The 72,089-nt window shown below is 41.2% G+C and overlaps 5 protein-coding genes across 5 annotated transcripts; 2 read left to right on the forward strand and 3 right to left on the reverse strand.

Annotated features, from left to right (window-relative positions):
* Nucleotides 1-24,276: 24,276 nt before the first annotated feature.
* Nucleotides 24,277-31,423, forward strand: LOC120035367 (aquaporin-8-like). The gene is made up of 5 exons (XM_038982141.1): nucleotides 24,277-24,569; nucleotides 25,130-25,256; nucleotides 28,785-28,999; nucleotides 30,542-30,676; nucleotides 31,381-31,423. Exons 1-5 carry the CDS (start codon nucleotides 24,277-24,279, stop codon nucleotides 31,421-31,423), a joined length of 813 nt encoding a protein of 270 aa, XP_038838069.1.
* A 1,715-nt stretch (nucleotides 31,424-33,138) lies between these two features.
* LOC120035364 (aquaporin-8-like) lies at nucleotides 33,139-37,798 on the forward strand. The gene is made up of 5 exons (XM_038982137.1): nucleotides 33,139-33,452; nucleotides 34,217-34,343; nucleotides 35,059-35,273; nucleotides 37,224-37,358; nucleotides 37,663-37,798. Exons 1-5 carry the CDS (start codon nucleotides 33,193-33,195, stop codon nucleotides 37,703-37,705), a joined length of 780 nt encoding a protein of 259 aa, XP_038838065.1. The 5' UTR covers nucleotides 33,139-33,192; the 3' UTR covers nucleotides 37,706-37,798.
* Nucleotides 37,799-45,271: 7,473 nt separating this feature from the next.
* LOC120035363 (meteorin-like protein) lies at nucleotides 45,272-51,827 on the reverse strand. Its single transcript, XM_038982136.1, has 4 exons — nucleotides 51,736-51,827; nucleotides 50,915-51,318; nucleotides 48,486-48,545; nucleotides 45,272-45,609 (listed from the first exon to the last, which is right to left on the reverse strand). The coding sequence occupies exons 1-4, from the start codon at nucleotides 51,825-51,827 to the stop codon at nucleotides 45,272-45,274; spliced, it is 894 nt and encodes a 297-aa protein (XP_038838064.1).
* A 4,591-nt stretch (nucleotides 51,828-56,418) lies between these two features.
* Nucleotides 56,419-58,979, reverse strand: LOC120035365 (chromobox protein homolog 8-like). Its single transcript, XM_038982138.1, has 5 exons — nucleotides 58,856-58,979; nucleotides 58,675-58,718; nucleotides 58,233-58,298; nucleotides 58,005-58,071; nucleotides 56,419-57,464 (listed from the first exon to the last, which is right to left on the reverse strand). Exons 1-5 carry the CDS (start codon nucleotides 58,922-58,924, stop codon nucleotides 56,595-56,597), a joined length of 1,116 nt encoding a protein of 371 aa, XP_038838066.1. The 5' UTR covers nucleotides 58,925-58,979; the 3' UTR covers nucleotides 56,419-56,594.
* Nucleotides 58,980-68,026: 9,047 nt separating this feature from the next.
* LOC120035366 (E3 SUMO-protein ligase CBX4-like) lies at nucleotides 68,027-71,500 on the reverse strand. Its single transcript, XM_038982139.1, has 2 exons — nucleotides 71,436-71,500; nucleotides 68,027-69,915 (listed from the first exon to the last, which is right to left on the reverse strand). Exons 1-2 carry the CDS (start codon nucleotides 71,481-71,483, stop codon nucleotides 68,476-68,478), a joined length of 1,488 nt encoding a protein of 495 aa, XP_038838067.1. The 5' UTR covers nucleotides 71,484-71,500; the 3' UTR covers nucleotides 68,027-68,475.
* Nucleotides 71,501-72,089: the final 589 nt, after the last annotated feature.

Consider the following 72,089-nt stretch of genomic DNA (forward strand, 5'->3'; position numbering starts at 1 on the left):
ATAATGAATTAGCATTGATTTGAGCTAGAATAGCTGCATTGAGCTAGCAGGCATTATTCTAAGAATAGGCATCTTGACTGCATTGCTACAGTCAGGACCCTGGGAGAAGAGAGACTAGAACACTGAATAAGAAATGAAACATATGTAGAAAGATGATCAGACGAATCGACTCAGAGTCACAACCACCCCATACATCCACTTCTCAGGTCATTCAATTTAGCTTCATGTCAGCTCACCATCTTAATAAGCTCAGTAATGGTTACATATAGACTTGGGTTAGATAGATATATTTTCCTCTTTATTTATCTTATCCACGTATTGAGCCCCACGACTTTGTTACAGAGACTCTCCGTCAAGTTTCTAAACAGGAAACCCCTGCTCTCTGTCTATCAGGTTGGTTATCTATCCATCCAGTCACTGGAACATGTTAGCCAGTGTCTGCTGAAGAGACTCTGTGTCTCTCCAGTGTCTGCTGAAGAGACTGAGACTCTCTAAACTGTGGGGTTGTGGGTTTGGTGGTACAGCAGTCATGCACCAGCAAAGACCTAATCAAGCCTATTTATCTCTTGTGGTTCAACAACTCTTTACACTGTGGTCTACATATTCAACAACTCTTTGCACTGTGGTCTACATATTCAACAACTTTACACTGTGGTCTACATATTCAACAACTTTACACTCTGGTCTACATATTCAACAACTTTACACTCTGGTCTACATATTCAACAACTTTACACTGTGGTCTACATATTCAACAAATTTACACTGTGGTCTACATATTCAACAACTCTTTACACTGTGGTCTACATATTCAACAACTCTTTACACTGTGGTCTACATATTCAACAACTCTTTACACTGTGGTCTACATATTCAACAACTTTTTACACTGTGGTCTACATATTCAACAACTCTTTACACTGTGGTCTACATATTCAACAACTTTACACTGTGGTCTACATATTCAACAACTCTTTACACTGTGGTCTACATATTCAACAACTTTACACTGTGGTCTACATATTCAACAACTTTACACTGTGGTCTACATATTCAACAAATTTACACTGGTCTACATATTCAACAACTTTACACTGTGGTCTACATATTCAACAAATTTACACTGTGGTCTACATATTCAACAACTCTTTACAATGTGGTCTACATATTCAACAACTTTACACTGTGGTCTACATATTCAACAACTTTTTACACTGTGGTCTACATATTCAACAACTCTTTACACTGTGGTCTACATATTCAACAACTTTACACTGTGGTCTACATATTCAACAACTTTTTACACTGTGGTCTACATATTCAACAACTCTTTACACTGTGGTCTACATATTCAACAACTTTACACTGTGGTCTACATATTCAACAACTTTACACTCTGGTCTACATATTCAACAACTTTACACTCTGGTCTACATATTCAACAACTTTACACTGTGGTCTACATATTCAACAAATTTACACTGGTCTACATATTCAACAACTCTTTACAATGTGGTCTACATATTCAACAACTCTTTACACTGTGGTCTACATATTCAACAACTCTTTACACTGTGGTCTACATATTCAACAACTTTACACTGTGGTCTACATATTCAACAACTTTACACTGTGGTCTACATATTCAACAACTCTTTACACTGTGGTCTACATATTCAACAACTTTTTACACTGTGGTCTACATATTCAACAACTCTTTACACTGTGGTCTACATATTTAACAACTTTTTACACTGTGGTCTACATATTCAACAACTCTTTACACTGTGGTCTACATATTCAACAACTCTTTACACTGTGGTCTACATATTCAACAACTTTACACTGTGGTCTACATATTCAACAACTTTACACTGTGGTCTACATATTCAACAACTTTACACTGTGGTCTACATATTCAACAACTCTTTACACTGTGGTTTACATATTCAACAACTTTACACTGTGGTCTACATATTCAACAACTCTTTACACTGTGGTCTACATATTCAACAACTTTACACTGTGGTCTACATATTCAACAACTCTTTACACTGTGGTCTACATATTCAACAACTCTTTACACTGTGGTCTACATATTCAACAACTTTACACTGTGGTCTACATATTCAACAACTTTACACCGTGGTCTACATATTCAACAACTTTACACTGTGGTCTACATATTCAACAACTTTACACTGTGGTCTACATATTCAACAACTCTTTACACTGTGGTCTACATATTCAACATTTTTACACTGTGGTCTACATATTCAACAACTTTACACTGTGGTCTACATATTTAACAACTTTACACTGTGGTCTACATATTCAACAACTCTTTACACTGTGGTCTACATATTCAACAACTTTACACTGTGGTCTACATATTCAACAACTTTACACTGTGGTCTACATATTCAACAACTCTTTACACTGTGGTCTACATATTCAACAACTCTTTACACTGTGGTCTACATATTCAACAACTCTTTACACTGTGGTCTACATATTCAACAACTCTTTACACTGTGGTCTACATATTCAACAACTTTACACTGTGGTCTACATATTCAACAACTCTTTACACTGTGGTCTACATATTCAACAACTTTACACTGTGGTCTACATATTTAACAACTCTTTACACTGTGGTCTACATATTCAACAACTCTTTACACTGTGGTCTACATATTCAACAACTTTACACTGTGGTCTACATATTCAACAACTTTACACTGTGGTCTACATATTCAACAACTTTACACTGTGGTCTACATATTCAACAACTCTTTACACTGTGGTCTACATATTCAACAACTCTTTACACTGTGGTCTACATATTCAACAACTCTTTACACTGTGGTCTACATATTCAACAACTTTACACTGTGGTCTACATATTCAACAACTTTACACTGTGGTCTACATATTCAACAACTTTACACTGTGGTCTACATATTTAACAACTCTTTACACTGTGGTCTACATATTCAACAACTTTACACTGTGGTCTACATATTCAACAACTCTTTACACTGTGGTCTACATATTCAACAACTCTTTACACTGTGGTCTACATATTCAACAACTTTACACCGTAGTCTACATATTCAACAACTTTACACCGTGGTCTACATATTCAACAACTTTACACCGTGGTCTACATATTCAACAACTTTACACCGTGGTCTACATATTCAACAACTTTACACTGTGGTCTACATATTCAACAACTTTACACCGTGGTCTACATATTCAACAACTTTACACTGTGGTCTACATATTCAACAACTTTACACTGTGGTCTACATATTCAACAACTTTACACTGTGGTCTACATATTCAACAACTCTTTACACTGTGGTCTACATATTCAACAACTTTACACTGTGGTCTACATATTCAACAACTCTTTACACTGTGGTCTACATATTCAACAACTCTTTACACTGTGGTCTACATATTCAACAACTCTTTACAATGTGGTCTACATATTTAACAACTTTACACTGTGGTCTACATATTCAACAACTTTACACTGTGGTCTACATATTCAACAACTCTTTACACTGTGGTCTACATATTCAACAACTCTTTACACTGTGGTCTACATATTCAACAACTTTACACTGTGGTCTACATATTCAACAACTTTACACTGTGGTCTACATATTCAACAACTTTACACTGTGGTCTACATATTCAACAACTCTTTACACTGTGGTCTACATATTCAACAACTCTTTACACTGTGGTCTACATATTCAACATTTTTACACTGTGGTCTACATATTCAACAACTTTACACTGTGGTCTACATATTCAACAACTTTACACTGTGGTCTACATATTTAACAACTCTTTACACTGTGGTCTACATATTCAACAACTTTACACTGTGGTCTACATATTCAACAACTTTACACTGTGGTCTACATATTCAACAACTCTTTACACTGTGGTCTACATATTTGGTGATGCAGTACTGTCTCTCAGAGCTGCTATATCTTCAGAGCTAATACATAGCAACAGTGTTACTATTGCAGTATACTACACATACTTTAAGCTTGGTAACAGAAATGAAGATATGGAGGAAAGGAATGCAAAACAGACTGACCACATTAGCCAGTAACATACTGCTGCAGTTTGACAAGTGTAGGAAATAACTGCTGATGCTCTTATCACTATGCTAACCTGTAACACAAATAGGCTCACCACATACACAGATAAATATAAACAGACATGCACTGGTGTACACACACACACAAACATAGGCTACTCACACACATACACAAGTACACCCCCCCCCCCCTCCACACACTCACGTGTAGGCCAATCACACGCATACACACAAATATATATTAAATACAAACACATACACGAGTGTGCTCAAATACACACACAAAAACACACACTTGTAGGCTACTCACACAAAACACATACACCCCCCTTCACGCAAGCACACACACACACAGTGACCTCCCATTGACTCAGGTCTGCAAACTACATTGCAATCTCTGATTTACTGTATCACAGACATGATGAGTATTCCAGCAGTCTTTCACCAGACCATAGGCACAGTGAGGGAGGTGTAATACAGCTTTACCACTCTGGTGAAATAGAAAGACCCTAATTCATTCACTGGAAACAACCGTGGAACACTTTAAAAGTCTTCGCTGTGTTATGTGAACATATCTACAGTAAAACTAATCAAGCCTGAATGAATACTGGTATACTCATCTATGGGCCGATTGTTTTAACAATCATTTCATACCTTGAATTACATTGAGACCCAATCACATATGTCTCTTAGGTACTTAATTCCTAAATTAAACTAATTTTAAGCTGAATTCTTGGTGATTTTACAGTCTTTTTATACTCAAAAATAAAATAAAATGAATCACTCTCAGGCCGGTTTTGGCCCGCGGGCCGCCTGTTGCCGACCCCGACAGCAATGAACTTCTGGTGTGTTGAGTTTTAAACCCAGAACAGAATGACTAGCTTTATAAACTACAGTACCAGAATGACTAGCTTTATAACTACAGTGCCAGAATGACTAGCTATATAACTACAGTACCAGAATGACTAGCTTTATAACTACAGTGCCAGAATGACTAGCTATATAACTACAGTACCAGAATGACTAGCTTTATAACTACAGTACCAGAATGACTAGCTTTATAACTACAGTACCAGAATGACTAGCTATATAACTACAGTACCAGAATGACTAGCTTTATAACTACAGTACCAGAATGACTAGCTTTATAACTACAGTACCAGAATGACTAGCTTTATAACTACAGTACCAGAATGACTAGCTTTATAACTACAGTACCAGAATGACTAGCTATATAACTACAGTACCAGAATGACTAGCTATATAACTACAGTACCAGAATGACTAGCTTTATAAACTACAGTACCAGAATGACTAGCTTTATAAACTACAATACCAGAATGACTAGCTTTATAAACTACAGTACCAGAATGACTAGCTTTATAAACTACAGTACCAGAATGACTAGCTTTATAAACTACAGTACCAGAATGACTAGCTTTATAAACTACAGTACCAGAATGACTAGCTTTATAAACTACAGTACCAGAATGACTAGCTTTATAAACTACAGTACCAGAATGACTAGCTTTATAAACTACAGTACCAGAATGACTAGCTTTATAAACTACAGTACCAGAATGACTAGCTTTATAAACTACAGTACCAGAATGACTAGCTATATAACTACAGTACCAGAATGACTAGCTATATAACTACAGTACCAGAATGACTAGCTATATAACTACAGTACCAGAATGTCTAGCTATATAAACTACAGTACCAGAATGACTAGCTTTATAACTACAGTACCAGAACAGAATGACTAGCTTTATAACTACAGTACCAGAACAGAATGACTAGCTATACAACTACAGTACCAGAACAGAATGACTAGCTTTATAAACTACAGTACCAGAACAGAATGACTAGCTATATAAACTACAGTACCAGAACATAATGACTAGCTTTATAACTACAGTACCAGAACAGTATGACTAGCTATACAACTACAGTACCAGAACAGAATGACTAGCTATACAACTACAGTACCAGAACGACTAGCTTTATAACTACAGTACCAGAACAGAATGACTAGCTATATAAACTACAGTACCAGAATGACTAGCTTTATAACTACAGTACCAGAACAGAATGACTAGCTATATAAACTACAGTACCAGAACAGAATGACGAGCTATATAAACTACAGTACCAGAACAGAATGACTAGCTATATAAACTACAGTACCAGAACGACTAGCTATATAAACTACAGTACCAGAACAGAATGACTAGCTATATAAACTACAGTACCAGAATGACTAGCTTTATAACTACAGTACCAGAACAGAATGACTAGCTATATAAACTACAGTACCAGAACAGAATGACGAGCTATATAAACTACAGTACCAGAACAGAATGACTAGCTATATAAACTACAGTACCAGAACAGAATGACGAGCTATATAAACTACAGTACCAGAACAGAATGACTAGCTTTATAAACTACAGTACCAGAATGACTAGCTTTATAAACTACAGTACCAGAATGACTAGCTATATAACTACAGTACCAGAATGACTAGCTATATAACTACAGTACCAGAATGACTAGCTATATAACTACAGTACCAGAATGTCTAGCTATATAAACTACAGTACCAGAATGACTAGCTTTATAACTACAGTACCAGAACAGAATGACTAGCTTTATAACTACAGTACCAGAACAGAATGACTAGCTATACAACTACAGTACCAGAACAGAATGACTAGCTTTATAAACTACAGTACCAGAACAGAATGACTAGCTATATAAACTACAGTACCAGAACATAATGACTAGCTTTATAACTACAGTACCAGAACAGTATGACTAGCTATACAACTACAGTACCAGAACAGAATGACTAGCTATACAACTACAGTACCAGAACGACTAGCTTTATAACTACAGTACCAGAACAGAATGACTAGCTATATAAACTACAGTACCAGAATGACTAGCTTTATAACTACAGTACCAGAACAGAATGACTAGCTATATAAACTACAGTACCAGAACAGAATGACGAGCTATATAAACTACAGTACCAGAACAGAATGACTAGCTATATAAACTACAGTACCAGAACGACTAGCTATATAAACTACAGTACCAGAACAGAATGACTAGCTATATAAACTACAGTACCAGAATGACTAGCTTTATAACTACAGTACCAGAACAGAATGACTAGCTATATAAACTACAGTACCAGAACAGAATGACTAGCTATATAAACTACAGTACCAGAACATAATGACTAGCTTTATAACTACAGTACCAGAACGACTAGCATTATAACTACAGTACCAGAACAGAATGACTAGCTATATAAACTACAGTACCAGAACGACGAGCTATATAAACTACAGTACCAGAACAGAATGACTAGCTATATAAACTACAGTACCAGAATGACTAGCTTTATAACTACAGTACCAGAACAGAATGACTAGCTATATAAACTACAGTACCAGAACAGAATGACGAGCTATATAAACTACAGTACCAGAACAGAATGACTAGCTATATAAACTACAGTACCAGAACGACTAGCTATATAAACTACAGTACCAGAACAGAATGACTAGCTATATAAACTACAGTACCAGAACAGAATGACGAGCTATATAAACTACAGTACCAGAACAGAATGACTAGCTATATAAACTACAGTACCAGAACAGAATGACTAGCTATATAAACTACAGTACCAGAACAGAATGACGAGCTATATAAAACTACAGTACCAGAACAGAATGACTAGCTATATAAAACTACAGTACCAGAACAGAATGACTAGCTATATAACTACAGTACCAGAACAGAATGACTAGCTATATAAACTAAAGTACCAGAACAGAATGACGAGCTATATAAACTACAGTACCAGAACAGAATGACTAGCTATATAAACTACAGTACCAGAACAGAATGACTAGCTATATAAACTACAGTAGCAGAACAGAATGACTAGCTATATAAACTACAGTACCAGAACAGAATGACGAGCTATATAAAACTACAGTACCAGAACAGAATGACTAGCTATATAAACTACAGTACCAGAACAGAATGAAGAGCTATATAAACTACAGTAGCAGAACAGAATGACGAGCTATATAAACTACAGTACCAGAACAGAATGACGAGCTATATAAACTACAGTAGCAGAACAGAATGACTAGCTATATAAACTACAGTACCAGAACAGAATGACTAGCTATATAAACTACAGTACCAGAACAGAATGACTAGCTATATAAAACTACAGTACCAGAACAGAATGACTAGCTATATAAACTACAGTACCAGAACAGAATGAAGAGCTATATAAACTACAGTAGCAGAACAGAATGACGAGCTATATAAACTACAGTAGCAGAACAGAATGACGAGCTATATAAACTACAGTAGCAGAACAGAATGACTAGCTATATATCTACAGTACCAGAACAGAATGACTAGCTATATAAACTACAGTAGCAGAACAGAATGTCTAGCCTCTCTTGTAAGGCTTATAGCACTACTATGAAGACACAGGGTTGGAAGTGAGTCTACGGTATAAATCATTATACAACCGGTGGGTCTAATCCGGGATGCTGATTGGATAAAACCGCATTCCGGCAGGTGTCTATTCCACAAATTACCATCGAATAAACTATGACGTTGAAATGCTCATTTACTCTGTTCCATCTCAATGCGCAATCCACTGTCTCGTCAGCCCATCCAGGCACTTTATAAACTTCATTTCCATTATAAAAAGCATCTAGATATTATCTCACATTTCTTTTAGACTAGCATTTGGTTTTCAACAGCGGAGATTTGTATCAACCTTGCTGTCTCTCTCTCCGACATTTGCAACATTATTTCAATATTGAAATTTGATCTCCAGCTGTCCCATAGTAATGAACGTGTCGGAAGACGGGACGAGACAGACAGGCAGACAGCTTTCCTCAGCCAGTCGAAATTATGAATCAGCTGGCATCATTTCTATGGCTATATACAAAGAAATGTCAAAAGGATACAGGTGAACAGACTAAATGCACCTAGTTTGCGATTGTGTTAGCTGTGTTGTTGGCTAGCTGCTCTGAACATCAGTGTCCTGATGAGAGAGCACATTTTCAATGCCAGGCGAAATCGTGTATCAAATCAAATTTTATCTGTCACATGCGCCGAATACAACAGGTGTAGACCTTACCGTGAAATGCTTACTTACAAGCACTTAACCAACAATGCAGTTCAAGAAATAGAGTTAAGAAAATATTTACTAAATAAACTAAAGTAAAAAATGTAATTAAAAGTAACACAAAAAAATAACAATACCAAGGATATATAAAGAGGGTACCGGTACCGAGTCAACGTGTGGTGGTATAGGTTAGTCAAGGTCATTTGTACATGTAGGTAGGGGTAAAGTGACTATGCATAGATAATAAACAGCGAGTAGCAGCTGTGTAAAAATAAAGGGGGGGGGCATTTGATTACTTGTTCAGCAGTCTTATAGCTTAGGGGTAGAAGCTGTTAAGAAGCATTTTGGACCTAGATTAGCTCATTGTTATGGATGTATCCAAATAAATGTCACTAGAAAACATCTTAAACAAATGCAAATGCAGCTAATTTGCTATTATTCTGGTTGCACTGTTTGCCGTGACTGTAAATTAGCCGTAGTTGGTTAGCTAGCAATCAAGGGATAAGAAGGTACGACTGGGTCGCGTACATAGATACAGTACAAAAAGACTTAGCGACTGGGTCGTGTATCTGGCAACCAAACCGATAGAACGAACAACCAGCAAACTTAGATTTGTGTCGGGACTATATCTCGTGGAAGGATGAAATAGTATGAATAAATTCATAAAAAATATTTTGGGGGATGAAAATATGTCCATAATTATTTGAATACGTTGGTAACCCATTGTACAGAAGTGATAATGCCCTCAATGCCGGTGTTTGGAGGATATATTGGCACGGTTTGCTAACTAATTCAATAGGACTAGCATTGACTACCAAAAAAGTATGACTGGTAGGTAAAGACTTTAGTCTCGCTTGGCAGGGTTATGGCGTTACTATGAAGACACAGGGCTGGGAACGAGACTACAGTATGACTAAACCCAAACAGTGGTTCCTTCCTCCTTTTTTATTTACGACAGTGTAGCTCAGTGACGTCCACAGCACCATGCTGTCTCCTGGCTGACCAAGCATGGAAACGCTTACTCGACAAAACCTCCCCATGCCCCAGCCTGGCCTGCCTGTCCTTTCCGGAGACAGACAGAGAGGCCCTCATCACCAGGGTGGTGACATACAGAGGGAAGATTGATATGAATCATTACACCATTAGTACACCACCCTCCACATAGTCCCCATCGACTCCAGAAAAAGCATTTTTGTTTTCTGCAAAAGGTTAGGACTAAAAGTTAGGGTTAAAAGTTAGGGGTAAATTGTATTAGTATTACTTTGAGTTTTGTTTCCCTGGTCACTATATTACCTGTAGGCATGCGTAATACATACTTTTCTGCATTGATCAAACTGTTTCTCTTCACCACTCTCATCAAAACTACTTTTAGATGTTCATTCATATTAGTTTGTGATACTCATAGATACTCAGAGTTCACAACAAACTCCTGCATAAATCACTCCTCATGCAACTCCTGTGTTCAGCCAACTGTTTTTGTGACAAGCCTTTTGTTTGGTAGACCTACCAGGCAGTCCCGCTGGCAGCAGGCCCACGGGAATGAGAGAGTAGAGTAGAGTAGTTCTGCCAGAAGCGGGTGGCAGCATGCACATATCGGTCTACACTGTGTCCCAAATTACAGCCTATTCACTTTATGTACAGTTGAAGTCGGAAGTTTACATACACTTAGGTTGGAGTCATTAAAACTCATTTTTCAACCACTCCACAAAGTTCTTGTTAACAAACTATAGTTTTGGCAAGTCGGTTAGGACATCTACTTTGTGCATGACAAGTAATTTTTCCAACAATTGTTTACAGACAGATTATTTCACTGTATCACAATTCCAGTGGGTCAGAAGTTAACATACACTAAATTGACTGTGGACTTTAAACAGCTTGGAAAATTCAAGAAAATTATGTAATGGATTTAGAAGATTCTGATAGGCTAATTGACATAATTTGAGTCAATTGGAGGTGTACTTGTGGATGTATTTCAAGGCCTACCTTCAAACTCAGTGCCTCTTTGCTTGACATCATGGGAAAATCAAAAGAAATCAGCCAAGACCTCCAAACGCCTGAAGGTACCACGTTCAACTGTACAAACAATAGTACCGAGATATAAACACCATGGGACCACGCAGCCATCATACCGCTCAGGAAGGAAACGCGTTCTGTCGCCTAGAGATGAACGTACTTTGGTGAGAAAAGTGCAAATCAATCCCAGAACAACAGCAAAGGACATTGTGAAGATGCTGGAGGAAACAGGTACAAAAGTATCTATATCCACAGTAAAGCGAGTCCTATATCGACATAACCTGAAAGGCGGCTCAGCAAGGAAGAAGCCACTGCTCCAAAACCGCCAGAAAAAAAGCCAGACTACGGTTTGCAACTGAAAAGTACAAAGATCGTACTTTTTGGAGAAATGTCCTCTGGTCTGATGAAACAGAAATAGAACTGTTTGGCCATAATGACCATCGTTATGTTTAGAGGAAAAAAGGGGAGGCTTGCAAGCCAAAGAACACCATCCCAACCGTGAAGCACAGGGATGGCAGCATCATGTTGTGGGGGTGATTTGTTGCAGGAGGGACTGGTGCACTTCACAAAATAGATGGCCATGAGAAAGGAAAATGATGTGGATATATTAAAGCAAGACATCAGTCAGGAAGTTAAAGCTTGGTCGCAAATGGGTCTTCCAAATGGACAATGACCCCAAGCATACTTCCAAAGTTGTGGCAAAATGGCTTAAGGACAACAAAGTCAAGGTATTGGAGTGGCCATCACAAAGCCCTGACCTCAATCCCATAGAAAATTTGTGGGCAGAACTGAAAAAGCGTGTGCGAACAAGGAGGCCTACAAACCTGACTCAGTTACACCAGCTCTGTCAGGAGGAATGGGCCAAAATTCACCCATTTATTGTGGTAACTCTAATGAACTTATCCTCTGTAGCAGAGGTAACTCTGGGTCTTCCTTTCCTGTGGCGGTCCTCATGAGAGCCAGTTTCATTATAGCGCCTGATGGTTTTTGTGACTGCACTTGAAGAAACTATCAAAGTTCTTGAAATGTTCCTCAAGTAATAATGGACTGTTGTTTCTCTTTGCTTATTTGAGCTGTTCTTGCCATAATATGGACTTGGTCTTTTACCAAATAGGGCTATCTTCTGTATAACACCCTTACCTTGTCACAACACAACTGATTGGCTCAAATGCATGAAGGAAAGAAATTCTACAAATTCAATTTTCAGAAGGAACACCTGTTAATTGAAATGTATTCCAGGTGACTATCTCATGAAGCTAGTTGAGAGAATGCCAAGAGTGTACAAAGCTGTCATCAAGGCAAAGGGTGGCTATTTAAAGAATCTCAAATATAAAATATATTTTGATTGTTTAACCCTTTTTTTGGTTACTACATGACTCCATATGTGTTATTTCATAGTTGAGGTCTTCACTATTATTCTACAATTTAGGAAATAGTAAAAATAAAGAAAAACCCTTAAATGAGTAGGTGTTCTAAAACTGTTGACCGGTAGTGTATGTATGTATGAATGTATATACCTATGTATGTATGTATGTATGTATGTATGTATGTATGCATGTATGAATGTATACACCTGTGTGTGTGTGTGTGTGTGTGTGTGTGTGTGTGTGTGTGTGTGTGTGTGTGTGTGTGTGTGTGTGTGTGTACAGTATGTGTGACTGTATATATATATGTATATACCTGTGTATGTATGCGTCTCTTTCGGATGGGTTGGGTTAAAGGCGGAGATCAATTTTCGGTTGGACCGTGTGGTTAATTGACCAATAAAGTGATCTTATAGTTCACTACTTTTGATAAGAGGCCTATGGGGCCTGGTCAAACAGGCATTATGAATAGGATGCCATTTGGAACGCATCCTCTCTAGTTGTCAGCCTGCCCAGCTGTGTTTACAGCTATGTCCCAATATATGGAAAAGACTGGATAGTCAATCAAGGCCTCTTACTTCAACTCTAATGACTATTACTTCAACTCTAATGACTATTACTTCAACTCTAATGACTATTACTTCAACTCTAATGACTATTACTTCAACTCTAATGACTATTACTTCAACTCTAATGACTCTTACTTCAACTCTAATGACTCTTACTTCAACTCTAATGACTCTTACTTCAACTCTAATGACTCTTACTTCAACTCTAATGACTATTACTTCAACTCTAATGACTATTACTTCAACTCTAATGACTATTACTTCAACTCTAATGACTATTACTTCAACTCTAATGACTATTACTTCAACTCTAATGACTCTTACTTCAACTCTAATGACTCTTACTTTAACTCTAATGACTCTTACTTCAACTCTAATGACTATTACAGACAGAGTAAAGTTATTCTACTCCTAATGATAATAAACAGACCTAATGATAATAAACAGACTTAATGATAATGGATTGTATTTATATAACACTTTACATTATGAGGGGGAATGTAAACCACATCATCCACTATAGCAGGGCTGTCAAACTCATTCCATGGAGGGCCTAGTCTCTGCTGGTTTTTGTTTTTCCTTTCAATTAAGCCCTAGATAACCAGGTGAGGGGATTGTCTTACTAACCAGGGACCTTAACTCTTCAATCCAGACACTCGGCCTTCGTGAAATGAGTTGTACACATGTGCACTGTAGGCTACCAGTGTGAAGAGCTCATCCATTAGAGCTTCAATAGTTATTCCAGAGGATGTACTACTGGAGGATATAGTGTGCAGTACTTATGCTCCATAGACTATCCTAATGGGATAATACTGTTGCTCAGTGGACATCAGCAGAGACTGAGGGACAACAGTGGTGTTAGCTCAGTGGACATCAGCAGAGACTGAGGGACAACAGTGGTGTTGAGCGCCTGAAGGCAACACCTGTAGGGTCAGAGGGACAACAGTGGTGTTGAGCGCCTGAAGGCAACACCTGTAGGGTCAGAGGGACAACAGTGGTGTTGAGCGCCTGAGGGCAACCCCTGTAGGGTCAGAGGGAGAGGGGGCACAGTGAGGAAGCAGTGTGGGATGGGGGCTGCACAGTGCCTGGTTGGATGGATGGGGATTCCCCCTTTACATGGGAGTTGGCTATAAACATATAACAGTCAGTGTTTTTCCATCATAGCACACTAGCTATATACAAATCAAATACATTTTTATTGGTCACATACACATGGTTAGCAGATGTTAATGAGTGTAGCAAAATGCTTGTGCTTCTAGTTCTGACAGTGCAGTAATATCTAACAAGTAATCTAACAATTCCACAACAACTACCTAATACATACAAATCTAAGTAAAGGAATGGACTAAGAATATACGTATAAATATATGGATGAGCAATGGCAGAGCGGCATAGGCAAGATGCAATAGATGGTATAAAATACAGTATATACATTTGAGATGAGTAATGCAAGATACGTAAACATTATTAAAGTGGCATTATTAAAGTGACTAGTGATCCATTTATTAAAGTGGCCAATGATTTCAAGTCTGTATGTAGGCAGTTAGTGATGGCTGTTTAACAATCTGTTTTTCAGTCTCTCGGTCCCAGCTTTGATGAACCTGTACTGACCCCGCCTTCTGGATGGTAGCGGGGTGAACAGGCAGTGGCTCGGGTGGTTGTTGTCCTTGATGATCTTTTTGGCCTTCCTGTGACATCGGGTGGTGTAGGTGTCCTGGAGGGAAGGTAGTTTGCCCCCGGTGATGCGTTGTGCAGACCGCACCACCCTCTGGAGAGCCTTACGGTTGTGGGCGGCGCAGTTGCCGTACCAGGCGGTGATACAGCCCGACAGGATGCTCTCAATTGTGCATCTGTAAAAGTTTGTGAGGGTTTGGGTGACAAGCCACATTTCTTTAGCCTCCTGAGGTTGAAGAGGCGCTGTTGCGGCTAATCAAGCCCACTACTGTTGTGTTGTCTGCAAACTTGATGATTGAGTTGTAGGCGTGCATGGCCACGCAGTCATTGGTGAAAAGCGAGTACAGGAGGGGGCTGAGCACGCACCCTTGTGGGGCCCCAGTGCTGAGGATCAGCGAAGTGGAGATGTTGTTTCCTACCTTCACCACCTGGGGTGGCCCGTCAGGAAGTCCAGAACCCAATTGCACAGAGCGGGGTTGTCCACAATACACTAATTACATCATGGTTAGACCACCATTTGGTTAGACCACTAGTTAGACCACCATTTTTACTTTCTTCCCACACCACGTGTAGGCCTAACAAATCAATCCTTGTAGGACGCATGTAGCCTACCATTAAGAAGTTAACATTTGTCAGGCAAACTATTCAGACATCATATCCACATCAGGTTGTGACTATAAGCTTTTTGATTACACGTTCATGTATTCATTATAAAAGTTATTCATTGTAAAAGTTCTTATGTTAGGCATATCTTTCTTATATTATCACATTTAATTGGTATCAACCCATTCTTGAGCACTCATATGTGGCCCAACACTTCTGACACAGCCCACTGAGATGAGATAAAACTCACAGAGGCTGGCTATGGTCAGGCGAACGATTTGTGATAGGGAGATATGTATCATAACATGGTTAGTGACAGTTTGGTCATGCCATCACAATTACAACTGCCAACCTGTCTCAGCGGCTACACTGTAACTACAAAGTTACAATGTAACTACAATGTAGCCTAACTACAATGTAACACTACCGACAAAATAAATAACAGCAATGAATGCAACACTGCAAAAGAAAATGCAGCCGGAGTCACTAAATAATAGTAGGCTACACTTTTATTTATCCAAAATACTTTGCCTACCTTCCAACTGTTTGGTTGGCGAGCTGTTTCATGCGATTAAACTGTTTCTTCATGTTTGCGTCCTTGCTCCACCGTATCCAACAAGTTTCAAAAAGTTGCAAGGCCCCCTCTGATCCTTTTAGAAATCAAGTCCAAAAGTTGATCTAGGTCGCTGCCATTGTATTTCTGAAAATGTTACGTTGACTCTGCTGCTCGCGGCTGAATAGGTGTTGTTGGAGCGTTCTAATAAGAATCGATTGTCATTCCCCGCAATGTTTTTTCCTCTTACAAAGCTAATAGGCAATTACAGGACACAGCCCCGTTCAGTTTTCGCTCTTTCCATTTTCACTTTGTGGGCTACTCCTATAACCCAAACGCTGTGCTGAACAGTGGTGTGTAAAAGGAGGAAGTGCAATTCACTTCCCTACTGTAGGCTAGCCGACATGGCCCGCTAGTGAGTGACATGTGATACCTTGGTAAAACAACCCTGTCGAAGTGACACACTTATAATGGGCAATTATGAGTACGAAAAAAAACGGCCAAAACAGTGTGTAAAGCGACTGGTTTGAGATGCATTAATGGCTTTCTAACTGTCACGCGGTTTACTATAGGTTTAAAAGGGCTTATCCACCTATGTGATTCAACAGCAGCACATAATAGGCGTACAATACCTTAGCTACAGTAGGGGGCAGTGAAACTATTTCTCTATGGACATTTTTGCTTTTTGAAATTGGTAATGCCATTATGTCCACCCAGGGATGTGCTCAACATGATGAAAACAATGTTGTTTCTAATCAGTGACTAGGCAGTCAGGCTTACAAAATCATACTCTCAAGTCATTAAATAAAGAGCACTATGGCCATACAATATGTTATTACAATGTTCTTATAATGATTTTAAAATGTTATGTTACAACAAATGGATTATTACAGTGCAGTGATATGAATGCCACATGATGACTGAACTTTAATTACTGTTAATAGTATGTATGTATAAGTCTAACAGATCCCTTGATGTGAACTTCATGAGGTGTTTCATATGGCCATGGATGGAATCAATGGAAATTGCCACCAGTCATTCATCAATTGTATGGATTGAGGTAGGTATGGTGAGCTGATACTAGATCTATGCTTGGGGGGTAATACCTGGAGCCTTCAATGTCTGCTGTCATTTCCAGTGTTCTGCTGCTCCCTTGTGGCTATTTGCATGACATGCATAACATGCCCTCTCACAGAATGAGAGTGTTGAATGTGCATATGTCTTCATTGACTTTGACAAGAAACATAGCACGCCCATATGCATACATTTGTATTTTAAAAGCATTGCAATATACAGAAAATGATATGAATCATGTATTTCCACATTGTGGGGGACTTAGCCCCTTAGGACACTGTCACTAGCCAGCCACCACCAGGTACTCAACCCTGCACCTTAGAGCTGCCCTATACTCGTAGAGTCATTGAACACTGGTCACTTTAATAATGTTTACATACTCTTTTGCCCTTTTTATATATATATATTCTGTATTCTAGTCAAGGCTCATCCTATATAACTACTGCTGCACACACCTTTTCTATTCATATACTGTCCATACTGTCTAGTCACACCAACTATTTGTATTCCGGACTCTCATTGCTCGCTCTGATATTTCTACATATCTTGTTTTCCTCCTTCTTTTTCCTTTTTAGATTATATTAGTTATTTTTTTATACTTTTAAAAAATATTATTATTATATATTTTATTGTTAGTTATTACTGCACTGCTGGAGCTAGGAACAGAAGAATTTCGCTGCACCCACGATAACATCTGCAAATCTGTGTATGCGACCAATACATTTTGATTTGATTTAATGATTTATATTTTTAAATAAGCTGTCAATCAACAGAACCTGACCTCTCAACAAAACAAAATCTGGAAGGGCATAACAAATCAAATCAAATCAAAGTTTATTTGTCACATGCGCCGAATACAACATATGTAGACCTTACTGTGAAATGCTTACTTACAAGCCCTTAACCAACAGTGGTCATTTGATTAATTGTTCAGCAGTCTTATGGCTTGGGGCTAGAAGCTGTTAAGGAGCCTTTTGGTCCTAGACTTGGCACTCTGGTACCGCTTGCTGTGCGGTAGCAGAAAAAACTGTCTATGACTTGGTGTCTATGAGTCTCTGACAATCTTTTGGGCTTTCCTCTGACACCGCCTAGTATATAGGTCCTGGATGCCGAGCAGTTGCCATACCAGGCGTTGATGCAACCGGTCAGGATGCTCTTGATGGTGCAGCTGTAGAACTTTTTGAGGATCTGGGGACCCATGCCAAATCTTTTCAGTCTCCTGAGGAGGAAAATATGTTGTTGTGCCCTCTTAATGACTGTCTTGGTGTGTTTGGACCATGATAGTTCATTGGTGATGTGGACACCAAGGAACTTGAAACTCTCGACCTGCTCCACTACGGCCCCGTCGATGTTAATGGGGGCCTGTTCGGCCAGCCTTTTCCTGTAGTCCACGATCAGAGCCTTTGTCTTGCTCACATTGAGGGAGAGGTTTTTGTTCTGGCACCACACTACCAGGTCTCTGACTTCCTCCCTATAGGCTGTCTCATCGTTGTCGGTGATCAGGCCTACCACTGTTGTGTCGTCAGCAAACTTAATGATGGTGTTGGAGTCGTGTTTGGCCACACTGTTGTGGGTGAACAGGGAGTACAGGAGGGGACTAAGTACACAGCCCTGAGTGGCCCCAGTGTTGAGGATCAGTGTGGCAGATGTGTTGTTGCCTACCCTTACCACCTGGGGGCGGCCCTTCAGGAAGTCCAGGATCCAGTTGCAGAGGGAGGTGTTTAGTCTCAGGGTCCTTACCTTGTGGTAACAGCCATCATTCTATTGATATACCAAAAAAATTTAACACTTACATTTGTATTACATGATCTATTAAATACTTTAATTGTCTTATTAAATTGACTTCAACTCTGTTAGTTGTCGGTAATCTGCCACTGTGGCCGTGGTCACTGAGTTCAGGTCCATTCTGACGTTCAAGGTATTTCTTATAACTGACCCTATGTGGTCCTCCCCCCACTCCTCTCTTCATGATGTGGTGTGGGCGTGTGGCGTATCTCATCCACAACCTAATCTAGTAAAACAACCTACAGATTGAAACAGCTAGCACGGATAATCCACTGACAGTCCATCATCTATTTCATTTGCATTCCCTTTCAAGATTGTTTGAACAAAATTAGGTGTGTAATTGTCTGGTTTAGTCTGACACATGATTGCTGTTTTTGCCTCAGCTCTATAATTAGATGGTCATTTGATGTGTAAGTCTAGCCCTACTTGGCTGATGAAACCAATTTAGAAAACAGAAACAGTAGTTTAGGTTGATCCATAAAAAACAATGAACAGTTCAGTCAATGAAGAGGGTGGTTCGCACATAAGACAAACTGGTAAATATGATGTGGTACTTGGCTCTAATAAAGAGGGTATAGCCTACTAAAAGGTCTAGTCTAAGACTACAGAACAGAGCGCCACCCTTTGGTGGTGTTGAAGGACAGGCACAGTTGGCTTCTTGGTCTTCTAGGCAACCGTCGGTCTACTTCAGATTGATGAAAAATACCTAGAAATGTCCAGAGAAATACAAAACATCACTCTTCTTTACTGTTTGGATATGGATTTTCATTAGCTCAATTACGTGATAACGCCATAATAACAGAGCTAGACTATTCATTTCCAATGGAGCCCAAAGTGCCAGTTAACTATCAACGTTCCCCTGTCAGACAGGCTCGTGGTGTTTCTGAGCAGGGGTCCTGTCCAAGTGGTGTGGCTCTTCAGCCTTATAGTAGTCGATAAGTACTGTTACTATACAAGAGGCACACTCCACAGGTGCAGCTCGGGTAAAGCTATAACAACCACATTTTTATCAGCCAACTTACCTGTCAACTTTATTAAAGACTAACTGTCAGATAAATCAATGAAACCGGTCATTTAAGTATGAATCAGAAAATTCAACTCTGGTTCAAAAAGTGAAGAGTTTTTACTTATTTGTAATGGAATGTCTTCCTTCAATGGGATAGTTTATTTTAAAAGGGATAGTTCAGCGATGTTACATAATGATATTTGTTTACATACCTTGAAAGTAGTCTAGAGACAAAAAATGCTAAATGCTATGGCGAAAATGCTAATTAGCAGTAATACGCAGCATTCTAAAAAGTATGTTTTATTCTCGACAACTTCTATTCCGTTGCTACTACTGTTATGTAATTGGCAATTAGTTTTAGTTGCAGACATTGTCTTACATCAGATGGCATCACTCCCACACGACGATTGGCCCTCAACCCATCAGTGCAGGCAGAATCGACACACTATCTGACGTAAGACACTGAGTTTCAGGTGGAAATGTTACATATTGGCTCAATGTTAAATGGTCTAATCGTTCGACATTGATATTAACCTCGTTATTTATTTGTCTTCTGATACTTGTATGTATTTCTGTCTTGGTGGGGGAGTAGTTTATTGAGTGTGATTATGAAATATGTCATCTTAGGCACAAATATTTCACTACCTTGGAGGGTGAATTTCAAGTTTCTACATATAGTGCTAAATGGAGGAGATGGGGAATTGATCCCAAAATTCTGAGGTTGGTAATTATTTGGACTGGCTCACTGTCCATACACTGCTTTCAAGGAAAGGAAAGAAATATCTAAATATATTAAATTGCTGAACTACCCCTTTAAGTTTTACTGCTATGTTAGAATATCTTGAATGAATACATTTGTTTTTTGAGTTGTTGAAATGGATCTTTGAAGACGTGCCCACAGTTTCATAGAAATTTGGTTGAAAAATGTGACTTTTAAATGATATTTTTTTTTAATTAAAGCTGTTTCCATTCTTACAGTCTTATTGAAGGACAAAATGTACTTCAGGAATGAAAAGACTCCTCAGACTCAAGTCACATTCTTGATGTGTGGTGGAAAACATTCATCCTATCACTTGAATTTCACCCTTCTAGGAAGTGAAATATTTGTGCCTAAGATTACATATTTCGTCATTACATTCAATACACTAAAACTCCCCCACCAAGACGGAAAGACAAACAAGTAGCAGGAAAGATCAACAAGTTATGAGGTTAATATCAATGTCAAATGATTAGACCATTTAACATTGAGCCAACACTAAATCCATTGTTTTGGTCCTTGCTGTTTCCCAGAAAATTATGTTTCTCACCTGACCTTTATTTTATTAAGGCATAATATTATAATTTATGTTATGTGGTGGTATAATTTAGAGGTTTATATTTTCTGACCTTGTATTCAAAAGTAGGATGAACATTATTTGATGGCATATGAATAGGGCCAGGAGTTTTTCCTAACCCGGTGACATGACCAGGAAAACCTCCAGATTCTATTTATACGTAAGGTGGTCAGGAAAACTCATAGCTCTATATGAAACCTATAACCTAAAAGTACAGTGTCTTGCGAAAGTATTCACCCCCCTTGGCATTGTTCCTATTTTGTTGCCTTACAATAGGGGGGGGGGGTGTATCATTTGATTTACACAACAACTACCACTTTGAAGATGCATAATATTTTTTCTTGTGAAACAAACAAGAAATAAGACAAAAAAACAGAAAACTTGAGCGTGCATAACTATTCCCCCCCCCAAAGTCAATACTTTGTAGAGTCACCATTTGCAGCAATTACAGCTGCAAGTATCTTGAGGTATGTCTCTATAAGCTTGGCACATCTAGCCACTGGGATTTTTGCAGATTCTTCAAGGTAAAACTGCTCCAGCTCCTTCAAGTTAGATGGGTTCCACTGGTGTACAGCAATCTTTAAGTCATACCACAGATTCTCAATTGGATTGAGGTCTGGGCTTTGACTAGGCCATTCCAAGACATTTAAAAGTTTCTCTGTAAACCACAGTGGTTTACAGAGAAACTTTTAAATGTCTTGGAAACCACTCGAGTGTTGCTTTAGCAGTATGCTTAGGGTCATTGTCCTGCTGGAAGCTGAACCTCCATCCCAGTCTCAAATCTCTGGAAGACTGAAACAGGTTTTCCTCAAGAATTTCCCTGTATTTAGCGTCATCCATCATTCCTTCAATTCAGACCAGTTTCCCAGTCCCTGCCAATGAAAAACATCCCCACAGCATGATGCTGACACCACCATGCTTCACTGTGGGGATAGTGTTCTTGGGGTGATGAGAGGTGTTGGGTTTGTGCCAGACAGCATTTTCCTTGATGGCCAAAAAGCTCAATTTTAGTCTCATCTGACCGGAGTACCTCCTTCCATATGTTTGGGGAGTCTCCCAAACACCAAATGTGTTTACTTATTTTTTTCTTTAAGCAATGGCTTTTTCTGGCCAGTCTTCCATAAATCCCAGCTCTGTAGAGTGTACTGCATAAAGTGGTCCTACGGACAGATACTTCAACCTCTGCTGTGGAGCTTTGCAGCTCCTTCAGGGTTATCTTTGGTATCTTTGTTGCCTCTCTGATTAATGCCCTCCTTGCCTGGTCTGTGAGTTTTGGTGGGCGGCCCTCTCTTGGCAGGTTTGTTGTGGTGCCATATTTTCTTTAAAAAAATTTTTTATGGATTTAAAGGTGCTCCGTGGGATGTTCAAAGTTTCTGATATTTTTTTATAACCCAACCCTGTTCTGTACTTCTCCACAACTTTGTCCCTGACCTGTTTGGAGAGCTCCTTGGTCTTCATGGTGCCACTTGCTTGGTGGTGCCCCTTGCTTAGTAGGTTGCAGACTCTGGGTCCTTTCAGAACAGGTGTAAATATACTGAGATCATGTGACAGATCATGTGACACTTAGATTGCACACAGGTGGACTTTATTTAATTAATTATGTGACTTCTGAAGTTAATTGGTTGCACCAGATCTTATTTAGGGGGTTCATAGCAAAGAGGGTGAATACATATGCACGCATCACATTTCAGTTTGTTGTTTTTTTAGAATTTTTTGAAACAAGTAATTTTTTTCATTTCACTTCACCAATTTGGACTATTTTGTGTATGTCCATTACATGGAATCCAAATAAAAATCAATTTAAATTACAGGTTGTAATGCAACAAAACACGAAAAGCGCCAAGGGGGATGAATGCTTTTGCAAGGCACTGTATATGTAAAAGATTGTTATCGTAATATGTTATTCTGATTATTATGTAGATATATTTCAGTCACATTACATATACAACACAGGAGGTTGGTGGTACCTTAATTGGGGAGGACGGGCTCGTGGTAATGGATGGGGCGGAATAAGTGGAATGGTATGAAACACATCTAACACATGGTTTCCATGTGTTTGATGCCATTCCATTTGCTCCGTTCCAACCATTATTATGAGCTGTCCTCCCCTCAGCAGCCTCCACTGATATACAAGTGGATTGATGGTAATTCAGTAGTTATGTAGAATGACAACTTATATAGACAGTCATATAATGAGGCCGCTTGTCTATCCATATGTCCTATAACACACTCATCATTTTGGTATTTTATTAGGATCCCCATTAGCTGTTGCGATAGCAGCAGCTACTCTTCCTGGGGTCCACACAAAACATGAAACATGACATAATACAAAACATTAATAGACAAGAACAGCACAAGGACAGAACTACATACATTTAAGATGTGACACATAGCCTCTATGCTGCACTTCTATTGTATTTTAGGCAATAGCTCTATCTGCAGAAGCGTGGTTTCTGTCCCTGTATTCTAACTGCATAATGTATATTGAAATGTAAGCTATTCATTTCACAACTAGTATTCATAGTACTATTCATAATAACAGTCATGGGGAAATAATTTTGATTGATTTATTGCATTTCTTTATCCATACAAAGTTCTGACAAGTATGTTTGAAGTTAAACCAAAAGTCATGATGGAGTATTACATTTAACGGTAATCACTTAAGCGAACAATATCTGAACATTTCTTGCATTTTGTCTCATCGTTTGATGATCTGGTAGCATTTCTCTGCCTAGCTATCTGGACCATTCCAAGAAAATAACTTATCAACTCCCCCCTCCACTATCTTCACCCCACCTCCGCCCCTCACCTCCACTTCCCTCCTTGTCTTCGGCCCTCCACCTCCTCCTCCCATTCCTCCACCTCCCTCCTCCTCATCCACCTCACCCCTCCTCCTCCCTTCTTATTCCTTATCAGCACTCTTGCGTAACCTCTAGACTTAAGAGCACTAACAACCCATGGGCTGTTTCCAGTCTCACACAGTCTAACCCAACACCATGGCTCTCTATGAGTCTAAGAACCAGCTCTGGGACCTGGACATCAATGTGATCCAGCCAGAGGGGAAAGGTCCAGATCCAGCCACAGATGGAAACAGCGGTACCAAGCCATTCAGGGACGCGTTCGAAGGTTTTATCCAGCCCTGTCTGGCAGAGCTGCTGGGTTCATCTCTGTTTATCTTTGTGGGGTGTCTGTCTGTGATCGAGAACACGGAGGGCACCGGGAGGCTGCAGCCGGCCCTGGCACACGGCCTGGCCCTGGGCATTGTCATCGCCGTGCTGGGGGAGATCAGGTAAGGCTGGGGAGCCCCTCTGGTGGTGGGTGGTGAGAGGCTGGAAGGTGATAACCTGGTCCTAGATCTGTTTGTGCTGTATAGCCAACTTTTCTGGCCATGACATGGTATAGGTTTTGGGACTAGCTGGGAAGTTGATGCTCAGGTTTTCAAATGTTAGCAGAGCAACAGAAGAGTCTGTTCCTAGGCTTTCAACATGCAGTATGTTGATGTGTAACAGATTGCAAAAAAGCATTGCAAAAACGAAGAATTGTAATGGATCTGTTGATCAGCATTGACTTGAAGTTTTATGACTGTGCTTTCAAAGTAGGCTACAATAGATCATTAAAATGCACAACAGAATTTTAAAATCACACTTGTACCATTTTGATGAGGCAATCTACATCAGCATTTTTTCTTATTATGGTTTTATTGTTGCTACATGCCTCTATATTTAAAATAGTTTGTTTTGTTTTCTAAAGGATGTGCCTCATATAAAAACTATTGTGAACTGTTTAAAATAAAATAACTTAATTCAAATGTATTAGGGTAATTCAATTCTTCCATGTCTCTCTCTGCAGTGGGGGGCACTTCAACCCAGCAGTGTCTGTGTCTGTGTTTCTGATCGGGGGTCTCAACATCATACTGCTGGTCCCCTACATACTGGCTCAGCTGTGTGGAGGGATGATAGGGGCAGGACTAGCCAAGGTGGGTACTCTGTAGCCTACTAAAATGTGGGTTGCACTGTTTCTACTACTACTAACTTGGTATTTAATAGGATTTTAATTATAATTGTTCTTATTTATTGACATTGAAAACATGTACATTTATTTAACTTAATTATTTGGTAACAATATGTACTTTCTAGTACGAACATTCAAGAATTCAATATACAGTATTTGGTAACTACCTGGCACCAAATGGGTAGGCCTACTGTCATAAAGACTATGTAAACGTCAGGAAAATATCAGCTAGATATTTCACACTTTCAGAGGTTTGATCGTCCCATAATACACAACACTTGTACATCCCACACTTATCCTAACAGTATGATCATCCTCATCCTATCAACACTTCAGATAGGGATCATGACAATAATCTCTTTCTACACCTACCCTGCTCTTCTCTTGGCTGCTATCAGGACAGTAAAACGATAAAGCAATTGACGTCCATGAGGGTTGAGTGACCAGGCAGTCACCCACTCTACTCTATTGGCAGTCATTTACATGTACAGTATCCTTAGAGCTGAACAAGATGAGTTGAGTCTGTGTTTCACCACCTTGTAAAGTCAAGAGCTCATTGGCCATTACCCTGCAAGCACATTTGGTTCCTTGGAAGTTGTGTGAACATACGTTTTTGGTTTCCCATTGGTTCTTGGAACGAAGCCATATGTTTCCTGACCGGTAAAAATGTAGGTTTTTTAAATGTTCTGAGAACAGAAGTTTTTTTAAACTGCTTTGTTGGTTAAGGGCTTGTAAGTAAGCATTTCACTGTAAGATCTACACCTGTTGTATTCGGCGCATGTGACAAATCCAATTTGATTTGATTTGATTTGTTCTGGGAATGTTAATTTTTAGGTTTCAGGGAGGTACTGAGGATGTTTTACTATGGTTCCCTGAAAGTTTTCAGACGCCTCACAAGTCCTCAACTGGCAGCTTCATTAAATAGTACACGCAAAACACCAGTTTCAACATCAGCACTGAAGAGGCGACTCCGGGATGCTGGCCTTCTAGGCAGAGTTCCTCTGTCCAGTGTCTGCGTTCTTTTGCCCATCTTAATATTTTATTTTTATTGGCCAGTCTGAGATATGGCTTTTTCTTTGCATCTCTGCCTAGAAGACCAGCATCCCGGAGTCGCCTCTTCACTGTTGACTTTGAGACTGGTGTTTTGCGGGTACTATTTAATGAAGCTGCCAGTTGAGGACTTGTGAGGAATCTGTTTCTCAAACTAGACACTCTAATGTACTTGTCCTCTTGCTCAGTTGTGCACCGGGGCCTCCCACTCCTCTTTCTATTCAGGTTAGAGCCAGTTTGTGCTGTTCTGTGAAGGGAGGTACACAGCGTTGTACGAGATCTTCAGTTTCTTGGCAATTTCTCACATGGAATATCCTTCATTTCTCAGAACAAGAATAGACTGACGAGTTTCAGAAGAAAGTTCTTTGTTTCTATCCATTTTGATCCTGTAATAGAACCCACAAATGCTTACGCTTCAGATACTCAACTATTCTAAAGAAGGCCAGTTGTATTGCTTCTTTAATAAGAACAACAGTTTTCAGCTGTGCTAACATAATTGCAAAAGGTTTTTCTAATGATCAATTAGCCTTTTAAAATCATAAACTTGGATAAGCTAACACAACGTGCCATTGGAACACAGGAGTGATGGTTGCTGATAATGGGCCTCTGCATGCCTACGTACTGTAGATATTCCATAAAAAATCTGCCGTTTCCAGCTACAATAGTCATTTACAACATGAACAATGTCTACACTGTATTTCTGATCAATTTGATGTTATTTTAATGGACAAAAAATGTACTTTTCTTTCTTTTTTGACCCAAAACTTTTGAACGGTAGTGTATATGTTCAGTACAAAAGTTTGGACACACCTACTCATTCCAGGGTTTTTCTTTATTTGTACTATTTTCTACACTGTAGAATAATAGTGAAGACATCAAAACTATGAAATAATACATATGGAATAATGTAGGAACCAAAAAAAGTGTTAAACAAATCAAAATATATTTTACATTTTATATTTTTCAAAGTAGCCACCCTTTGCCTTGATAACAGCTTTGAAAACTCTAGGGATTCTCTCAACCAGCTTCATGAGGTAGTCACCTGGAATGCATTTCAATTAACAGGTGTGCCTTGTTTAAAGTTAATTTGTGGAATTTCTTTCCTTCTTAATGCGTTTGAGCCAATCAGTTGTGTTGTGACATGATAGGATTGGTATACAGAAGATAGCCCTATTTGGTAAAATACCAAGTTCATATTATGGCAAGAACAGCTCAAATAAGCAAAGAGAAACGACGGTCCATCGTTACTTTAAGACATGAAGGTCAGTCAATCCAAAATATTTCAAGAACTTTGACAGTTTCTTCAAGTGCAGTCGCAAAAACCATCAAGTGCTATGATGAAACTGGCTCTCATGTGGACCGCACAGGAAAGGAAGACCCAGAGTTACCTCTGCTGCAGAGGATAAGTTCATTAGAGTTAGCTGCATCTCAGATTGCAGCCCAAATAAATGCTTCACAGGGTTCAAGTAACACATCTCAACATCAACGGTTCAGAGGAGACGGAGTGAATCAGGCCTTCATGGTCAAATTGCTGCAAAGAAACCACTACTAAAGGACACTTATAAGAAGAAGAGACTTGATTGGGCCAAGAAACACGAGCAATGGACATTAGACCGGTGGAAATCTGTCCTTTGGTCTGATGAGTCAAAATTTTTGATTTTTGGTTCCAACCGCTGTGTCCTTGTGAGACGCAGAGTAGGTGAACGGATGACCTCTGCATGTGTGGTACCCACTGTGAAGCATGGAGGAGGTGTGATGGTGTGGGGCCGCTTTGCTGGGGGTTTGCGCTTAGTGGGACTATCATTTGTTTTTCAACAGGACAATGATCCAACACACCTCCAGGCTGTGTAAGGGCTATTTGACCAAAAAGGAGAGTGAAGGAGTGCTGCATCAGATGACCTGGCCTCCACAATCACCCGACCTCAACCCAATTGAGATGGTTTGGGATGAATTGGACCGCTGAGTGAAGGAAAAGCAGCCAGCAAGTGCTCAGCATATGTGGCAACTCCTTCAAGACTGGTGGAAAAGCATTCCAGGTGAAGCTGGTTGAGAGAATGCCAAGAGTGGGCAAAGCTGTCATCAAGGCAAAGGGTGGCTACTTTGAAGAATATAAAATGTATTTTGATATGTTTAACACTTTTTTGGTTACTACGTGATTCCATATGTTATTTCATAGTTTGATTGTCTTCACTAGTATTCTACAACGTAGAAAATAGTAAAAATAAAGACAAACCCTTGAATGAGTAGGTGTGTCCAAACTTTTGGCTAGCACTGTATATTATTTTTATCACACTTGAAAAGACAAACTCTGAACAGATGTAGAATATGACCAGTGGAAAGTAGCAGTCGATAAGCAAATGTTAAATAATGTTCCTCTGTATCTGGACCTATACTTTTCTCCCTACATATCCTATATTCATATCAGTAATATCTCCTTCTCCAGGTGATTTCCCCATCCATGAACTATGCCAAAGTTTCAGGGGCAGCATTCAACACAGTGCAGGCAGACACCCAGATAGTACCAGCCACGGTGGCAGAGGTGATCATGACTCTGTTCCTGACGATGGTGGTGTGTATGGGGGCCGTGAATGGACGCACCCGCAGCCTGTTGGCCCCTCTCTGCATCGGGCTGACCGTGACCGCAGACATCCTGGCTGGGTGAGGACCCATGGGGTAGAAGGTATGGTGTAAGGTGTGTGGGTAAGGGATGGGAGAAAGCGCTGGGTGGGGTGGTCGTGGAGTGGATTGATGTAAGGTGTGTGGGTAAGGGATGGGAGAAAGCGGTGGGTGGGGTGGTCGTGGAGTGGATTGATGTAAGGTGTGTGGGTAAGGGATGGGAGAAAGCGGTGGGTGGGGTGGTCGTGGAGTGGATTGATGTAAGGTGTGTGGGTAAGGGATGGGAGAAAGCGGTGGGTGGGGTGGTCGTGGAGTGGATTGATGTAAGGTGTGTGGGTAAGGGATGGCAGAAAGCGGTGGGTGGGGTGGTCGTGGAGTGGATTGATGTAAGGTGTGTGGGTAAGGGATGGCAGAAAGCGGTGGGTGGGGTGGTCGTGGAGTGGATTGATGTAAGGTGTGTGGGTAAGGGATGGGAGAAAGACTGTACATTCTGCAGAACAACTTTTCAGATACAATCAAATCAAATGTTATTAGTCACATGCGCCGAAAACAACAGGAAAATAACAGACCTTACAGTGAAATGCTTACTTACGAGCCCCTAACCAACAATGCAGTTAAAAAAAATACAGATAAGAATAAGAGATAAAAGTAACAAGTAATTAAAGAGCAGCAGTGAAATAACAATAGTGAGACTATATACAGGCGGGTAGCGATACAGAGTTAATGTGCCGGGGCACCGGTTATTTGAGGTAGTATGTACATGTAGGTAGAGTTATTAAATTGACTATGCATAGATGACAACAGAGAATAGCAGTGGTGTAAAGAGGGGGGGGGGGGCACTGAAAATAGTCTGGGTAGCCATTTAACTAGATGTTCAGGAGTCTTATGACTTTGGGGTAAAAGCTGTTTAGAAGCCTCTTGGAACAAGACTTGGCGCTCCGGTACCGCTTGCCATGCGGTAGCAGAGAGAACAGTCTATGACTAGGGTGGCTGGAGTCGTTGACAATTGTTAGCGGCTTCCTCTGACACCGCTTGGTATAGAGGTCCTGGATGGCAGGAAGCTTGGCCCCAGTGATGTACTGGGACGTTCGCACTACCCTCTGTAGTGCCTTGCGGTCGGAGGCCGAGCATTTGCCATACCAGGCAGTGATGCAACAAGTCAGGATGGTGCAGCTGTAGAACCTTTTGAGGATCTGAGGACCCATGACAATGCTTTTCAGTCTCCTAAGGGGGAATAGGTTTTGTCGTGACCGCTTCACGACTGTCTTGGTGTGCTTGGACCATGTTAGTTTGTTGGTGAAGTGGACACCAAGGAACTTGAAGCTCTCAACCTGCTCCACTGCAGCCCCGTCAATGAGAGTGCTCGGTCCTCTTTTTCCTGTAGTCCACAATCATCTCCTTTGTCTTGATGTTTGATGTAATGGCCTACCTTTGTACAGTATAGTTAACTACTACTGAGATAAATACCTGTACACTACCAATAAAACACAATGTACACCACAATACACTCCTTACTGTGTACCGTAAGACACCACATGCTCTATCATTCATTCATGCATCGCTTTTATATCACATCCTCTACAGGGGAGCAGTGTCTGGGGCATGTATGAACCCAGCTCGTGCCTTTGGCCCGGCCGTGGTGGCCAACTACTGGAGCTACCACTGGATCTACTGGGTGGGACCCATGTCTGGAGCCCTGCTAACCGCCAGCTTCATACGGTACTGTACAGCTCTGATCTTCTGGGGCCTGGATACCTGGCTGTTTACATCATTGTCCTGTTTGGATTGAAACAGAAACCGACTGGAGCCCAAGCTACTATTGAAACACTTTGGTTGGGAAAGCAGCCTTAATCTTTGTCCTTGAAATGACCATTAATACTAAAATAATGACCCAACTGGAGCTCCATAGATTAGAATGGAATATATTTACTATTGAATGGAAGTTGCCTACACTAGCTGCAAGTGTGGGATTAGAAGCCTTGTCTGCCCATAAATTCTTGCAAATCAGCAAGAGAATCTAGCACCACCATATCGGGGGATATGTTGTCTTGTGCGATAAAGCACTGTATCGTAACATGGCTGTTAGACAGGGCTGTTTGTCCTCAACTTGATAAACATGAACTGTCCCTCTAAAATCAATGGCTAGCTATGTGATGGAAAGTTACTCTTACAATGGGTGCTTTTATACAATTCTTAAGTCTGGGAGAGTCATTAACCTAGTTTTAACAATGTGTGGATTTAACACCTTTTTATCTTGATTTTCCTTGTTAAAGTCTTGTGTTGTCTAAGACATATTTTGTGGAATTATTTACATTCATGTTAAAAAAAACGAAAGAAACAATGTGTGGAAGCAACAACTTGTCGAGTGATGTTACATTCAACAATTGTGTACTATTTTGATGGTGTGTTTTTTCTATTTCCAGATTACTGCTTGGGGATGAGAAAACCAGAGTTCTCTTGATGTGATACAGATGTAGGTTTCCAGTTCAAGTCCATAAAAATGTAAATTTCCAAAATCCACATAAATTCTAACAGTATTTTTGTGTTACTATTTCCATGTCTCTTAGTTTAAAATAATCTTACCAATGTAACTTTATTATATACCGGTATATATAGATTATCTATTGTCCATAAATGTAATCTATTTTATTCAATGCCATTTGTATAAACTAATTTTTGTACATTAAATATTGCATTGCATATTTCTTTCTATGATTGATCCCTTTGACATAGTAGAAGTGACTTCTGGCCCATAGTCTGTGTTTTATACCGCCACCTTTTGGTTATGTGGTGAACTACAGCCTTGCATTGGTCTGACTCTCACTGTACTGTGATACAACCTTCCATATGCGTCATGCCTTTTCACTGATTATCTGCACACAGACATCCAAAAACTAGCCACAGTAGATAACATTGAATTTGACACAGTAATTGCTATCTTGACTGAAAGTCTAGCAGCATCTGTCATGATATGAGTGTCTCAGCCATAGAAATATAATTACTAGAAAGGACATAACCCCTCAGACAACCGGTCCTCCCATTATGGCCTCATTTACTTGAACGTGGACCTCTCTTCTAGTAATTATATTTATATGGCAGACACTCATTTGAGACAGTAGTATGTGAACGTTCAAAAAATGTTGCAGTGAAGATTCAAGAAATGAAGTATAAATGTGTACAGCAGAGGCGTCGTCGTCATGTCCATTTATTGATTTGTACGTTGGAAATATAGAAGATACTGTTTCTTTCATACGGAATTAATACAAATTAATTATTAAATTAATTCATTAATTCCATTAGTGCCCCCTCAAGAATAAGTACATACATGATGCCTGTAAGCATAGTAACAGTCTGATTTTGCCACATTCTACACATTTACAATGTCAATTTATCACCTGTTATTTACTGATGGATGTGTCTACCATTTAGGACAAATAATAAGATATTATGCTAAAGTGTAAAAAGCCAGTTTCATGTTTCACTGGATTGTCTTTTACTCCCTTCAGAGAATAACAGGAGCAGACTTTGCACTGGTGCAGAGACTTCGTCAAACTGTCTAGTTTTAATGCTTAATCTTATCTAGCTGGGACTGGCTAACATCAATGATCTATGCATGATTAATACAAGCAGGTTAACCAAGATGAAACTGTTTTGCTTGACCTGTAAATCTAGAACATTATGTCTGGTAGTAGGCTGCTGTATTAACAAACTAACAAAACATTTAGTTTATTTAAATAGTAAAAACATATCATAATCATATTGACATATGCTCTATGCTGAAAATGTTGTTTTCAAATCAGTGCCAACAAAATATCTGTCTGCTGGACGATTACTATACTTTCATACTGTGAACTGGTTGTCTGTTGTACTGTGTTCACTAGAGTAAACTGACTTGGATTAATCATAACATGGATATCAGTGTCAAAGAGTCCATCGTTGGTCAATGGAGCAATTCAATTTTATGCTCTCTCTCTCGCTCTCTTTCTCTCTCCACTCTCTATCTCGCCCTATCGTTCTTTGAACTTACCAAAGTTCAAGTGACTAGCAACGCAAACAGGTAGATATTTGGACACACACCTGCGGACATTATTGCTAGTGCTGCACTATCTCTAGATACAAAGACTCCTCTCTCTCATCTATTTTCTCTCCAAACTCCTCCATTCTCTCTCTCTCTCTCCTCTATTCTTGCTCTCTCTCCTCTATTCTCACTCTATCTCTCCAAACTCCTTTCCACTATGACAGAAGGGACAATGGAACTGGGTGACATTGGGACATCCCTGATGGCATCAGACTCTAAGAAAGCACCGGTCAAGCCTCCCAACAAGTTTGAGCGCCTGGTCCAGCCGTGTCTGGCTGAGCTGGTGGGGACCATGTTCTTTGTGTTCATCGGCTGTGTGTCGGTCATAGAGAACGTGGAGGCAGCAGGGAGGCTGCAGCCAGCCCTGGTCCATGGTCTGGCTGTAGCAGTCATGGTGGCTTGCATGGCAGAGATCAGGTCTGTGTGTTTATATACAGTGTATTGATACCCTGTCTCACTGTACTCACTGTACTGTGTTGTTTTGGATAAAAGTGTCTGCAAAGTGTCTCATATTACATCATTACAGTGTTGTACTTTGGTCTCCTTTTGAGATGAACGTTAATCATTTGTTTTCAATAGAGCATTTATATTTTGCATGAACAGTATGTTGTCTGCTTTAAAATGAGTGGAATAAATGCATTTGAGTGCAATGCATGCCCATTATTCCATTATATTTGCAATGTTCTATATTGCTACAACGTTCTATATTGCTACAATTTTGGGGTCAAAATACTGAACACACACGGAGTGGAAACACATAAGTCACGTATTCTTTTTGTGGTGATTATGTGTTTCTTCGTCATGTGCAGAGTTCAAAAACAGTCTTTCACAGATAAAGGTAATAGACCTAAGGTTGTAAAACCATTCTCATTCCAGTGAGTGCCATTCAACTTATAAACAGTGGCCATTGTGGTGTAATGTGTTATGATTTCACAGATGCACCTGACACATACATATCCCAAGTTTATAAAGCAACTGTGACCCCATTCATATTGTTATACCTAATAATTGAGTGAACATATTAACAATGTCTAATCAATATCTAAAGCCAATCTCCTTGAACTGATACAAAGGTGAAAGTGTGAAGGTGAGTAATGTTAAACTGTGAAATATACTGTGTAAAACCCAACCCTCCTGGGCTATCTGACCATTCTTCTGCTATTTCTCTCTGACCTTCACAGCGGCTCCCATTTTAACCCACCGTTTACCATTGCTATCTACCTGTGTGGAGGCATGAAGCTGAATATGGTGGGGCCCTACCTCATCAGTCAGCTCATAGGGGGTGTGCTAGGTGCTTCTATGTCAAAGGTGAGGGTTAATGTCACGTTCGTTATACGAATCGGACCAAGGCGCAGCGTGGTATGCGTACATTCTTTATTATAATAAGAATGAACACTGAACAAACTAACCAAAATAACAAAACGACACGTGAAGCTATACAAAATGAGTGCTGACAGGCAACTACACATAGACAAGAACCCACGAACACCAAAGGGAAAATGGCTACCTAAATATGATCCCCAATCAGAGACAACGATAAACAGCTGCCTCTGATTGGGAACCATATCAGGCCACCATAGACATACAAATCACCTAGACCTACAAAAACCCTAGACATACAAAAAAACCTAGACAATACAAAAACTACCGTACCCACCCTAGTCACACCCTGACCTAACCAAAATATAAAGAAAACAGAGATATCTCAGGTCAGGGCGTGACAGTTAAACCTGATATCAGTGGTCATTCAATGCACATGTATGACTAACAGTATCTGTGGAGGTAGAATTGTCATGCACCTTGAAATTATTTTAAATGCAGAAAGAAAATATCAATTGGATTGAGTCAAATCAAAACTAATGCAAAAAAACTATAAAATGAATGTTCACAACTACAGTGATTAGATATGCAGACAACAGACATGACCCCAGTTTAGCTCGTCAGACAATGCATTGGGGTTGGTAGTAGCATAATGACATCACTGCCAGTAAAAGTAAATGAACCTGAATCCATTGTTCCTCAGCTGATGACCACAACAGAGAACTACTCCAAGGCCCAGGGGGCAGCGTTTGCCCTGCTGCAATCACAAGATCAGCTGTGGGGGGCTCTGTTTGGGGAGATAGCCATGACCTGCCTGGTCACCATGGTGGTGCTGCTGGGGGCGGTCAACGCCAAGAGTAGCAGCCCCATGGTGCCCTTCATGGTGGGCTGTACTGTCATCATCAACATCCTGGCTGGGTGAGATACTGAGTGGAATTTTTCACTTGTACTGTAACTAGGCCCAAAGTTTTTCCTGGCTACTTGACCTGGTCAGTTCTCGCTATAGGGTTATTAGGGCCTAGAGGTTTTCCTGGCTACTTGACCTGGTCAGTTCTCGCTATAGGGTTATTAGGGCCTAGAGGTTTTCCTGGCTACTTGACCTGGTCAGTTCTTGCTATAGGGTTATTAGGGCCTAGGGGTTTTCCTGGCTACTTGACCTGGTCAGTTCTTGCTATAGGGTTATTAGGGCATAGAGGTTTTCCTAGCTACTTGACCTGGTCAGTTCTTGCTATAGGGTTATTAGGGCCTAGAGGTTTTCCTGGCTACTTGACCTGGTCAGTTCTTGCTATAGGGTTATTAGGGCCTAGAAGTTTTCCTGGCTACTTGACCTGGTCAGTTCTTGCTATAGGGTTATTAGGGCCTAGAGGTTTTCCTGGCTACTTGACCTGGTCAGTTCTTGCTATAGGGTTATTAGGGCCTAAAGGTTTTCCTGGCTACTTGACCTGGCCAGTTCTTGCTATAGGGTTATTAGGGCCTAGAGGTTTTCCTGGCTACTTGACCTGGCCAGTTCTTGCTATAGGGTTATTAGGGCCTAGAGGTTTTCCTGGCTACTTGACCTGGTCAGTTCTTGCTATAGGGTTATTAGGGCCTAGAGGTTTTCCTGGCTACTTGACCTGGTCAGTTCTTGCTATAGGGTTATTAGGGCCTAGAGGTTTTCCTGACTACTTGACCTGGTCAGTTCTTGCTATAGGGTTATTAGGGCCTAGAGGTTTTCCTGACTACTTGACCTGGCCAGTTCTTGCTATAGGGTTATTAGGGCCTAGAGGTTTTCCTGACTACTTGACCTGGTCAGTTCTTGCTATAGGGTTATTAGGGCCTAGAGGTTTTCCTGACTACTTGACCTGGCCAGTTCTTGCTATAGGGTTATTAGGGCCTAGAGGTTTTCCTGACTACTTGACCTGGTCAGTTCTTGCTATAGGGTTATTAGGGCCTAGAGGTTTTCCTGGCTACTTGACCTGGTCAGTTCTTGCTATAGGGTTATTAGGGCCTAGAGGTTTTCCTGACTACTTGACCTGGCCAGTTCTTGCTATAGGGTTATTAGGGCCTAGAGGTTTTCCTGACTACTTGACCTGGTCAGTTCTTGCTATAGGGTTATTAGGGCCTAGAGGTTTTCCTGGCTACTTGACCTGGTCAGTTCTTGCTATAGGGTTATTAGGGCCTAGAGGTTTTCCTGGCTACTTGACCTGGTCAGTTCTTGCTATAGGGTTATTAGGGCCTAGAGGTTTTCCTGGGCCTGGTACAAGTCATTCCCAGAAAAGGATTTGTTCTCTTAATAATTAGCCTGGATAGAGAAGGTTTGGAAAAAGTTTATTTGAAGGTTTGTTTATTAACTATTCAGAAACCACTATTATATAATTTGTTACCTATTAAATAGAGTTTGTTATAAATTATTTACATGGATATAACATGCATTATTATACACTGTTTAAACAAATGATATGCTGATTTATAAAATGTTAACTAATAATGAACAAAGAAATAATGGAAGATAAACAAATGTTCAAGTAGAGTTGTTATCAACGATTACATCCACAACTGAAGATATGGAACAGCCACTGCTAAAATGTGCATTATTGTGACATAAAGATTAGATAAGCATCTTAGATAGGTAGTGCAGATAACACGCTCATTACATTGCAATTATGACCTTCTGGGCATTTTTAAGGAAGGTATTTACTGTTCCCACACTACACCATGATCATGGCAAAACATGAAATACTTGTTATCTCAACATTTAGTTTCATAGCATCATGGGTAGAGATACAGCACATGGTTGTTTTGATGGACATGGTTCTGCTGCATACCTGGAGACAATCATGTTTTCTACTATCATGGTTCTGAAACTCTTTGTTGTTATTATTTCTTCAGTGGAGATGTGTCTGGAACCTGTCTGAACCCGGCCAGAGCCCTGGGTCCTGCTATAGTGGCCAACTACTGGACCTACCACTGGGTTTACTGGGTAGGACCTATCACTGGTGGACTGGTGGCTGCTGCACTGGTTAGGTGAGGATAGACTACACACAGAGATCCTACTAAATGACTTCTAATATGTCATTCTATGAGGCTACGTCCCAGACAGAATAGTCTGGTTCAGTAGCTATACTGTAAGAATGTGTTCGAGATTGTGCAGGATGATGCATGGAGAAACTGAAGTACTCGCACACCATTTCACTGTATGTGTTTTCTCATGTTCCTCAATGTGTAGTCTCTTTATTACTGATGTGAAAGCGAGCATACTGAATGAAGATCTATAATGTCACAATAAAGCATCATCTTCAGAACCTCTTATGCTATCTGTTTTTTTCAGACTACTGCTTGGAGACCGGAAGACACGTATTCTCATGAAGTAATACCATATATCGAGTTGACAGGTCTGAGATTACCATTGTTGTTACATACAGTACCAGTCAAAAGTTTGGACACACCTACTCATTCAAGGATTTGTCTTTATTTTTACTATTTTCTACATTGTAGAATAATAGTGAAGACATCTAAACTATGAAATAACATATGGAATCATGTAGTAACCAAAAAAGTGTTAAACATATCAAAATATATTTAATATTTTAGAATCTTCAAAGTAGCCACCCTTTGCCCACTCTTGGCATTCTCTCAACCAGCTTCACCTGGAATGCTTTTCCCGCATATGCTGAGAACTTGTTGGCTGTTTTTCCTTCACTCTGCGGTCCAACTCTTCCCAAACCATCTCAATTGGGTTGAGGTCGGGTGATTGTGGATGCCAGGTCATCTGATGCAGCACTCCATCACTCTCCTTCTTGGTCAAATAGCCCTTACACAGCCTGGAGGTGTGTTGGGTCATTGTCCTGTTGAAAAACAAATGATAGTCCTACTAAGCGCTAACCAGATGGGATGGCGAATCGCTGCAGAATGCTGTGGTAGCCATGCTGGTTAAGTGTGCCTTGAAATCTAAATAAATCATTGACAGTCTAAATAAATCATTGACAGTGTCACCAGCAAAGCACCCCCACACCATCACACCTCCTCCATGATTTACGGTGGGAGCCACACATGCAGAGATCATTCATTCACCTACTCTGTGTCTCACAAAGACATGGCGGTTGGAACCATAAATCTCAAATTTGGACTCATCAGACCAAAGGACAGATTTCCACTGGTCTAATGTCCATTGCTCATGTTTCTTGGCCCAAGAAAGTTTCTTCTTATTATTGGTGTCCTTTAGTAGTGGTTTCTTTGCAGCAATTTGACCATGAAGGCCTGATTCACACTGTCTCCTCTGAACAGTTGATGTTGAGATGTGTCTGTTACTTGAACTCTGTGAAGCATTTATTTGGGCTGCAATCTGAGGTGCAGTTAATTCTAATGAATTTATCCTCTGCAGCAGAGGTAACTCTGGGTCTTCCTTTCCTGTGGCGGTCCTCATGAGAGCCAGTTTCATCTTAGCGCTTGATGTTTTTTTCATCCTGCACTTGAAGAAACTTTCACAGTTCTTGAAATTTTCCGGATTGACTGACCTTCATGTCTTAAAGTAATGACAGACAGTCCTTTCTCTTTGCTTATTTGAGCTGTTCTTGCCATAATATGGACTTGGTGTTTTACCAAATAGGGCTATCTTCTGTATACCACCCTTACCTTGTCACAACACAACTGATTGGCTCAAACGCATTAAGAAGAAAATAAATTCCACAAATGAATGTTTAACAAGGCACACCTGTTAATTGAAATGCATTCCAGGAGACTACCTCATGAAGCTGGTTGAGAGAATGCCAAGAGTGTGCAAAGCTGTCATCAAGGCAAATGGTGGCTACTTTGAAAAATCTCAAATATAAAATATATTTTGATTTGTTTAACACTTTTTTGGTTACTAAATGATTCCGTATGTGTTATTTCATAGTTTTGATGTCTTCACTATTATTCTACAATGTAGAAAATAGTACAAATAAAGAGAAATCCTTAAATGAGTAGGTGTGTCTAAACGTTTTACTGGTACTGTATATTATCACCATTATTGTTATATTATCACCATTGTTGTTGTTATTATCATCATTATTGCTATATTATCACCATTGTTGTTGAATATATTATCACCATAATTGTTATATTATCACCATTGTTGTTGTTATATTATCACCATTACTGTTATATTATCACCATTGTTGTTGAATATATTATCACCATTATTGTTATATTTTCACCTTTTTTGTTTTCCCAGTATATTTTGGGGACACTATTTTCCTGTGACTATTTGGGATTAAAAGCTTTTTATAAACAAAGTGACAAGCTATTGTCAACCATGTATTTTTAACATACACTTAGTGTACAAAATATTTAAAAGACACCTGCTATTTCCATGACATAGACTGACCAGGTGAATCCAGGTGAAAGCTATGATCCCTTATTGATGTCACTTGTTAAATCCACTTCAGTCAGAGTAGATGAAGAGGAGTACAGATTAAAGAAGGATTTTAAAGCCTTGAGACAATTGAGACAAAGGTGCCTTTGAACGGGGTATGGTAGTAGGTGCCAGGCGAACCAGTTTGTGTCAAGAACTGCAATGCTGCTGAGTTTTTCATGCTCAACAGTTTCCCGTGTGTATCAACAATGGTCCACCACCCAAAGGACATCTGGCCAACTTGACTCAACTGTGGGAAGCATTGGAGTCAACATGGGCCAGTATCCCTGTGGAACGCTTTCGACACCTTGTAGAGTCCATGCCCCGACAAATTGAGGCAGTTCTGAGGACAAGGGGGGGGGGGGGGGGGGGGGGGGGGGGGGGGGGGCAACTCAATATTAGAAAGGTGTTCTTAATGTTTTGTACACTCAGTGTATATCAGTCAAGTTATTATCAGCACAGAACAGTTTGTGTCGAGGACTGACTATTGCAAACACCCAGGAATAGTGGAAATGTGGTTATCACTGTCAGATACTGAGACTCAATTTCAGTATTCCCTTAAAGAAGACCAACAAAAGAATGCCCAAATGCAGAACATTTTGTAGAAAAGAATGTGGAAAAGCCAACTGAATTTCCAACCAGGTGTTTTGTGTATGGAGGGCTTCACCACTTTGTAAAACTTTGGCCCAACTCTCCATCTCATTACCTTATGAATCAGCGGGGATATAAAAAAATAAAAATAAACTTTCCCCATAAGTCAATTACCAAAACACTCAGTTCAAACGCAAACAACAGACGGCAAAATAATGAAGGACCTTTTCAAAACCACAGGGTCCATCTCTGGCATGAGCGTTGTGCTCCCATGCTCCTGGTCCTATAGCCTGTAAAGGAGACCCAGTCAAAGGCTGGCCTGGAGGGTCTCATGCTGTTTCCACATTGTACCCCGGGCCTCCCCACAGCAGTGGCCCACATGGGAAAGCTGGCCAGGCGGCGGGATAAACCAATTACCCCCCAGATGGAGGGGACTCCTGCCGGCACACCATCCGAGGGGCTCACGGCCTCCCGCTTCCAGGCGCTCCTGGAAAACCCCGGGACGTCGTTCCCTCAGAGTCCGGCTGGAGAATTCCCAAAGATGGGAATTGTGTGACCTCAAAGCCCCGGAGAGTAGACAATATTCAGCTCGGTGGTGACTTGGTGAGGGAGATCTGGGTTTGAAAATATACTTTTTTGGAGACTTTAGGAGATATGAGTTAGAGTTGAGAGGGGTTCATAATTTTTTCACACCACAGTTTTGCATTTAATAGTATTTAAAATGTTGGTTAAAACGCTATGCCATTTAGGGTTTTTCAAGGGTGCTTTTCTAAGACAAATGTCCTGCCTGAGTCGGCGAACAGCAAACATAGTGGATTTTAGCAGGTTAATCTTATAGGTTTAACCTTAACCTCATCAAGTGGGAGGAGAAGAAAGAGGAAAGTGAGAGAAAGCAAAAAATAGTGAAGAGAGGAAGCCTAGTGGATTATAGTATCAGGAGTTATTATGATCAAAACCTCACGAAGAAACTAAGTTTGACAATAACTGGACGAACCGGAAGGATAAGAGAAGAGAGACAGAAAGAAATAGAAGTCACGCCCTGGCCTTAGTTATCTTTGTTTTCTTTATTATTTTAGTTAGGTCAGGGTGTGACATGGGGGGATGTTTGTGTTTTTTGTCTAGTCTAGGGTGTGTGTATTGTCTAGGGGGTTTTGGTAGAGTTCATGGGGTTGTGTTCAGTGTAGGTGTTTATGTAAGTCTATGGTTGCCTGGATTGGTTCTCAATTAGAGACAGCTGTCTATCGTTGTCTCTGATTGAGAGTCATATTTAGGCAGCCATAGGCATTAGGTAGGTTGTGGGTAATTGTCTATGTTTGACGTTAGTAGCGTGTGTCTGCACTTTCGTTTGTTAGCGTCACTGTTGTTTTGTCTAGTTTGTATTAGTGTTCGTTTCATCTTCAAATAAATAGAATATGTATTTATATCACGCTGCGCCTTGGTCCTCTCTTTCACCTAAAGACGATCGTGACAATAGAAGAGAGATGGAAAGAGAAGATAGATAGAAAGAAAGAGGAGAGATAGAAAGAGAAGATCTAAAGAGAACAGAGATAGAAAGAGAAGATAGAAAGAGAACAGAGATAGAAAGAGAAGAGAAAGAGAACAGCGATAGAAAGAGGAGATAGAAAGAGAAGATAGAAAGAGAACAGAGGTAGAAAGAGAAGAGAAAAAGAACAGCGATAGAAAGAGGAGATAGAAAGAGAACAGAGATATTAAGAGGAGCTAGAAAGAGAACAGAGATAGAAAGAGAACAACGATAGAAAGAGGAGATAGAAAGAGAACAGAGATATTAAGAGGAGCTAGAAAGAGAACAGAGATAGAAAGAGGAGAGAGATAGAAAGAGAACAGCGATAGAAAGAGAACAGCGATAGAAAGAGGAGATAGAAAGAGAACAGAGATATTAAGAGGAGATAGAAAGAGAACAGAGAGAGAAAGAGAACAGAGATAGAAAGAGGAGAGAGATAGAAAGAGGAGAGAGAAAGAGAACAGAGAGAGAAAGAGAACAGAGATAGAAAGAGGAGATAGAAAGAGAACAGTGATAGAAAGAGGAGAGAGATAGAAAGAGAACAGCGATAGAAAGAGGAGATAGAAAGAGAACAGAGATATTAAGAGGCGATAGAAAGAGAAGAGAAAGAGAACAGCGATAGAAAGAGTAAAGAGATAGAAAGAGGAGAGAGATAGAAAGAGAACAGAGAGAGAAAGAGAACAGAGATAGAAAGAGGAGATAGAAAGAGAACAGAGATATTAAGAGGAGATAGAAAGAGAAGAGAAAGAGAACAGAGATAGGATGAAAGAAAGAAAGAAAAAAAGAAAGAAAGAAAGAAAGAACGAACGAACGAAAGAAAGAGAAAGGGTTAAAAGATAAAGGAGATAGAGTTGATCTTGGTGGATAAAGTGACCGGTCTAATGGCTTGAAATTACCCCCTTGGATTCATGAGGCCCAGTGGTTCCTGGCTAACAGCGTCTGTGACAATGATCATTATGTCTGTCGGGGCCTTGTCACCGTGGGCCCATTGTGGGGGCCCCATTCAGCCCACAGTCATTTACACTTTCATTGGCAGCTATTTAGTCCCAATAAAACGTTCAACACAGCAATTTGTGAATCCTGCTCAGCCAAGTAGACGTGTGGAATAGGCATAAAAAGGAGTCGCTTTAAAAGTCAATGAATTGTTCCATCTTTTTGGGGGAGGGGCAAGGGGAGGGAACTTAGATTTTTGGGGCCCGAAAAGTCCCCCTCCCACCTCTGCTCACTCTGTTTCCCAGGCTGTGATCGGGGAGCAACAGCCCCAAAAGAATAGACTGATTCAGACTACTCATTTTCTGTCCCCATCTTAGCCATTTGTATATCATTTTACGCTGAGTTATTCCATTAACATTAGCACTGCATATAATTAGGCCTGTATAGGATGCAGTGGAAAAGGGCCAAAGTAGAAACTTGTTGGACAGTTGGCTCTAAACTCCCATTCCCCTATAAAACAGAGATTATGCACTGTGTTGCATATGGATGGGGGTATAACATCCCATTTAAGCCTATTCCATACCAGATATATCAAAAGACACAAAAGCCTTGTGCTTTTAGATGCTGGTCTTTAGGAGGGGCTCATGTCTCTGGACTTTACTGTTCATGTCTCTGTTGTGAAACACTCTATAGACCACAGCTAGATGGACTGGATAGACTAAATACAAATCTATATTAAGAATTTGCATTCAGACGCAGGTTGTAATACTTTTAAAATTCAGATTTTAAATGGATCGTTTTCTAGCACTAGGGTTATTTGAGGCCATATTAATAAGCTCCTTGAACATTGGCCATTAACTATCTATTAAGTATTTATTAACTCTTATCTAAAAAATTCCACCTTCAACACTGCTGAGATTGCTAAGAGAAAGAGCCCAAACTATGTACCTCTGCAGTCTAATAAAGACTCCCACATTCATCACCTCAGCTTTCTATCTGTCTGTCTGGTCCACAGTTTGCTGAGCTAGCAAGACTGGCAATACTAATGTGATACAATATGTTATAGTGCCTTGAGTTTTGTCTCCAGCCTCTTCTGAGACGTGAGTCTAAATCCCACTGCTTCCATCTAAAGCACAGGTCTGTTGAATGTGGCTGATGAAGGACAGAGGGTCTGAGACATATAATCAATCCTAAAGCTGAAGAAAAATGGTCTTCTTCATTCACTATCCCAGCAGCTCTGTAAAACCCCACTCTGTCTGCGTCACTCAGTCCACTGACTACCCACAATAGAGCAGGAGGGGCTGCCACGCCCAGGCTAACACTGAGGGGAGGCCTGGTGGTTGGGGGGCAGAGGTGAGGGGGTTTGGGGTTGACATCCCCTCATCTTTCAAACTCTCCCTCTAATGCTTACGGTTGTCTAACGCTTAATGCCAAAAGCTCAATGAGTGAAATGAAAAATGCATCTGTACCACATGTTTAACAGTATTGTTTTAATAGACAATAGATACAATAGTGCAATAGATGTTTTTGTCATTTAAATGTGTTGCAGAAAATTGTAATGCAAATATTCATGATCATTATTTCCTACAGGAGGAGCTATTTTCAGCAAATATTTTCTCATAACGCTCAAGAACCACAATAAAGAATGTTATGAAGAACAAAATAAATCTCTTGTTCAAAAGTTTAAGTAATTGCTTGAAAGTGCATTTCAAGTCAGTCAAAAAAGTACACAAGAAATCCCCACAAACATTGCTTATATATTTGGCAATAAATGGTAATCAAACTGAGGGTTTGCACCTTCACTGTAGCATCATCCCATACCCTGTAATAAAACCAGAATGATACAATCAATATGTAAATAATCAAATCCTTGTGAATTTACACAACATTTAATTTACATTACAATAACATATTTCAAAACCTATTGTACAAAGGAATAAACAAGACCACATAAAACCTCTAACAACAATCAGACATTAAATTCATAAGATTTCCTGCCACAGTAGTTCAGAGGACACCTCTCACGCCGAGACCCTGAAGTGAGCAGCAGTTGGTGTGGGGAGAGACAAAGCGTGAAGCAGCAGTCTAACCATTTTTAGTCTCTGGGAGCTGTGGGCGTTGAGAAGAGAGACAAAGGGCCAGGCTCTCTAAGCCTTTCCCTGCTGGGGCCGGCAGGGGCCCCTCTAGTGCTGCCTGGATGGGTCCCCTGTGGGCCCCTGCCCTGGGCCTTGTACTCCTTGTGCTCTACAAGTGCTCCAACAGATTTGTCCCTGCTGGTGTTGTGAGCGGTATAGAATCAGGAGGAGTAGAAGGGACAACATCTCTCAAACCGCTGTGGTCGTGAGGAACTCATCTCGCTCGCTTGCTGCCACGGCGACATAATCTCTACCACGCCAACTGGGGTAGAAAGAAGAGACTCAATGTGTTCCATTTAAGAAAATAAACCCTACCTACAGGTCAAAGGGCTCATGGATCACCACTAGGAAATGGGACACACCCTCAGTCCAGCGGGAACTCACAGGGGTTCTGGCGAGCCGCCCAAGCTGATTGGTAGAGGGACATGAAGTCTTTATAGCGGGGGGCACAACCCAGCCAGGCCTCCCCAAAGTGTTCTGTCCCTGTGAATAGGAACTCTCCGCCCCCAGGCTTTACGTGACACTGTAACAGTGTGTGGATGTGACCGTGCCATGAGGAACTGGAACCGGGAACCCCTATGGTGCCAGTGTGGCGCTCAAACACCCCGCTACGCTGCCGGTACACCCTCCCCTCTGAGACCTCCACCAACGATGTCTGCCGCTCAGCATTGTGGGATACGCTCCTGATGGAGCCGCGAACCACTGGAGGGGCAGAGGGGACTAACATTAGAGACTGTTTTCAGTCATCCCAATCATTTATGGTTATGTTTTATTGTAATGAAAACCAATTAATATGAACAGAAAGATGAGAAATGTATCAATTAAACAGCCACCAATACAGTATGATTCAGCTGATCTAAATTGTTGTGTGCATTTCAATAACGTGTTTTTTTAAAGTGGCCAAGAGGGAAATTAAAAAGTTAACAGGATCTTGCTGTGTGAGTATGAGTGGAAAAAGGATTAAAATCTTCCCTCCAAAAACTCCACTCTTAGTCTCCACATCCCCCACTCACTCTCACTCCTCTCTGTCTCCACATCCCCCACTCACTCTCCCTCCTCTCTGTCTCCACATCCCCCACACTCTCTCACTCCTCTGTCTCCACATCCTCCACTCACTCTCCCTCCTCTCTGTCTCCACATCCTCCACTCACTCTCCCTCCTCTCTGTCTCCACATCCCCCACTCACTCTCCCTCCTCTCTGTCTCCACATCCCCCACTCACTCTCCCTCCTCTCTGTCTCCACATCCCCCACTCACTCTCCCACCTCTCTGTCTCCACATCCCCCACTCACTCTCCCTCCTCTCTGTCTCCACATCCCCCACTCACTCTCCCTCCTCTCTGTCTCCACATCCCCCACTCACTCTCCCTCCTCTCTGTCTCCACATCCCCCACTCACTCTCCCTCCTCTCTGTCTCCACATCCCCCACTCACTCTCCCTCCTCTGTCTCCACATCCTCCACTCACTCTCCCTCCTCTCTGTCTCCACATCCTCCACTCACTCTCCCTCCTCTCTGTCTCCACATCCCCCACTCACTCTCCCTCCTCTCTCTCTCCACCCCCCCCACCCACTCTCCCACCTCTCTGTCTCCACATCCCCCACTCACTCTCCCTCCTCTCTGTCTCCACATCCCCCACTCACTCTCCCTCCTCTCTGTCTCCACATCCCCCACTCACTCTCCCTCCTCTCTGTCTCCACATCCCCCACTCACTCTCCCTCCTCTCTGTCTCCACATCCCCCACTCACTCTCCCTCCTCTGTCTCCACATCCTCCACTCACTCTCCCTCCTCTCTGTCTCCACATCCCCCACTCACTCTCCCTCCTCTGTCTCCACATCCCCCACTCACTCTCCCACCTCTCTGTCTCCACATCCCCCACTCACTCTCCCTCCTCTCTGTCTCCACATCCCCCACTCACTCTCCCTCCTCTCTGTCTCCACATCCCCCACTCACTCTCCCTCCTCTCTGTCTCCACATCCCCCACTCACTCTCCCTCCTCTCTGTCTCCACATCCCCCACTCACTCTCCCTCTTCTCTGTCTCCACATCCCCCACTCACTCTCACTCTTCTCTGTCTCCACATCCCCCACTCACTCTCCCTCTTCTCTGTCTCCACATCCCCCACTCACTCTCCCTCTTCTCTGTCTCCACATCCCCCACACACTCTCACTCCTCAGTCTCCACATCCCCCACTCACTCTCCCTCCCTCTTCTCTGTTTCCACATCCCCCACTCACTCCTCAGTCTCCACATCCCCCACTCACTCTCCCTCCTCAGTCTCCACATCCCCCACTCACTCTCCCTCCTCAGTCTCCACATCCCCCACTCACTCTCCCTCCTCAGTCTCCACATCCCCCACTCACTCTCCCTCCTCAGTCTCCACATCCCCCACTCCCTCCTCAGTCTCCACATCCCCCACTCCCTCCTCAGTCTCCACATCCCCCACTCCCTCCTCAGTCTCCACATCCCCCACTCACTCCTCAGTCTCCACATCCCCCACTCACTCCTCAGTCTCCACATCCCCCACTCACTCCTCAGTCTCCACATCCCCCACTCACTCCTCAGTCTCCACATCCCCCACTCACTCTCCCTCCTCAGTCTCCACATCCCCCACTCACTCTCCCTCCTCAGTCTCCACATCCCCCACTCACTCTCCCTCCTCAGTCTCCACATCCCCCACTCACTCTCCCTCCTCAGTCTCCACATCCCCCACTCACTCTCCCTCCTCAGTCTCCACATCCCCCACTCACTCTCCCTCCTCAGTCTCCACATCCCCCACACTCTCCCTCCTCTGTCTCCACATCCCCCACTCACTCTCACTCCTCAGTCTCCACATCCCCCTCTCACTCCTCAGTCTCCACATCCCCCACTCACTCTCCCTCCTCTCAGCCTCCACATCCCCCACTCACTCTCCCTCCTCTCAGTCTCCACATCCCCCTCTCTCTCACTCCTCAGTCTCCACATCCCCCACTCACTCTCCCTCCTCTCAGCCTCCACATCCCCACTCACACCTCTGTCTCCACATCCCCACTCACTCCACAGAAATCCCTCCATTCCCTCCTTTCACTCTCTGTGGCCATTTACACTTTCATTAGCCAGCTATTTTCTCTCATCAAAAAGTCGATGATGGCGATTTGTGAGATCAGGGCACGGGAGTCAGCCTATAAATGAAGTGGACTCAATGGTACTATTGCTTCTGCTCTGTTGCAGCCTTAAGCCAATGGGTCTCCCATTGTGCAGCCGCAGCCCTCACATCTGTCAGGCCCCTCTGCCCAGCTACAGAAGCTGTTCACTGGGATCAGCCCCCCCCCCCCCCCCCCCCCCAACACATCCACACAGACACAAAATCTCCTTTCCAACACCCACTCACTCACTCCACCCCAGGCCTTTGTAGCATAAATTAGTGCTGATACCCAGCTGATGAGGGGACAGATTGGGCTACATGGATCTATAGAGAACTAAGGAGATAAGACACAACGAGTCAAAAGCTATAGCTGTTCACCGTTTTTATAAATGTTTGATATAGTATCTAGATTTGTAAATAAGAACAATAATGAATTATTTATGTTCTATTGATACATACCAAAGTCACTGCTGCAGATGGCCAGGAGGAGCTCTGTGTCATTGCAGGGACGGCAGCTAGCTGTGGGAGGAGAGAGAGAGAAGTTTAGAGAAAGAGTGTGGGTCTATGCAGAGGAAAGGGACACACATCACCCTGTGAAGCACCAATGCACATCCTTTCACTTCACTTGTCTTCTCACAACTCTCTCTCTAATCATTCTCTCTCTCTCTCTCGGCCCACTCCATACTCTGCATCACCACCCATTTCTCTCTTTCTCTCATATTAACCATCATCATCTACACTTCTTATAGTGATCATCTTACTGGATACTATCACCCTACTGTGAGGGTCCACTTTCAACACTTCAGACCACACCCAACAACCTACTGTGAGGGTCCACTTTCAACACTTCAAACCCCACCCAACGCCCTACTGTGAGGGTCCACTTTCAACACTTCAAACCCCACCCAACGCCCTACTGTGATGGTCCACTTTCAACACTTCAGACCACACCCAACACCCTACTGTGAGGGTCCACTTTCAACACTTCAGACCACACCCAACACCCTACTGTGAGGGTCCACTTTCAACACTTCAGACCACACCCAACACCCTACTGTGAGGGTCCACTTTCAACACTTCAGACCACACCCAACACCCTACTGTGATGGTCCACTTTCAACACGTCAGACCACACCCAAAACCCTACTGTGAGGGTCCACTTTCAACACTTCAGACCACACCCAACACCCTACTGTGATGGCTGGGCTTGAGACAACTGATTGATGGATGAGGATTACAGACAGCTTGCCACTCCATTGACACACACATACCAGCAGCTCCATCCGTCCATCCGTCCATCCATCCATCCCTCCTCAGTTCATCCAGACAACAAGCCAAGGGGTCAGATGGAGGAATGTCTGGCATGTGTCTCTACTCCATTCACATCTCCTCCACCATACTAGCACTACCCACACAAATCAAAAGCATTGATGAGTCTCGACCTCCATGTTTGACTTCTATTGTTTAGCGGTCTAATTGAATGACCCCAGACTGGTGACCCCAATCACTGGTATTCTCCACTGAACTCCTCCACTCTGTCAATATTGGGAGAGAAGGACTCAGACAGAGACATCACATCATCAGGACAGGAGAATGACATCACCCCATTGAGACAGGCCCACACACACACACACACAGATGAGGCATCTGTAGAATCCAACAAGTATCTGCTGTCTCCATTGAGATACCCGGGGGCCAATGGCCCTCCGCCACCCTGGTCCCTGCTCCCTGGCTTTGTCCCTCCGGTGGAAATGAGACCACCAGACAAAACAACAGACCGGTCAGCAGCTGCTTCCTAGACCAGGCAAGATTGGATTTGGTCTTTAATTGGATAATTGACTGATTTCTTTGGGCCTCAGTCTCCCCAGCACACCCCTCCACCCACACAGTGAATGAGCCCACCTCTTGTGCCATGTGCTGTGATGCTAGGAGTTTATTGTCTTCTATGATTAAGTTAGAATGTATCAGTGTTTTATTATTGATGCACTTGCTTGGAAATGGTTAAATGAATCAAGAAGATGGGCCTAAAGTAAAAAACACTTCAAAACAACTGAAGGCATGATGATTTGCATTAAGGACACTTGTTGACACTTTCATTCTTCACTGCAATGTTCTTTTTTGACACCAATACAACTGACAAAACATACATCATTTTTTTTATATCAATAAATTATTAGGTCTATTTACAATTGGGATTGCAACTCCAACAAAAGTGTCAAATGAACATCTTATCACCATAGTATACAAATAGAGAATTCGTATTATCTCCAAATGTCAGTGGTGCAAAGTTCTTAAATTCGAATAATTTAACGTAGCCTACTACTTAGGTTGTTTTTTGTGGTATCTGTACTGTACTTTAAATTTTTGACAACTTTTACTTTAACTTCAATACATTCCTAAATAAAATAATGTACTTTTTACTCCTTACATTTTCCCTGACACCCAAAAGTATACGTTACATTTTGAATGGTTAGCAGGACAGTAAAATGGTCCAATACACGCACTTATCAAGAGAACATCCCTGTTCATCCCTACTGCCTCTGATCTGGCAGACTAACTAAACACAAATGCTTCGTTTGTAAATGATGTCTGCGTGTTAGTGTGCTCTATCGATAAATAAGCTTGTGCCGTCTGGTTTGCTTAAAACATAAGCAATTTTTTTTATTATTTATACTTTTACTTTACTTTTTATGCTTAAGTATAGTTTTGCAATTACATTTACTTTTGATATTTAAGTAAATTTAAATCCAAATACTTTTAGACTTTTACTCAAGTAGTATTTTACTGGGTGACTTCCTCTTTTACTTAAGTAATTTTATATTAAGGAATCTTTACTTTTACTCAACTATGACAATTGGGTAATTTTTCCACCACTGTCAAATACTCACCCTGCAACACACTTTGGCCGAGGTTGGGCGCAGTGGTCCGATTGCCCAGCAACTCATATCTGAAGCCTACTGCGCGTTGGCTGATATCCCTCTGCGGGTTTGCCAGGAGGAAGATGGCTGGCTTCTGAGGTCCGTCCACCGGGAAACAGAACACCTGCTCCGGCCGCCCTCCATCCGTCATCAACAGGTCCAGTTCCCCAGCCCGCTCGATGTAGACGCTGGCGCCGTTGAAGCTGCGGAACGGTTTGATACAGACCGTTGTGTGGCGCGCAGAGGACAGGTTGGGTTCCAGGACGACCCGAAGCGCCTGGCCCGGGTAGACCCACTCCACCGAACCCTCCGTGCAACGCAGCCGCACCTGCTGCACAGTCCGCGAGTTAGCCTCAGCCTCACGCGCCAAACCACTGCAATCCAAGAACAAGGAGAAGGGTTCAAATGGGCACACTCACTCAGAAAACAATGGAGGTCAGAAAATAATATACGACGAGAAGAGAGATTAGCCTATACTCACAGAGAATATGTATATTAGCCCCCCCCCCCCCCCCCCCCCACTCAACTCAAGTGTTAAAACATTTATTGTTTTGGCAAAACCCATTTTGATAGGATAACTGCAAGTAGCGCTATTGCATATTATTGCTTGTTGTTGCAATAATATGCAACAATAAGAATACACAATTACCTGAAAACGATTAGGATATTGGTATAAACAGATAATAATCATAAATATTTAGACAACAACGTTTTTAGAACGGCTAAACGCAATCCCAAAGTCAAATACCAGTTTGGAATTCTGGCTTTTAAAAAAAAGCATAATCCCTCACCTTCCAGTCCAGTTGCATAGGTCTGCCGCGCAGGGAGACAAACAGCACAGGAACAGTACATACATGAAAATCAGACTTAGAGTTGGCGACATTGCAACCACCAAATATAGGAATAAAAATAGAATCCAAAATCAACTTGGTGAGAAGACATCACCAATGTTCCGCTCCAATCCTTCTGCTAGCTCACTGAGATGCTCTCTTAGCAACATCTGTGGACGCCTGTGACTGACGCTGCGGCTGCATTGTATGAGTAGTAATGTCCACCCTAGCCCCCTGACAGCGTTGGTAGAAAATGGATGTCCTCGCTATGTGTCTCTGTGTGTATGTGTGTATGTGTGAGGATGATGATGGTTGATACAACCGGGAATGGATTTCGTCATCATTACCGTTGGACCACAATGGAAATAAGCTGTTGAGCTTAATTGTGTTATCCTTGATGATTTTCTTAAATTGTATGTGGAGGCGTCACTGGCTGGAGCCCCCTTATGTATGTATTTTACAACTTGTCAAATAAATTCAATCAATCAATCAATCGCGTAATTACCAAGCCCAAAGATTTGTAAATCGAAACCGTTTCAAAGGCGGTAATTTGCATTTGTCGTTACATAATTTAATGATAGAAGTTGTGTAAAATGGATAAAACAACATGTAGGCTATTTGTGGCAAATTGTAGGTATAGGCTATCAATCGGAATAGCCTGTGGGTCCAATAATCGAAAAAGCTTGACCAAAACGTAATTACATTTTTTTTATCGCATTATTTAGGCCTGCGTTCCCACACGACTGAGTACTTAATACGCGTTCAATCTCTTTTAGCTTTTGTTTTAGGTCAGTTCAGTGAAAAGACGATCCGCAGTACTGGCTCCAGCCATCTGTCACCTTCAAGTGCACTGCGCGACTCACAGCTTTTCCACACCTGGATAATTGGAGCCTTCATGAAACTTTGGGAAATAAATGCCGACAAATGCCAATTACTTCTTATTTAGAAGCCTTTTATTTATGCAGGCTAGTATTGATACGTATTTTCTGAACACTTTATATTTGCACATTCAACCCCTAAACATTGGCCTATATAAGTAAATAACTCATAAAATAAATTAACAAAATAATACGATGTTTTTTGTATATATATAGATAATTGAAATCGCATTTTGTAATGATAGGCTTGGTTCTATAAAACGAATGGTAGGCCTAACGGCCACAGATAGTATAGTTTGGGTGGTGAGTGGGGGTGAAGGAGGTGGGCAGGGCGAATAACGGTAATGATGACGAAATCCATTCCCGGTTGTATCCAACTAGGAACAGGCCCAGGCCAAGAACTGAAAAAGGCACAACGTATTTTTGATACTTGGGCTCTATCTAGTGGCCGTGTACATGTAATGCACATCTGGAAAATGCAGGGCATGCGCGTCTCGGTTTAACGTTAATGAGGGTTAAAACCTGTGAACAAAATAGCAATCCTTCTGCGCCCAAGCAACAAAAGGTGCAAGTCAAGTCCATGGCGACATCTTGCGGGGTTATCCAGCAACCACATGTGTATAATACTGTTGGTTGTTCACAGGACTTGGTTGGCCCCCTCCGGTGGTGCGAGATCAAAGGCTTATGCATTTTGATGGGAATGTGGTTTGGTAAATTGCACTCATATGGAGAATTTAGGCAGATGTTTTCTCAGATGCGGGGAAAGTCCACTGCTAGGGTATGGGCTTACGAAAGGATATGTCCTTTCCTCAACCAGGTGGAAATTTAACAGACATAGGCCTACTGTGTAGTAATAACATAGTCTATAGGCTAGAATTTAAAAACTGCTAAGAGTTAAAATAGGGCACCTTTTATTCATTTTAAACACTAATAATGTATGTATTTCTTAACCTACACTATTTTAATTTAGTCTATAAAAAGTATTCCGAACTATACCCAGGAATAACTATTATTTTCAATCCTATATCAGAATTCAGCTGTAAGGGAAGGCCTTGTAACTGTCAATGGCAGTTGAGAGGCTCGCGCTGTTGTCACAGCCAGGTTCATTTTCACACACGCTCTCAGGTTGGTCTGTTTGTGTCACGTGTTCGGAGGCCAGAGCCCAGTTCCCTGGGGAGAGCAACATGAATGGACACTTTGTTATTCTAAAAAAAAGAGAGAGAATAACCCTCTAGTCCGAGTGGCATTCAGCTCCCAGACTGACTGATTTCTACAGAAGGCTAGTGGTTCAGTGTCCCATAGGGGCAGACTAGTCATCTGGCATTTCGGGCAAATGCCAGAAGGGCTGATCCATTTTTGCCTGCATAACTTGTTTTTTTTCTTCGCAAAAGTATCATTATCTGGCTAATAATGGGGGCCTCAAGCAATAAAATGGGCTCGTTTGGGGTCCCCAATTAAAATGATGGGCCAGAGTGTTAGAAATGCCAGAGATTATTTAAGGTCACAGTCAGCCTCCAGCTCAGCTCCAGCACTCTAATATTTCTGTCTCCCTGCAGGCATGTCATTTACATTTTGTTACATCATCTCTCCATAAGACGCATTATGGTAATTGACGAAAGTAATATTTTTCTTTAATGTGAACCCCTTAAAAAAGTTACAAAATCATGCAAAATGTAAATGTAACCTAGTAGCGGTATTATAACTCCTATTGAATAATATATATTAAAATCGTGAATAATAAAATAAAAAGCTCATAGGCTTATTGGCAACATAGTCTGTGACACTCCACCCAGTCTTGAGGGTTACTGCCGTACCTGCAAGGGCAAGCACCCCATCCCATATCAAGGCACGACCACATCTTATGAAAATAGTCAAATATGCCACACAGACGTCCCATCGTCACACACATCCAGCAGCATCCGCGTTTCATCTGCACCTTTTGAACGATCATGGCCCTCCTGCCCAGGACCAACCCATGGCTGGCTAAAACGGTCCCCGACGGCAACCACCTGTAATGAGACTCCTGCGGCCTCTGGTCCCTGCATTGTAATATAGCCTACCCCACTGCCGTGCGTCTGGCACCGTCTATACATTGCTTGTCGCAAAAGACATAGGCCTAAAACAATTAGGAGACATAACGTTGCACATACACATGGGTTGGCCTATAGTCCCGGGCGTGCGAGAGAAATTGATTGCAGTACATAAATGGTGTGTGGCCTACTGTATTAATATTTAACCTTTATTTAACTAAGCAAGTCATATAGCTCAGTTTATTAAAGGAGGCGTGGGTCATCAGGGTGTGTGATGATGAGTCCTATTTCGTATTTTCCAAAAGATAGAAACGTCAACTGTTAGGCTGACATGAATGTAAAACCTGTATTATATTAGGCTATAGATAACGAAGCAAATCTACAATGCAGAAGCCATTAGATATTGGCATTATCAAAAGTAGGAATACTTCTAAGATGCAGCTGGACATGATATTTTGTATTTTTTTTAATGGGCTAATTTAATTCAAAGGTTGGGGTCCAATTCAAGATCCAAAAGATGAAGCCGTCTGTGGCCCCATGTGTGCCATTTCTTTCGGCAGTCTGTCAATAGACCTAAGAATAATAAGTAAAGTGATCAAATATTGAATACATACATGCACGTCCTTGTCTGCTAATCAAGACCCCATGCGAATATCCCTCTAGATTGTGAACAAATAATTAGAAAGGACAAAATTGGTCTAAAGAGCAATAGATCATCAAAACTCATGAGCTCGCACTATGACCAATGCTGCAGAGCTAATCGGTAATGAATTGTTATCTACCCTAACTGAAGTAACCCTACCATTTAGATACTGTCAAAAAGTTCAACTCTGACTAATCCTGTCCTTAAACCCCGAATATTCTTGACACCACTAGTTGTTTGCCTGAAGAAACCCAAAACCTCAGTTAATCATTGTCCCATTTAATTATCTTGTTCGAAGGTTTCTTCAAGCAAACAATTAGTTGTGTCAAGAAAATCCATTGACGGGTTATTTTGAATATTGCGCAAAACAATTCCCAAATGGCTACTTGAATAAACCAACAAAATACCTTTTACAAATGATTACCTCAAATCCCAAAACAAATTAACTCAGCATCGGAAACTGATTTGTTTTGCTCGTGCATTTTTCTAAAGCAGTTCAGTGGAAGTCATAACTAAAATATCGCTAGTCCCAGTCCCAGCTGTGCTGAACTGATTTGACACACATCAGGGAGTCCAGGGAACAATTCACCCGCTGAGCTCCAACTACACTGGCTGCTGCACCGGAGCACAGAGTTGTGTATTAGGGTAATCGTTAACTATAGGTCAAGGTCGTCCATTGAACCTTATCTGACATACATTTTCACACGAATATTCTCGATTTATTGCATAGAATATGCTATGGATAATGGAAGGTAATTTCCAAATATTTTTAAACATTAGGCCTACCCACTAGAGTAGGTCTACATGCATGTCTATCCTTGCAATTATGTTAATACAAAATGTGAAAAATATATATATATTTTTTAAATGTGTCCAGAAAATGGTATGAAACGTTAGGGAAAGTCCTTATTGCTATATTAAATAACAGCTATTACATACCTCTATAGCCTACCACATTTAAACCAGGCTGAATTGATAGCCCCATTAGAAGGTGAGGGAATGTAAGACTCTTAATGTATTTAAAAGTTTAAATGAAAATACAAAATAGTTATCCAAAAAATTATATTCAAATAAACTATATAGACATGTTTAATTTGGTCATTATTACATTAAATACTTTGACATAATACATATTAAACATACAACTCTGGATATAGTTAGGCCTATAAAAAATGTATCTCAAATGATCATGATTAAGCTATTACCAACTTCTTACAAATAGCTGTTGCATTGTTAGTCATGTTATGTGAAGCAGATATTGACTTCATTTCATCTTTTATCTTTGAAAAAACCTTTGTCTGTGCTGCTCTCTTTGATGGTGACTGTCAAAAAGTTTGTTGTCACATCTGTTACCACCACCTTCTCAACATTATCCAGACGTGGCCTCCAAGACCCTGCTGACTGCTCTCCAGAACTCCTCGATGCAGGCAATTTGGCGCCAACAATGGGGCTAGACTGTTGCATGGATGAAGAAGAGTCACTGGCTCTGTAGAAATGGTTCTTGGACACATGCTTCAGTTTGGGGTGGGGGACAGACATGCCCCCAGGGCATTCTAAAGTCCTGCGGCTCTGGTGATCGAGTCTAGCCTTATGGACGAGTCTACCATCATGGCTATGGGTGCCAGGATGGGACACAGTCCCCACCCGTCTGTGAGCGTTGTTTGATTTTGGCACAATGCTGGTTCCCTCTTGAAACCTGCGTGTCAACTGGATGACACTTCTCTCAGATGTTTCGGCTTCATGATGACAATGTCTGGACATTTTAGACAGACCGTATGGGACGTGCTGCTCCTCTAACCGACTCCTCTTCTCGGGCTCCTCTGATGGACAGCTGTCTGGCTCCATGTTGAATCCTAAACGGAACTTGGGTTTAGGGCCCCTTTTTTTATGGATGTTGACAAATTCCTCAGCCATGAATGAGGGTGGAGGCGCCGGTCGCGACCTTCTCTCTGGCAGTCTGACCCTCACACTCTCTCCTCGGTTGACCGTGCTAGGGGGAAAGATTGTGGGCACGACAGCCCGTAGTCCCTCTCGAGCTCTCGGTGTAATCATAGGCGTCGGAACAGGGTATGAAACACGAATCCCCCTTGGCATTTCTCTTCTGCATTCATAAGTCTTTGCTGTGGCTTTCGCCTTTGCCTGTATAAAGGTGGTCAAGTTAGATAAGTATGGGGTTTCATAAACATGTACTTGGAAGGCTAAATCCTGTTATTTATAAGCTGTATTATTGCAGATATTTTCCAACGATGAAATAGGCCTATAGCCTATTTGACATTGTTCATCCACATGCCATTTCCCTACACCAAAATTATTATTACAATGATGGCAATTTTGTTGGTAATGACAAAGTTTGAACATTCACTCTTTTGCATACATTTATTTCCCACTGTAACTTGGAAACCTGTGTTACTTTATTCAACTTGGAGCTTGAACAATAGCATCAAAACGGAAATTAAAGCAGAGGTAAAAAAATAAAAAATAAAATAAAGAGCAAGATAACAGACAATGTTGCACTTTCATCTATTTATTAGCTGAATCAGATATTTTGTAGTCTGACATGCTATCAGACCACAAGACTCATGATTCAATTGTCGGAAAACATAGGTGATGAGTAAGAAAAGAAATATGACTGAAATATGGACTAACTAACTCATGACCGTCACTGTTTAATTCCCCCACCTTCAGCAGAAATGTCTCGGGCTTCGGTCCCCTCTTCTTTGGCCCAAATAACTCCCTTTCACGCTCCCTGTGAAATAAATACATACCATTTTCGTATGAAACGTAACTCGCTCGAAATAATTGAGTCTTATTTGAGTTATGTTAAATGCATGTCGTAATCTTGGGCTATCCCCAACAGACATATTCGCACTCTGCCAGAAGAGGCCTGCTGTGCTGTCAAAACCTTACCTTTCTTCGAACGCAGCGAAGAGGCGCGCATCTAGAATGTTTTCCTCCGGTTCCCACGTGCTATATCTATCCAAAAGAACGATACGGTAGCGTAAGAAGAGTGTCACATTTGTGGCGAAAGCGTTCACCAAATGAAACAATGTCGGCTGAGAATCTCGTTGCTTTCATTCTGGCATTGCCTAGCGGACAGCGACGTATGTGGAGGTAGCAATCTGCTAATGTTAGCAAAACTCTTGTCGTGTGCTTGTGTGTTAAAATAGCCTAAGCAAAGTACGCGAATGTTACCAAAACCATGCCCTTTACGCAATCAACAAGCCTCGGTTACATGGCCTAAACATGTCATGAGCACACGTTGGTGCACATAAAAACAAGCATTCGAGAGATAAAACGACAGGCTGGAAGCTCTGCTGTCAGCTTCCAAACCAGAGTGTAGCCTACTCACTTTTTAGACCAGCCCTTCCATTTCACAAGGTATTCCATTCGACCCTGCAATATAACAACAAATATGGAGAGAATTAGACCTACTTATTGTCGATAGAATGTCATTGCGATGGTGCACAAACACACGATTAGCATACATTATTGTTAGAAACGCGGAGGTGTAACGAAAATAAACTGCATACTCTTCTTATGCGTTGTTTGTTGATGGACTCCGCAGCGAAGACACGCTCTCCAACAGCCGATAGCTCCATGTTTACTTCAACCTCGTTAATAAGCTATAAATTGTTTTCTTTCTACTGCCCTCGCTGTTTAATTCCACACATCCCATAATACGCTCAGTGAGGAAGACGTCATCACGTTTTATATGGGTTGCCAAGCACCACAGTCGGTGGGACCGTATCTTGTAGAGCGCATTGGCTCAGCTGTTGCTACGTGCTCTGGGTTGCTAAGTGAAGGGGAGGAGTTAATTCCTCTTGAGTCTAAGGAAATGACGCTGATTTGGTGGTTGTCAGGTTTGTACGCAGGAATGTCTTTGGCATAAGCGAATAAATAACCGTCTGACTATGGCACACAAAAGTATTATCCATTTCAAAATAATTTGTTCATTTATATTCATTGTATAGTCTACCCAACCTCTTACCTTGCATTGTGACTATTTCCTTGAACAGATCTTTAAATAGCCAGTCATCGGCATTTAGAAATATAAAAAAGAGCATTAATTTATTTGATATGAAAATATCAAAGTGAGAATCAATAAGAACATGACCTTGAGGCTCGATTGTATTTCCACCGAATCTAACTGATAAGCTAGTTGCCAGGAATCCCATGCACCAACCTAAATACAAATGCATAGGATAGCTATGTGTAGCCTAGAGATGGGAAAGTATGTTATTTTATAATCTTGCGCTATTGTTCATTAATGTCCAACTACGTGAGGCTAAACTCTACAAAGGTCAATTAAAATTGACCTTTCAAGTTGTATCATTTTCATGAAGATATTGTTTGTTTTTTTTATTGGTAATTTACTTTATTGTAGGGTGCTGAATCACTGGTCTCTTTGGTCGTCCGATAGTTTTAAAAAAACGAATTCGGTTGAAGAGTTATGAATTTATGAAAACAATTAAAAGTCAAATTAAGAAGAGTTGAATGTTAAGTTTTACTGTCTGAAGATGAATAGGTAAACACAACTGAAAACGATCAAATATTTCAAACACAACTTAGCCATAGAAATGTGAACATATGATAACATAGCCATAACAAGAATAGACAGGTCTTTGGAAAAAAGAATGACGTGATAATGACATATAACTATATAACATAGTCTAGCACAAGGTAATAACAATAATCATGTTTATACTTACTAATAATAATCATAACAATATTAATACATTGCTAAATAACCAAATTACTTAAAATAAATTATGTTGGTTTGTTAAAAATGTATACCAGGTTTTGTATTTACTATAACGAATGTTATTGTTTGTTATTATTATTATTATCAAGACGCTTTAGTTGCTTTAATTGCCTCATGAACGTATATATTTTTTAATAATTAAGCTTACTTACACAAGTTTTTAGGCTTTGTGTTTTTCAGAATGATTTTGTTTTTATGAGGAATTTTTATACAAGAGAAAATAATAATATGATTTACGCCTCCTATAATAAAGAGATAACTGAGATCTGAAACATATCCTACAGAAACCTACATTCATTTGAAACCTATAGTATTTGACAAAATGTGGCTATCAGTCCTCGTTAGGTAACTTATTAAACAAATTAATACAAATATAAACCCCTTGAGTTCTGTCCCTTGATCCATGCAAACTACAGCCTTTCTTTGGTGAAAAATAAAGAAAGGGTAATGAAGGCAGAGCTATGAATTACGTAAAGATCAAACTGCGAAAACCCGCGTTTGTTATCTTCTGAATGTATTTAAGAGTAGGCCTAAGTCATTAGAGTACAGTGTTATTCAAGTCCACATCAAAGGTTAAACTTGTTCAGAAAATGAAATTGTGAAAATTCAAGTAGTCGACTATAGCCTGCAATTTTTTGTACACAACTAAACACGTTGTACAAGTAAGAGAAGAATCTATAGAAAAAGTGCAGAGTTACCAAAGGGAATCATACGAGTTATGAAAATATAATGAGACAAAGAGATATGTATGAATTTGATTTAGATAGAGAGAGAGAGGGAGAGGGAGAAGGAGAGAGAGAACGCGAGAGAGACTTACATATCATACTAAACATTACATTGTAGGTATTTTACAATTTTGTATGATAACGAAATGATGGAACGTTTCTGTCAACAATGTGAATTGATATATGACTAAATTACTCAGGCGTTTCCACAATATCAATAGAAACAGGGAAATCCTGCTATTACACAATTACAGTGTATTGCTGAATAGCATACAAAGCATGGCGAGTGTGCACAATGTGTGATAATATAGTGTTTATAACGCCATAGCGGTTCATCAAACCGACAATATGCTTCGGATTTGGAAAGAAAACGCTCGTGCGTTTGGTGGAATGGCTCTAGAGCCTATGCGAAGGGGAGAGCAGAATGTACATCGGATTTGTTCCCTATTTGACCTTCAGATGCCAGATTATTTCGCCCTACTCTGTTACCCAACAACACATGTTCAACATAACACGTAGATATGGCCACTGTAGCCTTATTACAGACGAGGAGACAAAGGACGGCGGACAAAAGATGCATGGGTTGCATTGGAAATCATATGCCACCATTTTGATACGCTCAAAAAATGATACCGACATTTCAGCGCAATGTGGGTATTAAAACGACAACATATTAAGGGAACGCGCTAAGCCTAGAAGAGGTAACGCCTAACTGCAGGACTCCATATTTGGTGGTCTCGATGATTGGTCTCAGCTTTACTGCAGTGCAGCAATGGCGACAGCCATACATGGATACACAGTGCGAGTTGGTAAAATATTATTGGCTCGCTCGTTTCTGGGCAACAGCGGTTACTCAGCTCACTACTCGCAAGCGCTGATCGCTGTCCTACTTTCATGGAGGACATTATCTGTTGTGCAAAACGCGTAGCCCGAGTAAGAGGAAAACCACAGACACACATAAAATACATGTATGTTTTCAGCTCGAGAAGAAGAACCACAGCCTCGAAGCAAACTGAATTTACTCTGCCTCTCTCTCTCTCGTGTTTATTCATCAACGATGCTGCAAATAAGTCTTGGCGGATTGTATTAGTGTTTGGCCATGATTTAACACTAAATAAATGTCATCTTCACAAATTACATTTAATTGACTTATTTGTGAATCCTTTATAATTAGAGTGGCATATAGGCGTATGCTACTGGCCCCCATCAGAAGTGTTTTAAAAAATCTCATAAAAAATACACAAAACAGTCATTCGAATTGATTGGTGTTATTAGTTGTTGTTTGCCCTAGGCTACATGGCAAATACGCCTTGCAGTAGGCTACGTCTGCAAATGTAAGATGATACAGCAATGGCTGGCTGCACTGGAAGGTTGTGGTGTGGTGATAAAGGGGGAATGTGAAACATCGCACTTGTTCTATTTATATGCTCCAACGTGTACAACGAGGTTTCTGTTTGACTACAGAAAGCTGAGTCATCTCAGAGTCATGCGTGTCAGTCATATCTCAGGTTCATGCAATCTCTTATGCGATCTTGAGGTTGGCTATTTCTATAATGTCCTTCACTTGTAAAGATAGTCCTGTGTGTGTTTGCTTGTTCCAGTTCTGTTCTGTGGCAGTTCTGTTCTTCTTCAAATTGACCGCCAAGTGGCCTCACCTTATATGACTGTGTGTATGTGGCAAAAATGGGCTACCTTGAATCATAAAGGGTTATTCGCCTCTCCCAGTTACAGAACATTTTCACCAAAAGGGTTCTTAAAGTATTCATTGAGGGTTAATTTGTTAGGTGAAAGAGGTCTACCTGGAACCAAAAAGGGTTCTGCCTGGAACTACATTAGGTTATCCTTTAGACAGCAGAAGAACAATTTATGGGCCAATTTTTATAAGAGTATGTCCAACTCCAGATATATTTAAACCTCTTTTCCGATATGTATTATGTGCACCTTTGGCAATTTGCTATCCACACCTAACACCTTGATTGAAAATAGACTTGTTGATGAATTTCGATGAATCATTTCTGTTGGTTACTATCCAAGTGCATTTGTCCAACACTAAGGTTGTTCGTTCCCCTTACTAGTGATTCTGGCTTTCGTTAAGATCAAATACAATTTCTCGAAATGTGCCTAAGTTTACGTTGCATTTGCCTATGTTACACTGTGTAATACACTAAAATGGCGTGCTTCTTCGGTCAGTAAGCAAATTCAGAATGGGATTCTGTATTGAAACTGACATGAAACGCCCATTGCACTACTCAAATCTGTAGTTTATTAGGCTACACCTCCAACTCTCAGCGCGTTATGCCGAGCGACCATTTCATACACCGCAAAGCCCCTGCGAACATTCGATCCGCTGCTTGAAGCGGGTATAGACGAGAGAAAATGGCTGTCTCCTTTTCAGCAAGTTACAAACGCTGTGTATGAATAATGGAACCTTTGACTATAGGGCCAAGATATTATCCTAAAAAAGGAAGACTTATAAACGTAGATGCAATATAGCTATCCTCTAACCCTTGCATCTACAACGGATTCCAGTGCAAATCAAATGGAGACTGATACAAGCTGGCTATGTGCCGAATTGTTTAATGATAAACATTAGTTAAGTTACTTCAGCTGTAAACATCTAAAACATTTAACGCTGAAAACGGAAAACAAACACATAGGCTACTTGGGGGACAGTTGGAAAGTAGATGCCTCAACAAACGAAATGTAGCCTTCATTCACCTTCATTCACCTCGATAAAGTCCTCATTCCTGAAATGCATGATGAAAACACGCAAACCAATTAATTTAAACTTTTCTATATGGTTCACCAAACGAAGAACCGTCATTCTAGATAAAATAGACACATTCTCTATGGCTCTTAGCCTAATGATATCCGATTAAGAACCATTGACATTTTTTAAAATGATATAGGCTATACTAACACGATTACAATACAGTTATACACTTTAACCTACAAATTAAAATGTCTAAAATATGTGTCCATGAACATGGGCAGCTGCATACTGTCCATACGGACAGCTTTGAATTCTTAAAGTTGTGATTAAGCCCAAAGTGAGATTTCAAACTTGCAACAAATGCATAGGGAAAGGGATGTCAGTGAGCCTGTATATGACACCGATATAGTCTACCTGATCAGACTCAAATCTATGGCGAAACGATTTTCCATTCTCTGGACAATTTCAACATTTATTGGCATGATATAGCCCAGAGAGCAATTCAGAGGTACCGCGCTGCGCTTCCTGAAATGTGCAGGACTTGTCAAAAACTCCGCTTGGTTTTGTGTATGAGAGCTATCTGCAAAAATATGAAACAACATTTGATAGGCTACAGACAAGTTGAATGTGTAATTGGACTTTTGTGCATGGATCAAATAAAGGGAATTAAATTTAGAAGCGAACGCATTCCAAAAGAGAATTGTTGAAATGATTTTATTTGTCCCTGCTTTTTAGATTAATAGAACCAGCTATTTCCGGAAAAGGCTTTCAAATAAGGACATCACCGGCAACTCCCCATGTGCGTGCATCGCCAATTTACATTTAATACAGAAGCAACATTTACTGCCTTGCTCAAGGGCACACCGATTGTGTCACCTAGTTGGCTCTAGGATTAGAACCAACAACCTTCCAATTACTGGCCCAACACTCTTAACCGCTAGGCTACCAGCCGATTAAAACTTTTCTCAAAATGTGTTCAGTTGGCCCATCAATCTTGACATATCTATCTGTTCCAAGGTTGAATGACACACTCCCAGTCTAAAAAACAGTATTTGATAAGCAACTCCCATTGAAAGACCTCGGCATGTTTTCCAGTCCAGTCCAAGGTCTTTCACAATGTAATGGTTACACTGGTTTTAGATTAGGTCTATAGACAAGGTCATGGCCCATATTATGTTATATATTATATTAAGTCTAAACAAGCCATACAACATGTTCTGATGTTCATGTAACGTTTATGTATAGGCATACTCCCTCCCAATATAGGTAGGTCTACTTTCCCTGTTACACTTGACTGGTCTGGGGCCGAATCATTGAGAAGCGCGACCGCCTGTAAACTCGAAGTTCCAGGAAGCAATACATTGACACATTTTGAGCCTAAATTCCAGGTATGTGCGCTTTTTTGCAACTGCATTCGCGCCATCATTTGGGTTGTCAATAAATTGGGCTTTGGGAGTTACTGTAGGCTACCATGCACATCTGAACAGAGTTAAGCATACATCTCAAATGGTCTTTAGGTATTTGAATTTGGAAACCCTAGATACAGTTCACAAATCTATAACTCCCACAGCACGTCTCCCACCAAAAGACAAGGCAACCTGACACATCTCACCGCCTATACATAGGCCGAATTATGAATGGATCGACTGCATGATCATTAGACGAGCCTACTGGATAGGCCAAGGTTATGCGTGTGTGGGAAAAAGAACAACCGAAGACGAGGCCTACCACCCCATGACAAAACTTACCTGAAGGACAAATCTTGCATGTAGTCAGGCCAAGACACATTGCTGAAACGGCACGTGAGTTTGTCATAGCCTCAGTTGTGTTCTTACAAAAATGGAGTGAGTGTGGGAATACGTCAATTGTAGCCTACATCAAACAGCCTAAACATGTGCAGCTGTGCGACTTATTCAAAGTTAATGTAAAAGACTTAAGACTTGGTTGATAGAAGTGAACGTCTAATAGAGGTCTTCCTTCCCATTCCACAAAGCCTTTCACATTGTGATACAAGAGGTATCACAATGTGATATTGCATAAGACCCTCACCTCCCCGCTACGTAGTGGTTCTGATTACATTCCTGCCAAGGGTCACGCTGTCTTGCTCCAACAGAAAAATAACGCATCAGTAAAGTAGTAATAACACAAGTGCCCAGTACAGTTATTTAACAGTTATTTAAGACAGAAGGCCCTTTGTTCTGGATTGTATATGTGCTTAAGCAACTTCCTATGTGGTTCCATTCAGAGGTCACATTATTACCAACATTAATGTTTTTTAAAGGAATGTTAGCCTTTTTTGTCAAGTTGAAAACAAAAAACGTGGTCGTAGCCAAGGCCTAAATATTAACTTTAGTGTCAAAATAAAGAACATCACATGGCATATAAGTAGAATAAAGTGAATAATTCTATAAAAAAAAATATATATATATATAACATATTTGGGGGTAGTTGAAGGCAATTATAATGCCTGTTACAATATGCCAGTCTACAAATAAAGGATTTTTCCCCATACTGACTGAAACAATACTTCAATTCATTTGCCTTAAGAACTGAATGTCATGCACAGCATGTCCCCATAGCAGGCCAAAGTCAGACAATGTCAGAAAAAGGTCAGTTCTCTTGCTTTATTGTAAAACATACCATAGCTGTGCCAACAGTACTAATTCCAGCCCCTCCCCATCGGAACACACCTTAAAACAATTATTTTGCCTTTGAACCAACAAGTGCAGGGAAATGTAACCTGGCTCCAACAAATCAATGGTAACCAAAAGGATTCAAAAGGTACAAAGTTGTGCTAAATGTTGTACAGACAGGTATAAGATGTTCCACCTCTAATGCAGAGGGCATCTAAGTGAGCTTAGTTTTGGACAGCAAAATAATAATGATAATAAATCATATCTATTTAATCATTATCATCATAACAATCATATGTAAATCCATAATCCGTCATTTTCTTTCTTGCTTTGCATTCAGTGTGCATCGAAGGCAATTTAGACTGTAATGTAGGTTACATCCAACAAGGTTTCAACGACAGAAGAAAGTACTCTAACATACACTTTAGCAGCAATATCAAAAGAGCTTGTGCTCATTGGATCATGTATGTTAGGATCAAAATATCAGCCTCTAAACATAACCGACTCACAATTAGCTTTTATATTTTGCACAAAGATGGGTGTTAGGAAACACTGAAAATACACATCTATGACTAGTAACCCAGGTAGCTTCGATAAGCTAAAGACAGAGAAGTTATACATGTCAATCTATCAGGCCTTTGTAAAGCAAGCGTCAATCGCAAGTTAAGATCAATGCCCCTACTGTATGTGTGAAATGCAGAGGAGGCTGGTGGGAGGAGCTATAGGAGGACAGAGTCATTGTAATGGATGGGATGGAATAAATGGATTGAATCAAACATGTGGTTTCCATATGTTTGATATGTTTGACTCCAATCCATTTACTCCACTCCAGCCATTACGATAAGCCTTTCCTACCAGCCTCCCCAAGAGAAAAATGTCACCCTGTCATGAGGTCAACTTAAATGCAAAAATAGTCCTACACAGACCTGCCACAAATAGTTATGCATAGACCTGCCACAAATAGTCCTACATAGACCTGCTGTATGGGCTTAGTAGACCATCTGTGGGTCTTCACCAATGCAATACATCAACCTAATTAGGGTCACAAGTCAATAAATCAGAATTTATCTTAAAGGAAAAATGACTCAGTTGATAAATGAAAACTCTGGTCATCATTACTCACCCCTGAGAGCTAATTTCTTAAATGGTTTGCCTGCCTGCCACCGTGCAATTCAATAGTGCAAGTTATATTTTACACTTTGTTTTCTCAATAGGAAAACATGCAATGTAGCAGCTCATGGCTAAGATTGACAGGGTTTGCTGAAACCGGTGTTCAGTTAGTTGAAATATATGTGTGTAACTCTAGTTTTCAAACGAGAGCATTGGAGGATTTGTCAGAAGTTGGCTTCAACCTCATGTCAGAGTACACCCCTCGGTGAAACTGGGTCTGTATGATGTCGCTGTGGGTGCCCGGCACACCCAACATTCATATTTGCATTTCTTCTTCCATTCATTTCTCCTGCACTCACAAACAATAACAAAACTCACCAACGTGAAATATGACACAGTAGCCTCAGACTGAGCACACCTGGCTGGAGTAGATTGTAAAGCAATGGAAATAAGTATAACTCATATGGAGAATACATATACAGTACATAGTACAAATTAATATACACACATAGGTGAATGCAATGAAGTGCTTTTAAACGGATCTTTGATCACCATAGTTACTCAACATCATCTACTTATGGACCAAAATAACCACCATTATTAAGTAGAACATACTGTATGTATAAAACGGCATACATCTCAGGCTAAACTCTTAGAAAAAAAAGGTGCTATCTAGAACCTAAAAGGGTTATTCGGCTGTCTACATAGGAGAACCCTTTGTAGAACTATTTTCGGTACTAGGTAGAACCCTTTTGGTTCCAGGTAGAACCCTTTTGGGTTCCATGTCGAACCCTTTCCACAGAGGGTTCTACATGGAACACAAAAGGGTTCTACTTGGAACCAGAAAGGGTTCTCATATGGGGACAGCCCCAAAAAACTTTTGGAACCCTTTTTTCTAAGATTGTATATGTTTGGTATATACCATCAAGCCACAACAGCAAAAGCTATTCTATATGACTTGATATTTCATAATGGACATTTCACATTAACATCCACCTGAATGCATTCACTGAAATCCATGAGGGCACTTTCTTGGCTACCACATTACCGAAGAGTTGAAGTATAAAACATCATAAGAAATGTATTGATTTTGAATTATAAATTATAAATCTCCATATGTACAAATCTTCACGTTTCTTTTTACATATACACATATTGATAAGGCCGTCAAATCAGTAGTCCTCTGTTTCGATTGGTCCAGGGACTGTTAAACAGAAACGTATTCCTTAAAAGTGACCGTGAGACAGTTCGTGGTGATGTCAGTGATGACAATGTTGCCCATAAAAGGAGAGAACTTTAAGACAGGCTCTTTTTCAGCCTCCTCTGTTGTTGTTGTTGCTGTTGTTGTTGTCGTTGTTGTCGTCTCTGACTCCTGTACCACTGCAGTTGGATCCTTAGGCTCTGGTTCTGGCTCTGGCACTGGCTCAGGTTCAGGTTGCTTTCTGGTTCTGGAACAGCTAAGATCCATAGGTTCTTCCTGACTGGTGCTGGAGTCCGTAACCTCATACCCATACCCGCTACTGCTGCTCCGGTGGGGGACAATGAGGTGGAGGTCCATGGGTTTGTCCTGGGGCGGAGTGGGCACAGCACTGGGGACACTGATGCTCCTGGAGCTCAGAAACTTTTTACACGCGCCCCTGTCCTCCTCGGGGTGGGAGAGCTTGCGTTTGCGGTCATTATTTGTGGTGGGGAGTGTCCGGATCTGGTCCATAGGGCTAGGGGTGGGGAGGCTAGTATCCATCGCCCAGGGGGAAGGGGTTGGGTTGGTGGTTAGCTGTAGGGGGTGATCATCCGGTAAGTCCGCCTGGCCCCTCGCAACCTCTGTGTTGTATTCCTCAGCCGTGCTGGGCGATGGTTTGGAGAAATGTCCGTCTTCTGGGGAGCATTTCTTGGGATGCTCAGCGGCCGGAGGGGAACTGGCATTACAGATCTCTTTAGGGACATTGGTGGTCCCCTGTACCTTGGTCATGTCTGACTGCTCGGCGTGTTGAGGTTTCTCTTCTTCAGTCAAGTCTGAAGAGTGTTTACCCTTGGCCGCCCCAGCCTTGTTGCCGTCCATGTACTTGCTCATGACGATGACGATGCGTCCATTCTTGTTCTTGTTCTTGATGATCTTCATCTTGCTGCTGACAGCGCTGGGTAGGGCTGCCTCCTTTGGGCTGGGCTTCAGGGCGCATTCGCTCTCAGCCTCGTTGACACGCACCGCTGCTTTCTTCATCTCCACCACCGTCACGTCTTTGACTTTGCTCAGGCAGCCCGTGTTTTTGTCGCGAACCCATTTCTGCTGCAGTGCCGGCGGCAGGTTCCACCCAGGGTTGGGATTGGTGGGCGGACTGGGTTCCTGACCGTTGACCACGTCTTTGGGCCTGGTGGACTGGGTGTTGTACATATTGGGGTCAGGCTGGTAGTGGTGGTGTTTCTTGCTGTTGAGCTGATAGAATAACTTCTTCTTCCCGTTGCCTAGCTGGTCCGCTGAGACTTCCTGTTTGCTGGGCTGGTACTGGTGGTGCTTCTTGCTGTTCAGCTGGTACTGTTGGGGCTGGGAGCGGTGCATCTGGATCGGGTCTGACCTGAGGTGGTTCTCGGTCTCCGGAGACGTCTCCTCGAATCCAGCAGGGATGCTGGATCTCCGTGCAAACGAGGGAAGCTGAAAAAGTCGGAAGACAATGGAAGGTTATTATTCTGGAAAAATGAAAGCACTCCTTTCATCTTTTATTGTTCGGGTTTAACTGACGAGGGAAATAGAAAAGGCAAAAGATAACCAACAGAAATCTATCCTAAGTCTACATTTATGCTATGTTGCTTTTCATAACTAGTCATTAGCCTTAGCCAGCAATCCAATAGGACATTATCAATCCCCTCAAGGGTAATTCAAAGACATTGTCAGAGCACAAGAATACAATATCATTGCATAAATTATCCACATACTGTAAGCCTAAATGCAACACACAGGCCTTGGCTAATGGCTACATTTGTACATTGGGATTCAGATGTTATCGGAACATTACATTCTAGTTCCTGGCTATCCTGGCATAAAGGACACAGACAACCGATCTATAACTTTGTGTGAGGAGAGCATCCAGTCAGTGCTCTCCTCCTGGGATTCCTTCCTCCATCTTCTCAGATCCCTCTCCCTTCTTTCCCTCTCCACTTCCCATGCATGACCCACCCCCAGGCCACGAGAATGCTATTTCAGAAAGGGGAGGAAGACGCTATGTCTGTGACCTCAGGGTCACTTAGGTGCCACTAGACATGTCACGCTTGATCCTTGATGTCAAACCACGTGTGGTTGTAGCAATGTGGTGTGTCTCTTAAAGGCCCACTTTGTACAGACATTTTTGAGGATTGTCTATCCTTGCATCCATATCTATGAACTTGAGAGTGGTTACATTTCTCCAGCCTTATCCGTCAGCTTTGTAGCAAACTAAGTGGCAGGGCTGCCATTTTGTTGTTTTTCAAATGAAGTGGGTCTTTCAGGGCTTGACTACTCGTAGTAATAAACACAGTGGCACTAAATCACTAGCCGTTTGTAATTAAATCTGGCTCCAAGTGTGTTCTTACAAAATCCTCAACCTCAGGGAACTGTGAACTGTGTTCTGTTATTCTTTCACTTCTGCTTTGAATAATTCTAGAAAAGGCACATTTTAGAGCTAACAAATTGCACGCGTGAAAATGGAATGGCATACCAAATTTCCCATAGGCAACATGGTTATTCATTTTGGGAGGAGAAAATAACACTTGTAAAATCTTAAAAGGGAAACATCCATTTGCACATGTGGCTATTAGCATAAAATAAAATGAATGCGCTCAAGCAATGCTTCCAGAGCCTGAGGCAACAAACTGGGTTTCAATATGAGTGTGTAGGCCAGACCAGCTGGAGGACCCCATACCTCTCTCTCTCTCTCTCCTAATGCAAATCTACTCAAAATAACCACAGATATAATGACAGGGATCTCCAAAACACCTGACACTGGTGTGTTACAGGAACTTCTGTTCTCTCTCTCTCTCTCTGTCTCTATCTGTCTCTGTCTTTCTGCTGTTCAGTGGCATCGCAACTGCAGTTTAGTGGCATGTCAACAGAATGGCTGACTGAAAATCTTTTTAAACAAATGGAACTATTAAACATAAAAACAATATGGACAATAAGGTGGGGATGATGATCGTTACCTGGACTAAGAGATGTTTTGGTTTTGGTCCACGTTTACGATATCCCATCAACTGTTCCTGTCTCTCTCTGTAAAAGATGATGAAAAAAACATATATTTACCATGAGGGTGGAGGTTGGCAGGAAACATCATCTTGTGTCATCAAAAAATGTTTGACGTATTGACATACTGGTAGCTTTACAACATATTAATGAACTGTACATATTGACAGATGTGCACAAACAATACAAAGTTTGCAAATATATCACTCTATTGGTCTTATTAATAATTCTGTAGCATCTCTAGACCAAATTATTTTTTAAATAATCTCTTCAAGGTTGAAAGCGGAATTCTGATTTTGAAGGCTAATGAAGACCCGAGTGTGACTTGCTGCAAAGCATTCTGGTCTGTCTGTATTTGCATAACTCTCTCCATAGTAATATGCCAATCATTCCATATTCTCATTATAATGAAGGAATTCAATTAGTTCTACAGCAGGGGGAGAATCTCCCCCTCTCTTTTCCACATCCTCTCCACCGCCAGTCCTTACACCTACCTATGGTTCTGTCACAGTCAAATCCTAATTAGGGTCACATGGTGTGTATGAAATTGAATAAATACAAGGTTGAAGTAGGGTTTACTGAAAATGAAATAACTGCAGCACAACAGCATCTAC

Source organism: Salvelinus namaycush, unplaced genomic scaffold, assembly GCF_016432855.1.
Source record: "Salvelinus namaycush isolate Seneca unplaced genomic scaffold, SaNama_1.0 Scaffold1041, whole genome shotgun sequence".
NCBI lineage: Eukaryota > Metazoa > Chordata > Actinopteri > Salmoniformes > Salmonidae > Salvelinus > Salvelinus namaycush.

Bases quoted from the DNA above. Each gene is read 5' to 3' on its own strand.
- LOC120035367 (XM_038982141.1), top strand. From the start codon at position 24,277: ATGGCTCTCTATGAGTCTAAGAACCAGCTCTGGGACCTGGACATCAAT. The intron at 24,570-25,129 runs GTAAGGCTGGGG...CTCTCTCTGCAG, and splicing joins GCCGTGCTGGGGGAGATCAG to TGGGGGGCACTTCAACCCAG. The intron at 29,000-30,541 runs GTGAGGACCCAT...CATCCTCTACAG, and splicing joins ACCGCAGACATCCTGGCTGG to GGGAGCAGTGTCTGGGGCAT.
- LOC120035364 (XM_038982137.1), top strand. From the start codon at position 33,193: ATGACAGAAGGGACAATGGAACTGGGTGACATTGGGACATCCCTGATG. The intron at 35,274-37,223 runs GTGAGATACTGA...TTATTTCTTCAG, and splicing joins ATCATCAACATCCTGGCTGG to TGGAGATGTGTCTGGAACCT. The intron at 37,359-37,662 runs GTGAGGATAGAC...TGTTTTTTTCAG, and splicing joins GTGGCTGCTGCACTGGTTAG to ACTACTGCTTGGAGACCGGA.
- LOC120035363 (XM_038982136.1), bottom strand. From the start codon at position 51,827: ATGTCGCCAACTCTAAGTCTGATTTTCATGTATGTACTGTTCCTGTGC. The intron at 51,319-51,735 runs GTGAGGGATTAT...CTTGGATTGCAG, and splicing joins CTATGCAACTGGACTGGAAG to TGGTTTGGCGCGTGAGGCTG. The intron at 45,610-48,485 runs GTATGTATCAAT...CTGCCCCTCCAG, and splicing joins CATCTGCAGCAGTGACTTTG to TGGTTCGCGGCTCCATCAGG.
- LOC120035365 (XM_038982138.1), bottom strand. From the start codon at position 58,924: ATGGAGCTATCGGCTGTTGGAGAGCGTGTCTTCGCTGCGGAGTCCATC. The intron at 58,719-58,855 runs GTATGCAGTTTA...GTTATATTGCAG, and splicing joins ACAAACAACGCATAAGAAGA to GGTCGAATGGAATACCTTGT. The intron at 58,072-58,232 runs GTAAGGTTTTGA...TTTATTTCACAG, and splicing joins TTCGCTGCGTTCGAAGAAAG to GGAGCGTGAAAGGGAGTTAT.
- LOC120035366 (XM_038982139.1), bottom strand. From the start codon at position 71,483: ATGGGATATCGTAAACGTGGACCAAAACCAAAACATCTCTTAGTCCAG. The intron at 69,916-71,435 runs GTAACGATCATC...CGACTTTTTCAG, and splicing joins CAAAACATCTCTTAGTCCAG to CTTCCCTCGTTTGCACGGAG.